General features: G+C 43.8%; 1 protein-coding gene and 1 long non-coding RNA gene across 3 annotated transcripts; both read right to left on the reverse strand.

Moving 5' to 3' along the window:
* Window positions 1–1,926: 1,926 nt before the first annotated feature.
* Window positions 1,927–7,214, reverse strand: LOC141173023 (forkhead box protein I1c-like). Of its 2 annotated transcripts, none has more exons than XM_073657652.1 (2): window positions 4,489–5,011; window positions 1,927–2,425 (listed from the first exon to the last, which is right to left on the reverse strand). In XM_073657652.1, the coding sequence occupies exons 1-2, from the start codon at window positions 5,009–5,011 to the stop codon at window positions 1,944–1,946; spliced, it is 1,005 nt and encodes a 334-aa protein (XP_073513753.1). In that variant the 3' UTR covers window positions 1,927–1,943. The 2 variants fall into 2 exon arrangements, 1 of the variants encoding a protein (XP_073513753.1); XR_012252575.1 differs by lacking the exon at window positions 4,489–5,011 and adding an exon at window positions 6,839–7,214 and having other exon boundaries at window positions 2,306–2,425.
* A 973-nt stretch (window positions 7,215–8,187) lies between these two features.
* On the reverse strand, window positions 8,188–55,946 carry LOC141173032 (uncharacterized). Its single transcript, XR_012252576.1, has 3 exons — window positions 55,833–55,946; window positions 10,028–10,176; window positions 8,188–8,289 (listed from the first exon to the last, which is right to left on the reverse strand). It is a non-coding gene; the product is annotated as an uncharacterized lncRNA (long non-coding RNA).
* Window positions 55,947–72,089: the final 16,143 nt, after the last annotated feature.

The following is a 72,089-nucleotide window of genomic DNA, read 5'->3' on the forward strand; positions in this document are numbered from 1 at the left end:
GTTTTTTTTACCTATAGTAATAAAGTATATGATAAAGTAAAATATATAAATACATATAATATTAGCACTAGTCATACAGGTAGCAGTGACGTAATGATCATGGCAATTTAATGAATATTATAGTTGGAAAACTTATTGGTAGGATTGTAGTGATATTATTTTTCCTCTTCTACTACTACTTTTATTATCACTGTTTTTATTATCAAATTGCTAATAAATTTTATAAATTCTTTTTTCTTCACAAGTGGAAAGGATCTGATTATAATACAGGGCAGCTTCTCCTTCACCTAATCAGAAGACTTGTCCCCCGTGTCTTTGAGAACAAACCCAATTTCATTGTTACTAATGTAGATCTTATGTGTAGAAGATTTTTGTAAAAGGGATGAAACCCTGATGGACCCAATCTCTCGATGGGTCCATAAGATAATATAACCTTTGATTCAATCAGTTTATAATTATCAAAGCATAAAACTGTCCTCACAAACAAAGAAAAGTTCATGGTTATCAGGATCTAAACCACAAGAATCGTATGTTACTCCAAGGTATAATATCTAGTGATAAGCGAGTGTGCCGGGCACTGCTCGGTAATCGATCGAGTATCCCAGGTGCTCAAGTACCCGCACCACATGTTTTGCTGTCTTTCAGCCACTAAACATGCGGGGATTTCATGCCAATTACGGTAATGCCATAGCCATTTTGGCTACTGGCATTACTGTGATTGGCCGGCCTATATAAGACCCGGTGACATGATGATCGCCACACTGTACCCCGGAAACAGAGTTGGGAGAGTTGCTGCAGAAGGGAAAGTTAGCATTACAGGCCTTGCTGCAGAAACCTAAAACCAACAGTCCTTATCAAGGCTACATCTATTCTAGTCAATACCACTGTTAGCAGTACGATTTAGTGTAGGGATAGCTGTTGGGGAAGGGGTAGTAGTGCATTAAGGGCCTTGCTGTAGAAAACAAAAAACAAAACTAGCCACATTCAGCTATGGAAATTTTTGTACTAATTGTACGACTATGGCTTTCTGGTATATCTCCATTTTACTAGCCCTCTACGACTCAAGAAGGAGAGATAAAAAGTTCTCCTTGTAATGTGGGTTGAGAAGGGTGAACAACTAGTAACCATTGTTGGCCAAAATACATATAACGCCAGGGTCACAGGAAAGGCAACGGGATATAGTGTCAGCCGTGGGTGCCAGACTCGCAACAGGAAAGACTTCTATTCCTCGAGAGGTGGAGTTTCTGCTGTTTTTGCATGTCAGGAGCTCTTCCAATGTGACATGGCATCCACAATCTATTTCAGCCAACATTGATCTTCAGAAATTTGAAAACTGACAATTCATAAACTTTTTTTATTCATTTAATTAAATTAAAATAAATTTCAAAAATTATACAAATATGGGAGTCCTTGGTGTAATGTGATATGAAATAGATGGATAGATATGAGATATATAGATATTAAATACATAGATATGTGATAGAATATATAGATATGAAATACGATTGTATGAAACAAATAAATATATTTCCCACTATAGATAGAAATTATATATATATATAAAGAGCGAGAGGTTAGATACATATAATATAGGTTATAGAGAGAGTGGTACATAGCTACAAGATAAATAGATCGCAAAAAATATAAAAATCCCTTCAACTGGAACCCTTTTTCTTATTTTCACTAAACCCCTTTTGTTTTCGATTCTTTTTCAATCGCAATCAGTAAGAAAGTTGAATTCAAAACTAGTTTTTTTTTATATGATTTATTGAAAAACTCATACAGTCTATTGGATAATATATATATATATATATAAAGATATCAAAACTCATAAATAAAAACAGTAAATAAGTTTCCCCTTCTCTCAAATATATACAATGTGTAATGTATCAAACCACTATATACAAGGCAGATAACTCTACACTCTCATTTACGGTTAGTGCTTAAAAAAAAGGTTGGGAGCTGGTGAAAGAATTGTAATACGGGCCTCTGTTAAGGTGAAGTGTGTCCTGTAAATCTGCAGATGGTTCCATCATGGAGCCTGAGGTGGAACTGCTGAATCCAGTGATGTTTCTTTGGGAGAGTTCATTGACCAACCCCAGAGTCATCGGCCTGTTCGATGAGCTGGTGTCCAAGGAGGAGGTCATACTGCTGAAAAAGTTATTCAAACAGGGAGCAGAGGTGGTTCCTGGGGGAGATGCGCTCTTCAGAACTTTTGAGGAGGCTTCCACCACTGGGGATGATGGAGTCATCATAGATGGCGTATCACCACCTTTCCTCCCTCCAGCTGGGCAACCTTCTTCACCCTTAACCGTAACAGAATCAGTGGTGTTGGATTCTGAGCTGCGCTTTTTTGTTTGTCGAAATTTCCCATTGTCAAACATCTTCTTGCAGTTAGGATCCAGAGTCCAGTAATTACCTTTGCCTAAACATTGTAAAAAAATGAATATTATTGTAATATAATGAAATATAAACAACATATACGTTATAATATAGCAAATCTAAAGTACAAATTATTTTTAAAAAAATCTATGAAAATTAAATGATTTTTACTGATACATTTTTGCAATTGTTTTAGTTACTGTATGGGAAAATTCTAGTCATTCAACCAGTCTAAAGTTTTTAAAAACGTTCTTCAGATTTTTTTTTATTAAAATAATTCTTATTTGAGGTTGGATCTAAAAGTCAATACACTTATAAAAAAAAAAAAAAAAAATTCTAACAAAAAAAAAAACTTACAGTAGAATTTTCTGATAACTGTTTATTTTTGTTTGTAAAATGCAAAACCAAGGTCAACTTATTGGAAAATACTAATACTATTGCGACTAAAAATATATAATTAATTAGAATGAATGTACTTAGTTATATGAAAAAGTTTGGGCACCCCTATTAATCTTAAGCTTAATGTTTTATAAAAATTCGTGTTTTTGCAACAGCTATTTCAGTTTGATATATGTAATAACTCTTGGACACAGTAACGTTTCTGCCTTGAAATGAGGTTTATTGTACTAACAGAAAATGTGCAATCTGCATTCAAATAAAATTTGACAGGTGCATAAGTATGGGCACCCTTATCATTTTCTTGTTTTAAATACTCCTACCTACTTTTTACTGACTTACTAAAGCACTTTTTCTGGCTTTGTAACCTCATTGAGCTTTGAACTTCATAGCCAGGTGTATGCAATCATGAGAAAAGCTACTTAAAGTGGCCACTTGCAAGTTGTTCTCTTGTTTGAATTTCCTCTGAAGAGTGGCATCATGGGCTCCTCAAAACAATTGTCAAATGATCTGAAAACAAAGATTATTCAACATAGTTGTTCAGGGGAAGGATACAAAAAGCTTTCTCAGCGATTTAACCTGTCAGTATCCACTGTGAGGAACATAGTAAGGAAATGGAAGAACACAGGGACAGTTCTTGTTAAGGCCAGAAGTGGCAGGCCAAGAAAAACATCAGAAAGGCAGAGAAGAAGAATGGTGAGATCAGTCAAGGACAATCCTCAGACCACCTCCAGAGAGCTGCAGCATCAACTTGTTGCAGATGGTGTCACTGTGCATCGGTCAACTATACAACACACTTTGCACAAGGAAAGAAGCCGTTTCTGCAAGCACGCCACAAACAGAGTCGGCTGAGGTATGCAAAAGCACATTTGGAGAAGCCAATTTCTTTTTGGAAGAAGGTCCTGTGGACTGATGAAACCAAGATTGAGTTGTTTGGTCATACAAAAAGGCGTTATGCATGGCGGCAAAAAAACACAGCATTCCAAGAAAAACACTTGCTACCCACAGTAAAATTTGGTGGCGGTTCCATCATGCTTTGGGGCTGTGTGGCCAATGCCGGCACCGGGAATCTTGTTAAAGTTGAGGGACGCATGGATTCCACTCAGTATCAGCAGAATCTTGACAATAATGTTCAAGAATCAGTGGCAAAGTTGAAGTTACGCAGGGGATGGATCTTTCAGCAAGACAATGATCCAAAACACCGCTCCAAATCTACTCAGGCATTCATGCAGAGGAACAATTACAATGTTCTGGAATGGCCATCCCAGTCCCAAAACCTTAATATCATTGAACATCTGTGGGATCATTTGAAGAGGGCTGTCCATGCTCGGCGACCATCAAACTTAACTGAACTGGAATTGTTTTGTAAAGAGGAATGGTCAAAAATACCTTCATCCAGGATCCAGGAAATCATTAAAAGCTACAGGAAGCCACTAGAGGCTGTTATTTTTGCAAAAGGAGGATCTACTAAATATTAATGTCACTTTTCTGGTGAGGTGCCCATACTTATGCACCTGTCAAATTTAGTTTGAATGCACATTTTCTGTTTGTACAATAAACCTCATTTCAAGGCAGAAACATTATTGTGTCCAACAGTTATTACATATATCAAACTAAAATAGCTGTTGCAAAAACACCAATTTTTATAAAACATTAAGCTTAAGATTAATAGGGGTGCCCAAACTTTTTCATATAACTGTATATAATTACCTGGGTCATTCTCATCTCTTGGCACTTTCTTAAAGCAGTCATTCAAAGACAAGTTGTGTCGAATTGAATTTTGCCATCCTGCTTTGCTCTTCTTATAAAATGTAAAATACTCATCCACATACTGGTATATTTGGCTCAGGGTCAGCTTCTTTCCCGGAGCATTTTGTATGGCCATTGCAATAAGTGCGGAGTAGGAATATTGTGGCCTTACAAGCTTCATAAGTTCCTCCTGAGAAGCTATGGAAAACCAACCATGATCTGCACCACTGAAACCAGACAAATTTGTCAAGAATCCATTAGAAGGCGGCATATGCAAGTTTGGGTTATTTCCATAAGGATATCCAGGCCTATTAAGACCTAAATAAGAGTTGGTCGATGGTGAATTGTCTCCAATTCCATAGTTGGCCACCCTTGGCATTGAATGAAAGTTCTGCTGGGGGTACATGGTGACGTTTTCACCATATACTGCCATCTGATGAAGGTTTGTAGATCTCTGATGAGCTGGAAAATGAAAAGAGTTCATACTCTTATTCGGCAGGTTCACACAAAGTCCTTCTGAGAACAGGTGCTGAACGGATTTGGAGTGCTGTCTTTATACTTCTCTGGAGTAGTGATGCTCCCTGCCCGAGACCAGTGATTGGTTTGTTTTACATATTTGTTTTTTTTTTTTTCAACAACCAGTTAGATGTCTTAGTTGAAAGACAGGGGTGTGTAAAGTGAAGGACTAATCACCAAAGAGGCACCAGAGAGAACAATGTGTCTTTTTTTTCCATTCATTGTTCTATTGATCTTTCTGTACCTGCATTTCAAGACTTTTTTTTTCCTAACTTGAATTAAAACTGTGAACTAAAAGTAGAAAAAAAAATCTTCACATTGAAAAAGTCAAGTTCCTTGAGAATCTCAAATACTTATTACCTTTTACATCTCTTATAAGATGTAGAAAAAGATAACAACAAAACATTGTTCAGTTAAGAAGCTAGACTTGTAGAAATTCCTTAAATAGAATAATCATAGAATCATAGAATGGTAGAGTTGGAAGGAACCTCCTGGGTCATCTGGTCCAACCCCTTGCTCAAAGCAGGATTCACTAGATCATCTCAGACAGATGTCTGTCCAGCCTCTGTTTGAAGACGTCCATTGAAGGGGAACTCACCACCTCTCGTGGCAGCCTGTTCCACTCATTAATCACCCTAACTGTCAAAAAGTTTTTTCTAATATCTAATCTGTGTCTCCTCCCATTTAGTTTCATCCCATTGCTTCTAGTCTTTCCTTGTGCAAATGAGAATAAAGATGATCCTTCTACAATGTGACAGCCCTTGACATATTTGTAGACAGCTATTAAGTCTCCTCTCAGTCTTCTTTTTTGCAAGCTAAACATTCCCAAATCCTGCAACCGTTCCTCATAGGACATGGTTTGCAGACCAGTCACCATTCTGGTCGCTCTTCTCTGAACTTGCTCCAGTTTGTCTATGTCTTTTTTAAAATGTGGTGCCCAAAACTGTACACAGTATTCCAGATGAGGTCTGACCAAAGAGGAGTAAAGACTGATAATGACTTCACGTGATCCAGACTGTATGCTCCTGTTAATACATCCCAGAATTGTATTTGCCTTTTTTGCTGCTGCATCACACTGTTGACTCATGTTCAGTCTATGATCTATTAGTATACCTAAGTCTTTTTCACATGTACTGTTGCTTAGCTCTATTCCTCCCATTCTGTATATGCTTTTTTCATTTTTATTGCCCAGATGTAGTACTTTGCATTTTTCCCTGTTAAAAACCATTCTGTTGGTTGCTGCCCACTGCTCCAGTTTATTTAGGTCTTTTTGAATCCTCTCTCTCTCTTCTCTAGTATTAGATATCCCTCCTAGCTTTGTGTCATCAGCAAATTTAATCAGTTTACCCTCAATTCCTTCATCTAAATCATTGATAAAGATGTTGAACAATACAGGTCCCAGGACGGAGCCCTGTGGTACCCCACTTGAGACATTCATCCAGCTGGATGTGAAGCCATTTACAACCACCCTTTGAGTCCGATCACTAAGCCAGTTATGAATCCACCTAACAGTTGCCTGGTCCATTGCATACTTGGTCATTTTTTCAATAAGGATGGTGTGAGATACTTTGTCAAATGCTTTGCTGAAGTCAAGATATACTATATCTACAGCATTTCCCTGATCCACCCAGTCAGTGATTCTGTCATAGAAGGAAATTAAGTTAGTCTGACATGACTTGTTAGTTACAAACCCATGCTGACTCTGGTTAATCACTTCATTCTTATCCATGTACTTACATACATGTTGTTTAATAATTTGTTCAAAGATCTTTCCTGGTATAGAAGTCAGACTCACCGGCCTATAGTTCCCTGGGTCCACCTTCTTCCCATTTTTGAAGATAGGAACAACATTTGCTCTTCTCCAGTCTTCTGGGACTTCTCCTGTTCTCCAAGAATTTTCAAAGATTATGGAGAGTGGTTCTAAAATTTCTTCTACGATCTCCTTCAGTACTCTGGGGTGTAATTCATCTGGACCTGGAGACTTGAACTCATTTATGTTAGCTAAATATTCCCTCACAATCTTTCTGTTTACAGATAACTTGGATTCCTCTATTCCTTTAAAAGGACAGTGAAGATCAGTTGATGTTACATTTTCTTTCTGAGAGAAAACAGATGCAAAATAGGAATTAAAAAGTTCGGCCTTCTCAACATCCTCTCTTACCATTTCTCCATTTTCATCCTGTAAAAATCCTATAGCATCTTTGACTTTTCTTTTACTTTTGACATACCCCCAAAATCCTTTTCTATTGCTTTTGACATCTCTTGCAAGCCTTAATTCATTGTCAGCTTTAGCTAACCTGATACGTGCCCTACAGGATCTGCAGACTGCATTATAATCTTTTTTAGATATGCCTCCCTCTTTCCATTTAATAAACATTTATAAACATCATTATATTAACTGGCAAGAACAATTAATTAATTTTTTTAAAAGCATAATTTATTCGGAGAAATGATTAAGTAAAATAAATTTATAATAAGAATAGCATTGTATGTATCATTGTGAGTTCATGTATTACCGGTCATCGTTTCAATTCACTTGGAATTAGCTTTTTTTTTCACATTTGGATCTACCATAAAACACTTTAACAGTTTAAACAAAAATATAATAATGCATTTTTTAATAAAAAAATCTAAAGACAAGCCACACAAGATGCAAAATTAATAAATATCTACTCTATGAAATTCACAATCTTACTTTGATCCAATAAGAGCTACTTTATATATGTACAGGCTCGATGGCATCTTTTTCCTATGTTGCGTAATATATTGTAATATAGATTATTTCTTGGATGACTAATCTATTACTAAACAATGTATCATTATTGTACACTATACTATGAGATATTCATCTTTTTTTTTTTTTTTTTTTTTTACATTTTTACACCATTTCTGGACAACTCCGCCAACTTATTGAAAAGTGGGCAAATCTTCCCCGGGAGCACATCCTGAAAATGGATCCTAATTTATGCCATAAAAGAGAATGAATCCAGTGCACTCTTAAAACGAATTTATGCACATCTCTGCTATAGTCATGCAAGCTTCAGGGAATAAAGAATGACCCCAAATATCCACCATGATACTATTGGCACTCTCTGACCACAGCTAATACAAAAGGTATTCAATTCAGTTGTGTTTAACACTTGCCTCAGACAGGTTGTCTGTGATTCTTCCCTTCACTCATATGTAAACTATGACAGGGCGGGGGTCTCCAACCTCTCAGCAAGGAGTCAGGTTCTAGGGCATCCACTGATCAGAGGGGCAGGAAAGATGGTGTGTAAAAAATACATGTAAAAAGTAAATATAAAATAACAAAGATAAATGACTTAAATATATTAGTTTTATGATAATGACCTGTAAAAACATATTTAAAATATACATACACGTAAAAAATACATATATATGAAGTGAAGTAAAATAACAAATATAAAGATAGAATTACATTATTTTATAATAATGACATGTAAAGCCATGTTTAAAATATACATATGAGTAAAAGTATAAAAGAAAAAGCAAAAACCTCTAAATATAAAATGAAATGAAATAAAAGAAAAACACATAAATAAGACTTTTTCTCAATACACTAGGTTTGCAATAATTACATATACCGCAAAGAAATGTTTAAAACATACATAGCTAAAAATATTAAGATACAGAAGAGAAACTACAAATGAAATGAAACAAAATAAAATCTTATAAAGAATTAAATGTAAAGACATAACTAATAACAGCAAGAAAATGAAATTTATTTTTATAATAAAATGTTATATGCATTATAATGTTCTATTGCTTTATAACTTTTAATGTTGCTATTCTTAAAGTTTTATAGTATAGTATTAAAATATATGAAAATATTATATTTATATATTTTACTTTAACACTAGTCATACAAGTAGCAGTGAAGTAATGATCACGGCAATATAATGAATATTATAGTTGGAAAAGTTACTGGTTGGGTTGTTGTGATATTATTTTTCCTCTTCCACTACTACTTTTATTACTACTTTTTTTTTATTAAAATTCCTAATAATTTTATAAATCCTTTTCTAAACCAGTGGAAACATTCTGATTATAAAGCCGGACAGTTTCTCCTTCAGCTCATCGGAAGACTTGCCCCAATGTCTTAGGGTTTGTTCTCAAGACCATTGTTACTATGTTACTAACATAGATCTTATGTACAGAAGATTTCTGTAAAGGGGGTGAAGCAAACCCCAATGGACCCAATCTCTCAAGGGACCCATAGTATAATGTAACCTTTGATTCAGTCAGTTTGTAATTATCAAAGAATAAAACTGTCCTCCGAAACAAAGAAAAGTTCATAGTGATCAGGATCTAAACCACAAGGTTTAGATGATACTCCTACAGTAGGTATAATATCCAATCCAAATGTTCTTATATTCTCTCCTATAGTCACAGTTATGTTACGTCACAGTCTGCTCAGAAGGAAGAAGCCAGGAACTGAAAAGGTCTGTAAACAGTCTAGAGAGATTTACTGTTACTCCTTGACTCACAATTGAGAACATTATTTTTCTCTCCACCTTCCAGACTGGAAACAAAAGCAAAAGTGTCAGGGGGTCTAATAGCAAAACAAATAGTGTAATTGGTGGAGTGTGTAGTGACAGACAGCTGAGCATGCTGAAATCTTTTTTACTTTGCTACAAAATTAATGGAAGGACTCTTTTCACATTGAAAAATAAGTGAACCCTTGATTTCACCGATCCAAGACTTTCAGAAAAGTCAGAGACAAAGGAAAAACTCTGAGCTAGAAGTTTAGGCCCATAAATTTGTAAGTGCATAGATATTATATGAACATTTTAGAGATTCTATTCGATTTGCGAGATTCACCTGGGTTTGGCTGAGAAATACAGTATGCATTAAATTTATATGTCACAAATCCAATTGCTGCTAAAAGCTTTTTATTATGCTCGAAGATTTCCCCACACCACAGAGAAGTATGAACAGAGCTGTCAAAAAATATTATGCTTACCTTCCCTCACTTCCTACTCAGTCCTCCTCCGGTCTGCTTCCTTCTCTTGATCCAGTCTTCTCTTCTGTTTTCAGTTGTACGCCATCTTTGGCTTCAAGGGAACATAGTAGGCCTCACATAACGCAATGATTTTAGTTGAAACCCAAAAACTGGGGACGGAATTAAAGACAGAAGAGATAGGGAGAAATGATTCAGCAGAGTACTGTGCAGGGAGTTGTGGCATTAGTACTGGTGAGGGGTGAGTTGAGAATTTTGTTTTTTTATTTTAACCAACCATTAAAAGAATCAAGAAAAATTTAATCATGCTGCCATTTTGATTAATTTAATTGAGTAGCAAAAAATGTGATCTTGGCGACTTCAAATTTTTGGGCGAAAAATTCAGTTTTTTTGCCTTTTTTTTGTTTCCTTTCTGGCTTGTAACTCCAACATTGTATATAGTTTAAAAGAAAGCCCTTGTAAAATACCCTTTTAAAAAATTCCAAGTTATTAGAGGGGTATGACCGGTTTGGTTATTTATTAGAAGAACATGTCAGGGGAGGAAATGCCATTGATACAAACTGTCCGACTGAACAGGGGCACAAGGAGTAAGGGGTCCCACTTCCATGCGCTTCAGATGAGCACTGAATGATTAGTAATAGATTGTTCTGTGCCCTTAGCCTGCTATTGTCCATGATGATGTGCTGATGAGAATGATGGTCTTTTGAAGAAACCAAAAAAGTCCTGACGATTGAACAACTTTCTTGTTTGTCAGGTGATGGGCAGCCTGTTAAAATTGAATGATTATCTTCAAATAGAGCATTCTTAGGCAAGCTCGTTCACAATAATCGTGCAATGTTCTTTATCCTTTACATGGCAAGCACATTGATTTTAACATTGTGATAAACTTCTGTTTAACCCTCACCAAAACTTAAGGAACCCCAAATATGCTATGGTGTCTGCCTATACTGTCACGTATTAAACATATAAGCAAAGGGGCCCACATGGCCAGAATAATTGCTCAGAAGGAAAATAGTATAAATTGTATATGAAAAAGCCTTCAGCACAAAAAAAGATGAAAAAGTGATTTTTTTTTTTCCAAACTTGTATTTATCAGACCAACCAATGAGAGAATGACAATATACCAATGTTTTTACCTATCTGACTTTTAGTAAGGTTATCTATATAGAGTGTGAAATAGGAGACATTTATCACAATAAAGGAAATAACAAGGTAATGATTATGATGGTCACAGATGGGACCCATGCAGCACGAGACTAGACCCTAAGCCCAGATTACGCCGGTCAAGACCTGGAATTCCAAATATGCCGGTCAAGCCCCAAATCTCAGACCTGTGATGGTCTAGACCCAGAGCCCGCCAGGAGACCAAGCCCAGCCCTCATCCCCTCAGACCTGGGAGATGCCCACCAGTGGTCAAGCACCGAAGATCCGTGAGGAAACTTCAGCTGAGAGATGATGCCTGCAGTAATGGACAGATGATGCTAGTGAGCCGGGCCGTCGTTTCCAGCATTGATGTACGTTACAGGGGTTGGCCAGAGCTAGGACAGCGGACAGGGTGGGGATCAATTGAAGTTACGGAGGCACAGTGTGCTTTAATAGACTTTGTCAGAAGGACTTGGGGCCTAGCATGAAGAACCGGAAACCCCTGCTTGGTCCATTACTGTTGGAGAAGTCAGCACAGTGCCCCTCACGTGAATGGGTGTGTCACTCCTGTTAGAGGGATATAAGTATATTCCATGAGAGACTTCCCTGACACGTAAAGTAAACTCTAAGACTCGTCACACACTCTGTATTGTAGGATTTATTTGTGAATATTATGTTTCATACTGTTTAACTGTTTTCATAACTGAAGTAATTTCCTTCCTTATCGGAGGAAATAAATTGTTTGACTGTTCCTGCCTCATGTCCATCTGCACATTGCTTCTGACCACCTGTATTATACTAGCTCCCTGTTTTCACATGCAGGAGAATGTAGGTCAATCTCTGGACAGAGCAGCAACTATGGCCAGTGACAAAACCGTTTCACAGCTAAATGGGGGAATGTTTTCAATGGCAGCGATGCACCACCAGTATAGCTGGTAAGGCCACTGTGACTGGGAGCTACATATGTTTCCCCGCCAGGTGGTGGTTATCTGCCACTGTCTACACCTCTCCTGGATCCTGCTCAACTGACATTATATCGCACCCAACAAGCACAGAGAACATCATTGATTCTACACAGCATCATCATTCTTTTCGCTCATGCAAGTTTAAGCGTTGCCAAGCAGTTTTACAGCTTCAAATCTCAGGAAAGAAAAGTCACAAGGCAGAAGAGTTGCTACTCTACATTAAGAGGCAACTCGCTCACTGGTGGGCTCCCCATGAACTGCAACTTGGAATTTATAAAATGCAGAAATCCAGCACTTAAAGATTTTTTATAGATTACTTACAATTGGACTCTCTCCGGGTACCACAAGATGGGCAGAGTGCCGTACTTCTTCTACTATATGCAACTTGGAATTGTCGTAAGCGACAAGACCTAGAACATATTATCTGCCTTAAGTCAGACAAAATAACCCTCCATGCATGGCCAGGTACTGAATTTAATAGTGCTAGATTTCTTTTGCAAATAAACACACTTGAGAAACGTGGTGTCTCTGGCCAGAAAACATGTTAGGCCACAGCCCCACTATCACTATTTGGTCAGTATTCGGTCAGTATTTTTTTAAGGAGTTGAAGCCAAAACCAGCAGTGGGTGATAAATGCAGAATTGGTGACTTGTTTCTATTCTACCTTTTCTCTGATTGTTCCTCACCTGATTTTGGCTCCCACTCCTGAGAAAAAATACTGACTGAATACTGATTGTGGGGCCGTGGCCTTAGCCCATTTTCCTAGGTCTTTTATGCAAAAAAAGCACACCCTCCTGGCTTTGAGAGAAAACAGCCTTCCAGAGAATCACCTGGTTTGTGATGTCGCAACCACTGGAATACAATGATGTATATGTTGCAGTGTTTGTATGAAAAGTGTAAAGCAGTGACTGATTACATCATGCAGCAATCAAACTAGATTTTGGGTTACTTTGAGATTTCAAATTGACAGCTAATGAGGGATGTGTGTCTATTGAAGCTTTTTAAGAGGCAACCAAATTTATGAGTATGAGCACATGTGGATTCAGCTATTTAAACTACTGTGGCCTCGGTCATGCTGGCCGGCATTGCGAGCTGTATGCTGCAATTCTTGTAGGATGACAGGCGCATTGTTAACATGAAGCAAAGTGATGATTATTGGATAGCCACACTTTCAGACCTTTGCTACAAAAGTAAAATGGGGGAACATTTTAGAGTTTCCAAATGGGAGTTCAAACCGGCATGCTTACAGGATAAGGTGTTACCTGCTCTGCAATGCCTTTGCTGAGCAAACACTGCCACATGCACAAATGCCCACAAACCCCTCTGCATGCCATGGAGACACAATGATACTGTCTGTGTCAATGTTTAGGGCTACAACAAGTAACCGAGGCAGAAGCAACAACATCTAGAGTATATTTGACATAATGGACCAGATTCTTTTTGTGCCATTGTCACAATTTTTGCGCACTTCAGCAAACACAGACACAATCAACAGCCAGGTTCCATCATGGCATGACTGAGTTCTTTCTCAGGCAGATTCCCTGAGCCCCGATACCATTGATTTCTGGGTCAGCAAAATTGAACCAGTGGGAAGAACTGTCCCAATTTGCTATGAGAATACTGCTGAATCCAACCCCTAGTGTCATGTCAAAGGGGGTATTAAATCAGCCATACCATCTGTCCGCCTGCCTGTTTGTTGACTGTCATTTCCACTGTTCAGCTGTGTGCCCACGATGCGTATTTGGTGCGTTTTTTGGTGCGTATTTGCAGCGCGTAAACGCTCCAGAAACGCATTGCATACCTTATCCCATGACTTCCTATGACATTCTGCAAGTTCTGTGCACATGGTCCGTATTTTTTCTGCGCAGATTTTACTCGCAGAAAAAATACGGACATGACCAATTCTTGTGCGTTTCAGCATGCGTATTTGCCTATACAATGCATTGGAAAAACGCATGGAAAATACGCGTCAAATACGCATGTAAAAACCGCATGAGTTTTTCTGCCAAGGAGATGCAGAAATGCTCACGAAAATTTCTGCTTCATTTCTGCATCGTGGGCACTAAGCCTTCTGCTACCGCCAGTGCCGATGGACTACACACTACTCATTGTCCATCATGTCATCTTTACCGCCGGCCTAATCTGCCAAGCATCTCCTTATCTGGCCCATCTTAATTCTCTATCTTGCTGCTCCAGCCACAGCCACACACCTTCTAACTGCCCACTGTGTTTCATTGTGCTTGGATCTACTATTGATGCTGGGAAACATACATTCTTCTTTTGTTCCCTCAAGAAACCATTCTCAGAAGAATGCAAATTTTTTAAAAGACTTGATGACAAGTCAGAATTTTCTTCATGTTTTGTCTCCAGAAATAAAGGAATACATTTTGTACTGTTTGATAAAAAAAGCCTTTGTAATTGCCTAATTATTTTGTGATTAGCAAGCCAACTGGGGACCACAAAAAAGGATACCTTTTTCACTTCTCCTTGAGAGGCCATTGTTTCTTCACATTCAAAACTGTAAAGTACACCTATTTTGTCTCCCTATTAAAGGGATCATTTTTGGATGGCTTTTCAAAAAAGCTGTCACATCTTATTTGCCAAAATGCAAAGCTCTTTATACTCCCCAAACAGGATTAATAATTGTTGCATCCAAACATGTGAAAATGTCACAGCTTCTTCCGTTTGCACCACCTTTTTATAAACAACAGCAATGCTAAAAAAAGATAATTTTTAGACAGTCTATACAATTTTAGTAACCTAAAAAGTATGATACTGCAGTGTGTTGTGAAATACGCTGTTGCTAACCTCTGTTTTCCCCTAGCCACATAACTGGAAGTCATTTAGACATTAAAAAGGACTGTGTTTGTATTACAGAGCTCAAAACATGTTCAACTGACTCTAAAAGAAATTCAAAGTAGTCCACACATGCAAACTTATTTGTTCAAATCAAATTTTTGTGGGGAAGTCGGCAAAGTCAGTGCATTCAAATTTCAAAAGATCCGCTCATCTCTAGTCATAATACAAAGGCATCAGCTATTTTAAATATAGAAAAGACCCAGGACAAACCCCCCACACTTGATACCAAACACATCCTGTGCAGTGCTTTGATATGGGTACTGACTGCAGGAGCTGCTCTCAGCTACACTGTTGAATGGCTTGGCATCGTTCTCCATCTGCCTCCAACCCCATCTAGGGAGTGCAGCCATGGTGTCACTACAGCAGACCCAGTCAAAGTGTGGTCTGTGGGCCAAATCCAACTTTCTAGTTGTTCTAGTCCTCATGAAACAAGACAGCCAAAGGGCTAAAAACACTGGTCCATGTGTCGGACCATACTGTCCTTGCCCGATGTACCAATATCACCACTCTGCATCCTTCCACAACAGTCAAGGTCTCTCATGTGGCCCCTCGGGCTAATTAATTGCCTACCTCTGCTAGTATAAATCGGTGTTAAGTCCCTATCTATAGGACCACATATATAAATGCCTTAGTGTGTCTTTTGTTCAAGGTATTTCAGTTACAAATATACACAAGACACACTAAGGTCATATAAAATGTACTAGTTTGGGCAAGGATTGGGCAGCATTTAGCAGCTGGCAGGTTCCCTTTAAATAATTTCCCCATTCTTTTATTTCAAATGTCTCCATGCTCAGCTTTTCACATGCATATTCGTGGCTTGCAACTCAATCTGAGATAGTTGAAAGACCGGGGCCGGCTACAGGGAAGCAGTCAGGTGTGGCATGAATTCTAAATTGCATGTATCTTTTTTTCAGTTGTGCTAATGATTTTGCAGTCCTTTAGTTATGTGCCTTGATGCATTTCTGTGGTGTGCTAGTGACTTGTGCCTTTTTTTATTCAGTGGAATTGCATATGTAAAAATAGGGGAAAAATAAAGGCTGGCAATTCAATAAAATCTTGATATTTTGACTTTTTTTTCCAGAGTAATTAGGGGTCTTTGTTATCTTTGTAATGGCATACTCTGGTCAATGAATATCAATATTGTGTATAAACACAGAAGGTCTGCCGCTGGAGACATCCTTTTTCATATGTAATGGAACTCTACATATAAGAACAGTGAATAGCAAAAGAGCCAGATGCATATCCAAGAGAAGGTGAGGCACAACACTAATCAAGCACTAATCAAGCACCTTGGGTCACCAGAAAAGACCAACTCCAACAGCAAGAAATTACACATAGGAGGAAACAAAGTTCAAAATTGGTTAAAAAAAGTACAATATTTATTAGGTATCATTAAAAATGTAGAAATATTTTTGACAACAATAAGACAAAATTTCAGAAGTCCACCATGAGCAAACAACATATATAAAGGTACAATGTATATAGCACATGCCAATGTGGCAGACAACCCCACTACAAAAAACCCTGCAGGGTCAATTGCAGAATGCCCAAAGAGACGAATACTCACAGTGAAGTATGGGGTATAGGGAGAAGGGAGGAGTGTTACGACCGAGAGGTTGAGAATCCAGGTTAACTGTCGAGGGAATGGAAGAAAACCCGATGCCCGTTTAGCGTTATCCAACAACGCTTTCTCAAGGGTCAGGTGTATGTGGTGTCAATTTGGGCTCCTCCTTAAGTGTCCCGGGTGCATGGTCATGTGTCTGACTGTGTGATCGGAAGTCCGTCAGGCGGCCGTTCACATGACCTTTAGGGAGTGTTCCAGTGGCGCCCCCACATCACAGGCACGCTTCCCCACATCACAGGCGAGTGCCCGAGCCGTCAAGCACAGCTGCACATACTATACTATATATACATATTTAATGAAGGATTTATGTACTAAACCAATGGGAAGGAATAGTTTTTTACACTATTCGAGATTTCATCCCAGTCATATTAAAAAAGTGTAACCTAAATCTTAATTTCACAGCATGAATTATATTATTTCAGACGATTCTATCCGGAACAACAGGTTGGAAGAAATCTATAATAAATTTAGGGTTAAGGAATACCTCAGCAAACTGTTGTCTAATAGGGATGAGCGAATGTACTCGGTGATACTCAGATATCACTTGAGAATCTGGATGCTCGGATGTGCTCAGCACTCGACAAGCATTAGCCGGTGGCTGATTTTCAAACTCGAATTCCCGCCACCCATGTTTGGCGCCTGTTACGCAGCCAATAAACATGAAGGGATTGCCTGCGAGTCACTGCAATGCCGTACCCATCTTAGTAGTGGCATAACTGTGATTGGCTGACCGTATGACATCATCAGGGGTTATAAAAGCACAGACGCCATCAGGCTCGGCACATTGACGCCATTGCACGGCTCAGGGACAATTCTTATTGGAGGGAGAGAGTGCTTGTCCAGGCGTGTGTGTGCACAGTTTATTATAATTATTATTATCATGCATTGCTTATATAGCACTATCATGTTCCACAGCACGTAACATGCAATATTATTGCTGACCCCAATGGGGCTTACAATCTACATTCCCTATCAGCATGTATTGGAATGTGGGAGGAAACCGGAGTACTCAGAAGAAACCCACGCAAACATGGTGAGAACATACAAACTCCTTGCAGATGTTGTCCTTTGTCGTATTTGAATCCAGGAGTGGCTGAATACAGTCTCTAGTCAGGGATTAGGACTTTGAAGTCCATTTATAAATATATAGCTGCGGCAGTTGACCACATTTTTCTTTTTGAGGGGGGGGGGAGGGTGAAAAAATTGACTATATTGTCATCCATAGAGTATTACGTGATTTGTGCTACATTTTTGTGGTATATAACACTACGAAAAGAGTTGAAATATGTTTCTGTATTCAATTACTTATCCATAGAGTATTATGTGCTCTGTAGTACATTTTGTTGATATATAACACTCCAAAAAAGCATTAAAAATAGTTTGTGGATTCAATTACTCACCCATAAAGTATTACGCCACTTTTACGGACTCACAATAAAACTTATGAAAACTAAGCCAAAAATTTGGAGGAACTCCAATGTCCCTTGCAAGAGTCATAGACATGTTGATAAGGTACATATGGTGGTGGAGGATGAGAATGCGAAGAAATAGGAGGACACAAGCAAATAGACAAAATCAGGAAGCGTATACCCATGTCTGGGTGTGAAGACAGAGGTGCATGGGAATAGTTAGACCTCCCAAAAAAGACACTGTATTTGAGTTTGTTACGCTGCTATCATTCGGTGGTATTGAGAAGTCTGGTCCAATCCAGCCCTTGTTCATTTTTATAAGAGTCAGCCTGCCAGCATTTTCAGTTGACAGGCAGTTGCGCCTATCGGTTATAATTCCACCAGCGGCACTAAAAACCCACTCTGACAAAACTGAAGCGGCAGCGCAGGGCAGGTCAGGACCTCCAAGGCGTAGAGAGCCATGCCACGTGTCCAGCTTGGATACCCAATAATTATAAGTCACAGAGGAATCACGGAGGACATTGGTACGGTCGGCAAGGTACTCCTTCACCATCTTCCAAAACGTTTCATTCCTTGAGAAAGTACACAGCGTTTGTTTCTATGCCAGTCAGCCAAGGAAATGTTATAAGTGTGGTTGGGTCGGTCATCTGGCAAGTGCCTGCTCCGTGGTGCAGCCTGTGTGATGTGGTCAAGCATGTGAGCGCCACGTACAGAACTTCATGTGTAATTTATTGTATGTGGTCAGATTGGTCACCTCCACCCCCAGGGATTGTCCTGACTCCTGGCACAACATCTGTAGGGACTACCCTGATGAGGATCTCCTGGTGGCGGTAGAGGACCTGGAGGAGAAAGCGCTGCTATCACGGTTGGTATTTACAGGGCTGGACCCCCAGAGCAACATAAGTGATACAGCGCAGGAGCAGCCACAGTCAGGAGTCACCGAGAGGGACATGGAGGTCATAAAGTCGGCACTGCAGCATTCAGACTGGGCTTTTTTGTCCTGCCCCAGTGCCCACCAGTGAGGATTATGGGAGTACACAGAGTAAGAGGAAAAAAAAAGATAAATCCAGCCATAAGTCTGAGGGTGAGGGGTGTCCTGACCAAAAACAAGCCAAAAATAAATCAAATAGGGAATCCTAGTAACAGTCCCAAAAACGAGTCACTGTGCCATGACTATTGCAGAAACTGAGAAGGAGATGGAAGTACCGTATTTTTCGGACTATAAGACGCACCAGACCATAAGACGCACCTAGGTTTTAGAGGAGGAAAATAAAAAAATAAAAGTTTAAGCAAAAAATGTGGTCATGATGCACTTTTAAGGGGAAGGGGGGTCTTCTGCTGACACTGGTATAGGGGTAATGTCCCCCAATTCTGACAATATCCCCCATCCTGGTATATATGCCGCCCCCTTTCCTTTTATACGTGGTCCCCATCCCCATCCTGGTATGCCTGGCATCCCTCCATCCTGGTATGCATGGCACCCCTCATCCTTATCCTGGTATGCATGGCACCCCTCATCCTTATCCTGGTATGCATGGCACCCCTCATCCTTATCCTGGTATGCATGGCACCCCTCATCCTTATCCTGGTATGCATGGCACCCCTCATACCTATCCTGATATGCATGGCACCCCTCAACCCTGTCCTAGTATGCATGGTACCCCTCATCCCTGTCCTAGTATGCATGGTACCCCTCATCCCTGTCCTGGTATGCATGGCACCCATCATCCCTGTCCTGGTATGCATGGCACCCATCATCCCTGTCCTGGTATGCATGGCATCCCTAATCCCTATCCTGGTTTGCATGGCACCCCTAATCCCTTCCCTGGTATGCATGGCACCCCTCATCCCTGTCCTCGTATGTACGGCACCCCTCATCCCTGTCCTGGTATGCATGGCACCCCTCATCCCTGTCCTGGTATGCATGGCACCCCTCATCCCTGTCCTGGTATGCATGGCACCCCTCATCCCTGTCCTGGTATACATAGCACCCATCATCCCTGTCCTAGTATGCATGGCCCCCCTAATCCCCATCAAGCTGCACATAAAAAAAAAATAAACACTCCTACTCACCTCTCTTCTCTCTCCTCCAGCGCTGCGTCACGTCTGCCTGCACTGATCTCTCCATGTGAGCCACGCATGAAGTCACTGCCATGCGCGACTCACAAGGAGAGATCAGCTGCCATAAGTCACTGCTCCACACGCCGGGTCTGTGTGCGCGGGGAGCAGTGACTTCACTCTCCTTCATAGCCGGCACACAGTGGAGCCGCGCTGCGGCTGCTGCTGCTGCCGGCTATCTCCTGTGCCCGCTCATTAAAGGGCATGAATACTCACCCCCTCCCAATGCCCATGGGTGTGGAGAGAGATTGAATATTCATGCCCTTTAACAGCGGGCACAGGACATAGCCGGCAGCAGCAGCCACAGCGCGGCTACACTGTATACCGCTATTAAGGAGCATGAATATTCACTGCTCCCCACGCATCGTGGGCGTGGGGAGCAGTGAATATTCATTTTCTTTAGCAGCGGGGACAGTGTAGGCTGCAGTAGGTCCTGTGCCCCGCTCCTCCACCGATACCGCTCCCCCCACACCACACATAAATATACACACCCCCAACATTCAGACTCTAAGATGCACCCCCCATTTTCCTCCAAAATTTTGGAGGAAAAAAGTGCGTCTTATAGTCCGAAAAATACGGTAGTTACTGGAGATTAGTCGCTAGGCCAGACCAATGCAGAGGTCTAGGAATTGATGGAAAGAGAGTTACAGAAGATAGAGGAGCAATTTAGCTATTATCAGAACAGGAGACCCCCTTTAGTTGAGCAGCCCCTTGAATCTGACATGCAAACAGGCAGTCAGCAATATGGCTCTGATTTAGATCTGTACTGATTGTGAATGTTTCTTTTCCTTGTGTTTTTTCCTTCCCTGGAGACTGAATATAATATCAAGTGATTAAGTCTTTGGTTTCAAACTAGTTTTGGTTTTTGCAATTAATTTTGTTCTTTAATCTTTGAGAATTGCAGGGAGCGGATAGCCAATAAATTGGCAATGAGTCTCATTGACTGCCAAGGTGTATTGCAGGAATCTTGGAAGGGTGTCCTGGGGGTGGTGAGATCTTACTATACTGAGTTGTTTCAGCAGAAAGGTTTGGATAAAGATAAGATAGCTCAATTTTTGCAGGCAATTCCAATGCCTGATACTAATAATCTGGTCTTTTCTCCTTTTTGACACCTGAATTAATGGTGCGGGAAGTTAAGGTGGTCATTGATTAGTTACATCTGAAGAAGTCATCAGGTCCAGATGGTATAACAGCTGAATTCTATAAGAGATTCAGAGACCTCCTGGCTCCAATTCTCGTACATGCATTTAGAAATTGGCTACAAAATCATTTGATGCCTTCATCCATGTGTGTGTGCTGGTTAGTATTGCTGTCCAAATGTAAACAGTCGAGCAACATCAAGTACTTGAGGCCAATTCTCCTATTGAATGTCAAGAAGAAAATTCTGACAAATTCCTATTTTCTATGTTAGTGTGTTTATCCCTGGCATTGTTGGCATGTGTAACATCCCTGGCGGCGTGCTTGCATGGTACACCACCTCCCACTATGCAAGACCGCAATCTTACCTGTCAGTCCAGCCCGCTAATCTTGCTCCAGTTCATGCTGTGTGCATGGCTCTTGACTGACTGCTTAGGGCGGTGGCCCGGTTACTTCCTGATTCCTATAGCTGCTGGGGGCTCACCCCTAATGCGTCTCCAGCCTATTGCTGTGAGTCGCTGGATATTTAAAACCCCTCCACCCAGTAGGAGGTGCCTGAGCAACACCTTCACTCAGTTTGTCTTTGCAACTGTATTGCCAGGTCCTGTCCTGTTATCTCTGACTTCTAGTCTGTTTCCGCCACTCTGGGGGTGGCATTCCCAGACCTGTTATCTGTGACTTCTTGTCCGTCTCTGCCATCTCTGGGGGCTGCATACCCAGACCTGTTATCTGTGACTTCTAGTCTGTTCCGCCTCTCTGGGGGCTGTATTCTCAGGCTCATTCTTGTATCTTATTTCAGTAGCAGTTCCTGTCTGAACTGTATCCTAGCCTGTTACCTGTTTTTCCTCTATGTCCATACCTGTCCTTTTCCTGCAGTATCTGAACCTGCACCTAACTCCGACTCGTTGTCTCAGTACTTCTGTTTGTGAGTTTTGTGTCCACTCGCTACTTCATAGTAAGTACCTTGTGTGTATCTGGTTCTGCTTGTCCCTTTTCCCTTCCTCCTTATCCACCTCCTGTGTTCTAGCCATCTTCCTGCATTTTCCAGTCTGTTCCATGTGAACAGAGCCCTGTCCTCTCTGCCTGCACCTTCAGCCCTGTTCTGCTCTGCCTTGTCCACCGCACCTGCAGTTTTGCTCCGCTCTGTCTTGCCCACCTCTCCGGCGGTTTCTCTCTGCTCTGACTTACCCACCGCTCCGGTGGTTTCACTCTGCTCTGCCTTGTCCACCGCACCTGCGGTTTTGCTCCCCTCTGTCTTGCCCACCGTTCCGGCGGTTGCGCTCTGCTCTGACTTGCCCACCGCTCCGGCGGTTTCTCTCTGCTCTGACTTACCCACCGCTCCAGCGGTTCCGCTCTGCTCTGCCTTGTCCACCGCACCTGCGGTTTCGCTCCGCTCTGTCTTGCCCACCGCTCCAGCGGTTTCTCTCTGCTCTGACTTACCCACTGCTCTGGCGGTTTCTCTCTGCTCTAACTTACCCACCGCTCTGGCAGTTTCATTTTACTCTGCTTGTCTACCACATCTGCGGCTCTGTACCTGTCTCCCAGTCTGTACTGGACCCTATCCAGCCTGCGCTCCAACCTGCTAGTACCTGCCTGTCTGCACTCCAGCCGTGCTTGCCAGAATCTCCCGGTCTGCACTCCAGCCGTGCTTGCCAGTGCCCACCTGTCTGCATACCAGCTGTGCTTGCCAGTGCCCACCTGTCTGCATGCCAGCCATACTTGCCAGTACCCACCTGTCTGCATATCAGCCGTACTTGCCAATACCCACCTGCCTGTATGCCAGTCTACCCTGCCTGTTCCTGCATTCCCCAGTGTGAGTCAACAACTGTGACTGGGGTCTGACCTGGAGTCGCACCTGGTCCCTCTGCTCGGTTCCTCCTTGGTCCATGGAGTCGACTAAGCCACCGTGCGACCGGATCGGGTTGATACTTAGTTACGCCCCTCCAGGCACTCCTCGGTTCATGGTACAGTGGGATCACTAATCACGCTCACGCCAGTCAGTCCGGGCGTGAGCGTAACAGCATGCTCTCAGCTTGGCTCAGTTAAAGGGTAGAAGGTCTCTAGAGCAGTCATCTTGATACAGGAGATGTTTGAGAGATGTAAAGATCTGCGGTGTGGGAGATATGTTGTCAGTCTGGACCAGGCTAAAGTCTTTGACAAAGTGGCCCACAGATAATCAAGATCAACTCTGTCAAAGTATGGTACAATTTGTAGATTGGCTGAAGACTTTGTATAGAGAGGTAATGACCTTTCCTCTGATTAGTGGTGGGCAGGATGACACTTTTGGAGTTGAGGCGGGGGTTAGACAGGGCTGCCCAAAGAGTACACTCCTGTATGTTTTTGCCATAGACCCGTTTCTGAGGTCACTGAAGGAATGCGACTTTGGGAGGGTGCCGGTCCACCATTGAATATTGTTGCCTACGCAGATGTTGGGGATATCTAAATCTTAAGAGGTGCAGATGTTGTCTGCGACCATCAGAAGGTACTCAGAGGCCTCAGAGTCTTTAGTCAACTTAGACAACAATCAAGCGCTGAGGACATTAGAATCTCATCTTGGCTTTGATCTGCTAGTTTGCCAAAGCCTCTACCCATATTAGCATCCTAAAGGTTAAATTCAGAAGAGAGGATAACACCAAGCTAAATTAGGAAGAAAAGTTGGAAACCAGAAATGAAAAGTATCAGCGATGAAAGAACCGGAGGCTAACCCCCACCCCCCAACCTACTGTCTCCTTCCCTGTTCCTGTAGAATGTAACCCCCTAAGGGCAGGGTCCTCTTCCCTCCATACCATTCTATCATTGTTAGTTTGATTACTGTAAGTGATATCTGTATTTGGTATGTAACCCCTTATGTACAGCGCCATGGATTCAATGGCGCTATATAAATTATTAATAAAAATAATAATAATAATCAAGGCTTGTGCGATGGGAGGATCTGAGAAAACAGTCCCAGAACTATGACAGTGTTCTTCTGCTCAATTCTATTTGTGTCTCTCTTGCCTGTACTCCTTGGTTGTCCAATGAACTGTGATCTCTGCCGCCAGGGTTTTCAGATGGGAATTTTTTTAATAATTCCGCAACAAGGGCCTTCTCGTACTGCACCATTTTATTAGGCCATTCCTGCAAGAGAATAAGAGCCAGAAAGTTCTCCTTGTAGCGTGGGTCTAGAAGTGTCACCAATCAATAATGACTGTCACCCAAAATTTGGACAACACGTGGGTCACGGGAAAGGCAGCATAACATAAACTTAGCCATGTGTGCCAGACTGCAAAGAGGCAAGACTAACGTGTCCTCACCAATTGGACGACTGGCCATGCTCTCCTCCTCATCCTCTTCCTCCTCATCCTCTTCCTCCTCATCCTCTTCTTCCTCATCCTCCTCATCCTCCTCATCCTCTTCCTCCTCTTGCTCTTCCTCCTCTTCCTCATCATCCTCTTCCTCTTCTCATCATGCTCCACAATGCATCCTCTTTAATTGTGAGCAGAGACCGTTTCAGAAGACAGAGAATCAGGATGATGACGCTTATTATGACATCATCGCCGCTCACCATCTTGGTGGAGTCCTCAAACTTTTGAAGGATTGTACATTTGTCTGACATCCATGTCCACTCCTGAGGTCTTATGTGTGAAGTCTGACCTGAATACCGATGGCCTTGTTGATGCTGGTAGTCAAAAACTGCCCTCTTCTGCTCACAAGTCCTTCCCAACATCTGCAATGCAGAGTTCCAACGTGTGGGGACATCACAGATCAGTTGGTGAGCTGGAAGCTGCAAACGCTGCTGAAGGGCGGCAGAAGCTGTAGCTGACTTTCTAAAATAGGCACCCAGGCGGCGTATTTTGACAAGCAGATCCAACAGATCTGGGTGGGTTTTGATAAACCGCTGAGCCACGAGGTTAAGCACATAGGCCAGGCATGGTACGTGTGTGAGCTCGCCTCGCCTCAAAGCTGCCACCAGGTTCCAGCCATTGACACACACAACCATGCCTGGCCGTAGAGTCAGCGGTGTCAGCCACAGATCTGCCCGCTGTTTCAGAGCTGTCCACAACTCTTCAGCGTTGTGCGATTTGTCACCTAAGCATATTAGCTTCAGCAAAGCCTGTTGCCATTTGGCCGAGGCAGTGCTGCAGTGCTTCAAGCTTGAGACTGATGTGGTAATTTCGGAGATGGAGGCTGAAGAGGAGTAGGAGGCTGAGGAGGGTGAGGTGCAGGAGCTGTAGACTGTGGGGGCAAGCCTGATTGACCTAGGGCCTGCGATCCTTGGTGTTGGGAGGATGTGTTCCGTCCCAAGGTCCGACTGGGTCCCAGCTTCCATTATGTTAACCCAGTGTGCCGTCAGCGAGATGTACCTTTCCTGCCTACAAGCACTTGTCCACAGGTCCGTGGTTAGGTGGACTTTCCCAGTAACTGCATTGTTGAGGACACATCTAATGTTGTGGGACACGTGCTTGTGTAATGCGGGGACAGCACACCGGGAGAAATAGTGGCGGCTGGGGACAGATTACCGAGGGACAGCCGCCACTATCAGGCTGCAGAAAGCTTCCGTCTCCACGAGCCTAAAAGGCAACATTTTGAGCACAAGCATTCTCGAAATGTGTGAATTTAGTAGTGTGGCCTGTGGGGCACTTGCATTCCAAGTACTGGGGTATGGACAACTGAACGCTGTGCTGGGACAAGGATGTGGATGTGCTTGATGATGGTGGTAGTTGAGAGTGTGCAACGACATGTGCAGGGTCATGGACAGGGGATTGGCATGCACACACAACAGCTGAACAAGCAGTGGTGTCACCCGCAGACACTGTTGCTGGAGCCTGAGGTTCGGCCCACTTAGTCAGGTGCTTTGCTGCCATGTGCCTGATCATGCTGGAGGTGATCAGGATGCTAGTCTTGCTACCCCTGCTGATGCTGGCCTGGCAGGTGGTGCAAATGGCCTTTTTGGGGCTATCTTTAGAGTCTTTAAAAAATAAGCAGGCCTAGGAAGACCTAACAGTTGTTCTGGCAACTTCCGTCGTGTTGGCGTTACGAGGAATGGTTTACTGCCTTGTCTGCGGCCACCACACTGCTTCTTCCTGCCTGTTGTGGTGCTACACCTCCCTCACCCTGTGTGAGGCTGTCCTCGCTCTGTATGTCCCCCTGCCTGGTTGGTTCAGTTACTATATCATCCACCACCTCGTCTTCCACTTCCGCACCCTGATCTTCCTCCTGACTTTCTGGCATTTGTGTCTCATCATCATCATCATCCACCTCTTGCAACAGTAATTGCACTTTACCACTGTCGCCTTCGTGTGACTGTGGCTGCTCCATTATTTGGGCATCACTACACGTGTTCTCCTCTTGACTCGCTTGAAGCTGGCCTGGCAAGAGGCCGGAATTTACAAATGAAAAAGTGAACAGCTCTTCTGAGTGTCCAAGTGTGGGATCAGTTGTCTCCAGGCACTCGGCATGGTGGGAGGAAGGAGGATCAGGGTGAGGAACATGCGGTCCAGACTCACGGCTAATGAGACTTGACCGTGTGGAAGACAGGATGGTGGAGATTGTGGCTAAATGACTGGAAGCATTATCTGCTATCCAACCAATAACCTTTTGACACTGCTCTGTGTTCAATAGTGGTGTTCTGCGATCCCCTAGTAATTGGGACAGGAAGATCGAGGGACAAGATGTGGGTGTTTGTTGTGGCACAATTTCAGCTTGCCCACGGCCACATCCTCGGCCTCTACATGCACCATCACCATCATGTCCGCTTCCCTGTCCCTTGCCACGCACCTTGCCCATTTTTAATGGAGAACAATATTTTCCACATTCACGAGAAATGGCTAATTTTGGAACACAGTTATATGTGATACGTCTGACAGAGAACCACAATTTTAAATAGCAGGCCTGTAATTTGCTGATACTATTTTTCACAGACACCTAGTGTGAATAGCTTCACCAACACACTGCATCGAAATGAAAATGGAAGAAATGTCTGATTTTGGAACACTCTTATAGGTATTATGTCTGACAGAGAACCACGGTTTTAAATAGCAGGCCTGTAATTTGTTAATATTATTCTACACAGAGACCTAGTGTGAATAGCTTCACCGACACACTGCAATGGAATGAAAATGGAAGAAATTTCTGATTTTTGAATAGTCTTATAGGTGATATGTCTGACAGAGAACCATGGTTTTAAATAGTAGGCCTGTAATTTACTAATATTATTCTACACAGAGACCTAGTGTGAATAGCTTCACCAACACACTGCAACAGAATGAAAATGGAAGAAATGTCTGATTTTTGAACAGTCTTATAGGTGATATGTCTGACAGAGAACCATGGCTTTAAATAGCAGGCCTATAATTTACTAATATTATTCTACACAGAGACCTAGTGTGAATAGCTTCACCCACACACTGCAACAAAATGGAAAAAGAGGCCAATATTTCCCACGTTCAGTTCATATTTCTGGATTTTTGGAACAAATCTGGCTTTATTTTGCATTGAGAACAAGCAAATGGAGCAGAAAAATGGTGTACTCTGGATTGCTTTTTAAGAAAATAACCAGGATTAAGAATGAAAAATTTGCCTTTTATGTCTTGAAATATTTGTAATTATTACAGCAGCAGCAGACAGGACGTTCAAAGGACTTTCTTGTGCTGTATCATACACTGCAGTATGCCACATACACTGCCTGCCTAGCACTGATTATATGCAGCTGGATTAGCCCTCAGAAGGACTGTTAGTTCAGATGGATATATATATATATATATGTATATATATTTATATATGTTGTGGAATACCTATATTAACAGGACGTAAAATGGACCATCTTGTGCTGTATCATGCACTGCAGTCTGCCACATACACTGCCTGTCTGCCTCATACACTGCCTGTCTGCCTAATTCCTGCTATCACCACTGAATATATGCAGCTGGATTAGTCCTCAGAAGGACTGTTGGTTCAGATAAATATAAATATATGTTGTGGAATACCTATACTTAATATAAACAAGCAAATCTCTCCCTTACTCAACAGCATCTCTCCCTACTCTGCCTGATTCCGGGGTAGACTTTGACGAGCATGGCGGCACCCGGTCTTATATACACCTGATGATGTTGTGCTGCCAGCCGATCACTGTAATGCCCACAATAAACATTGCTGCAGCATTACAATGCATGGCAGGCAATCCCTGCATGTTCATTGGCTATAAAGAGCGCCAAACATGCAGGGAGGGGACCCGAGTTCCCGTCCGAGCAACCCGGAAATACTCGCTGAGTGCCAAGCTCGTCGAGCACAGTGATGTTCGGCCGAGTACCGAGCAGTGGTGAGCACATTCGCTCATCTCTAATTATGATCTATTTTTTCATTTTTTTATTTTCTTTAAGGTTTAAGACTAAGATTTACAAATATTTTAAAAAAAGTTTCTTGGAATTTTTATAACGTGTAACCTTTATATTAAACTCTGTATAAACTAGTGTTATTCCAGCTTTGTTTCTTTAGCTTTTTTTTGACCAGAACAGCCTCGTATACTACATTAACCTTGTCTTCAAAAATACCAGAACCATGAGAGAATCCAGCCGCCATTATAAGGCAATCATATTCTCTTCTTCGCTAAGGCTGTGTAACCACTATGCATGTTAGGCGTCGGGCATTTGCTGCATTTGAAATTGTTTCACAACCATCAGTGGATTCTGTGGTCTCCCATTCTGATACAGCTGAGGCTGATGCTGCTCAGCATCATCGTCAGTCCCAACACCTAGCTGGTGCACGAGATGTACAAGTTGTCTCTTGGATCTTTGTTCCTAGCAACATGAAGCGTAAGCAGCCTTAGATGGAGGGAGGCAGGTAGCTTCGTCTGACAGTCTGGCTCCGACAAAGGGGTCGCCATACACCCCGAGTAGTCAACAGACACCGTATTACCAGCACTGCCTGTAAGCCACATGGAGAGATACTCCTCAGTCCGGTAGCACGCCGGCTGGGAGCACGTATATGCCGGCGTGTATCACACACGCATCCTAGCACCTGCTGTGTAGTCCCTGTGCTGTAAACAGGGCTACAGATACATTGTTTATCGCACATCCCTCGTGCAGTTAACCGAGAGTGCGAATCCCTATTCCCATTCTGGTGTGCAGTTACACGGAAGGGATTGTTATTTCAGTTGGTTGTTTTAACTTCTTACCCGGAAGGTGTTCGGCCGCAGTCCTCCAGGCTGCATAGCGGACTCCAGGTTCGGTTGCTTTCCATTATTTAATAAAGTTGTTTGCAACCGTCCTCTAACAGTATCAGAGCGCCAAGGTCTTGCCGAACATGGCTGACAACCAGCAACTGCAGCGCTATATACAGCAACTTGAGGCCAGACTTAGGACTCTGGAACAAGCTTCCCCGGTGGCTGATATCACTGCAGTAGCTACCCAGGCAGCTTCTCATGTAGCCAATCTGGTTAACTCAGCAGCTGCGAATGCTGCGGCAGCTGCAATCGCCCCATTACCCCGTTTTGCTCTCCCAGAAAAATTTTCTGGTGACAGCAAATCCTGCAGAGGTTTTATTAATCTGTGCTCCATTCAGTTGGAGATGATGGAGGCATGGTTCCCCTCCGAAAGGGCCAAAGTGGATTTTGTCATCTCGTTACTTTCTCACAGGGCCTTAGAGTGGGCTACACCCCTGTGGGAGTGGAGTGACCCGGTAGTGGCTAATGCAGGTCTCTTTCTTACAGCCTTAAAAAATGTCTTCCTAGGACCTCAGGTCATGCATGATAAGGCTCTTAAGCTTCTTGCGTTGGTCCAGGGTTAGGTCACCGCCAGCCACTATGCCATCCAGTTCAGAACCTTAGCGGCTGAATTGGATTGGTCCGAGGGGTCTTTAATCCTGGTGTTCTGGAAGGGTCTGGCTGGGCATATTAAAAATGCTCTATCTACCAGAGAGATTCAAACCTCCCTGGAGGAGTTAATCTCTCTCGCTAACCGAATAGATTTGGGTCATGCAGAACACAAGTTAGAGCTGTAGGTCCCCAGACCTCAGAGTCAGTTGGCACCTTCATTCTCTAGACCCATTTACAAACCCGCGACTCCCGACCCGGAGCCTGAGGCTATGGATGTATCCCGGATGGAGTCGAGCCCCTCTCGTTCCCGACCTGCACATCTCTTGGAGTACCTCATTAATAAGGATTCCAAGCAGTCGGGAAAATGAGTGTGTCTAACCGCCGCTGGAGGAGGTGTGTTAGATTCCGGGGCTCCTTCCTCCAAATTATTGTATAAGGTGACATTGATCTTCGGAACAACCACGGTTACTGCCAAGGCGTGGGTGGATTCCGGTGCCGATAGCAATTTTTTGTCATCTATGTTTGCCCAGAAGTACACCATTCCTATGGAGTTACTTCCAAGACCAATGAACATTAGGGTAGTCAATGGATCACTACTGGACACACAAATCACCCACCAGTCGATTCCCCTCACCATGTCATTTCCTCAGGGTCACCGGGAGGTTATCTCCTTTCTTATCATTCCCGATGGATTAGATGAGGTGCTATTGGGTCTCCTGTGGTTACGTTGTCACACTCCACACATTGGCTGGAATTCGGGGAGAATTTCTTCCTGGAGTGAGAATTGTGTGTCTCAGTGTATGGTTACAGTCGCTCGGAGGGTAGTCTCTGAGCCTTCTTACGACTTGGCCACTCTCCCTGTGCAAAATCAGACCTTTGCGGATGTCTTTCCCAAAAAGGCTGCAGACACTTTACACTGACCATATGGCTGTCCTATTGATTTGGTCCCCGACACAGATCCTCTGTCTGTCCCCGAGACCCAGGTCTTGTCAGATTATATCAAAAAGAACCCTCGGGTAGACCTTTTGTCCCAGTCCATGGATACGGCTGAGGACGATGACGAGCTCAGGCTCACTCTTCCTTCTGGGAGGACGTTCGTTCCCCCTAATCTACAAAATGAGGTGCTCTCCTGGGCACATGCCCCTATGATCAGAGGTCATTTTGGGGTCAAACGTACCACAAAGTTCCTTCAATGGTCGTATTGGTGGCCCCGGTGGCGCCAGGACGTTAAGGAATATGTTCTATCGTGTGTCTCCTGTGTGAGAGATAAATCATCCTGTCAAAGTCCGACTGGTCTTCTCCACCCATTACCCGTGGCGGATTCCACAGATCTGACTCCGCTTCTTCTGAATAATGGCCAACATCGGCGCATTCCGGTTCCTATGCCAGTTCCCTCTATGGAACCTGGGGTCAGAGATTTGGCTATGGAAGAGTTGGAGGTTTGGGACCATACCCAGGATGCTATATTGGCCTCCAAGAATCGAATGAGAGAGTCGGCTGACACTCTTCGTCGTCCTGCTCCCGTATTCTATCCGGGCGACAGAGTGTGGCTCACGGCTCGCAATATTAAAGTACGCGGGGAATCTCCTAAGTTTGCCCCCCGCTTTATTGGTCCATTCAAAATTTTGGCCCAAGTAAACTCAGTAAGGTACCGCTTACAGTTACCACGACACCTGAGGAGTCACGACAAGTGTTGAGCCACCCCCGTAGTGTTCGAGTTCGGTTCGGTTCGTCGAACACCCGTGTGTTCGCCGAACTGTTCGTCGAACTGTTCGTCGAACACCTTCGAACACCATTAAAACCAATGGCAGGCAAACAAAAACACATAGAAACACATAGAAAACACCTTCAAAGGTGTCCAAAAGCTGACAAACTGCTCAGAAGACACAACTAACACATGGAAAAGTGACAAGTACATATAGTCATGCGAAAAGAAAAGAGGTGGAGGAGTAAAAGGAGAGGGAGACACAGATATAGGCATGTCATGCCCTTCTAAAATCCAAAAAGTGAGAAGCCGACACGGCCAGTCCGTTCCTGCCTGTGCCACCTCTGTGTCGCCGGGTTTGTGCCAGAGCCGCGGTGGACATTGACGGCCAGCCCCCCTATCCCAATACTGGTGCCTGTCCGCCGGTGGGTCGAGGTCCCCCACGGTGGGGGGGGAGTAACATCTGCAGAAGAAAGACCATCTTCCAGCCAAACTAAGATGTCGACTTCTTTTCGTGGACAATGTGATACGATCCCATTCTTACGGACACGCCCATCGCTACAAATTCTAGATGAGGCACAAAAACAGCAGGTGCTTCAACGGATATCAAGTGCTCCTTCAAGTGGGCTCTCCATCACCTCAATTTCAACATCACAAATACTCCAGTCCTCAGAGGTGTCACCCCAATCGCACTTGCTTCCTCACAGCTCCCAAGTCTCCAGCTGCCCGTCTGAGTATGGGGTAACACAGATGGCTGAGTCTGCCCAGCTGTTTACTCATACTATAGCCTGGGAAACGGAGGTCTGCTCCAGAGCTTCTGTTAATCCAGATGAGGAAATGATCTGATCCGATGCCCAGAATCTTTATAAGTTGGATCCAGGACCAGATGAAGAAGGTTCTGAGCATAATGTAGACCCTTGTTCCCAAACTGTAACTCCTGTTGGTGGAGACAATGATGAAGACGATGATGAGACTCAAATACCTGATTGGAGCGACAACTTGACTTTTCGGTCAGGGCAGGAAGAGGTTGGCTCTGAGGGCGACGGGTGTGATAACACACAGGGTGATGATGACGAAGTTGGAGATCCCACTTACTGTCAACCCACAGTCAGACAGTCGATGAGGTCAGCAGAGGAGGTGGAGGAGGATGTGACTAGCTCTGGGGATGGGGATGACTCGGTACCCGGGCATTTGCCTGGCCTTGGGGATGTCGCGGTGGTCGGCTCCCTGGCCCGTACCCTGGGGTCTCTCTTTAAAAGGGTGGATAATTGTTAATTTTATAAGAGTTCATGACGCCACCTGTGGTATCTGGTGACAAGCACCAGCGCTGCAGCAGTCCACTGAGGCCGGTGATAAGGCAGCTCGATGGTATAGCTCCCCACAGGTGGAGCTAGGTCTCAGGGCAGCGTATGCAGGGGGAATGCAGGACAGGCGAGACCCAGCTGGGTCAGAGCAAGAACGGGAACGGACACGGTAGTCACTTCAGTACCTTTTACTGGTGGAAATTCAGGCACATCCCGGAGCACTGTAGGGTGAAGGGTGCATATCAGGATCCTCCCCAATGAGCGGGTGTAGGGCCTCCTGTTTCTTGCCTCTGCGTAGTAAGTTTCTGACCTGCCTGGAGCTAGGCCTAACTTTGTCTCTGTCCTGCGCTGGCTGACCTTGTGGTAGGGCCTTCTCTTGGAGTTCACGCTCCCAGTATGCGGGGCCTAAGCGTCTCCTGGCTCTGTTACATATCAGCACCTTAGCGATCCTGGGACTTGTAGTTCTCCAGGGATTCCGGTTATGCCTTACTGGGTCATAGAGATACCGGTAAGCTCGGATCCTGTGTCCGGTAAATGCTTCAGGGTGAGCTGGTTAAGCTCCTCTGCCCCTTATGTACTAACTCGCCACTCGCCTTCGGCCTACTCGGGCCCTCACTAGGCTATACACAGTAACGGCAGCTTGCCGCGCTTCACTGATCTTACGGCACCGGCACACCTTAAGCTCTATCTGGGCTCCCTGAATCTAGCAAGCAGGAGCCTCGTGCTCCACTGCTGAACTATTAACTGCGTTCTCTAGACTAGACTGAGCTCCACTGCAGACTGACCTCTCTTAGGCTTCTCTACTGCAGGAACTCTTCAGAGGAACTGAACTGCCTAGCTCCACCTTCCCTATTTATATCCCTAACGGGCTCCCTCTGCTGGTCTGAGGTGGAAGGTGGAGATGTGTGAATGTTTATGGGGGCCTCTTGTGGAGGATTCCATCAATGCACTCTTGTAGGATCTGTGATACCAAGCGCAGCGGGGCATCACAGATGCTATTGACGACGAGGTTAGGTTGCGCCTTCCTGAACAGAGACGGAGTACTGGAAGCACGTCAACAACTGCATCCTCAACCACAACTCTGCCTCTGACCACAAGTCGTAGTGGCTCTTCAGGTCACATGGGCTCTAAGCCTTGCATAGCCTGGGCATTTATTCAGATCGATAAGGATGACCCAACTCGTGTTATCTGTAATATTTGTCAGCAAAAGCTAAGTAGAGGCCAAAAAATACATAGTTTGAGTACTTCATGCAAGTACCGTCACATGGATATGAAGCATAAGTTGCAGTGGGAAGCACACTGTGCTACAATGCGGCCTAACCGGCTGGGCCAACCACCGTCTGCCCCATCTTGTGCATCCGCAACCTCTTCATCCTCTGTGACTGGGGGGACAGAAGTCACACATGTTTTTGGACGCAGACCTGCCACCTCTTTACGCGCAACAGCCAGTGTGATTGGCAGGTCGTCAGTTCATTGGGAAGTGGAAACACCTGCTAGTGTTGAGCGCTCTCCGACATCGAGAGCACCACCTTTGGATCAAGGCAACCTAACATGTCCGCCTGCATCTTCCTCACAGACCGGCAGTTGCCGGGGACACCCTACTCAACACCGTCTAAGCACAACAGCCAGCCCTCGGTCCCTCAGATGTGGAAAAGTAAAAGACCATTTCCTCCTAGCCATGAGAAAGCTAAGAGGTTGAATTTCACCATCTGCAAGCTGTTGGCTACAGAAATGCTGCCTTTCCACCTGGAGGACACAGAGGATTTTCAAGACCTTATGTCCGTCACAGTGCCCCAGTACCAGATGCCCAGTCGGCACTACTTCTCAAAGAAAGGTGTGCCTGCGCTCCACCAGCATGTCGCACACAACATCACCGCTTCTTTGAGAAACTCTGTGTCTGACAGGGTGCACTTCACCACAGACACTTGGACGAGAAGGCATGGACAGGGGCGTTACATGTCGCTGACTGGGCACTGGGTAACTATGGTGACAGCAGGACAAGGGGCTGCTGTCCAAGTCTTACCGTCCCCACGAGTTGTGTGTTAATCCTCTTTATCTCGAACTTCCTCCACTGCTTCTGCCTCCTCAACCTCCTCTCGGTCCTCCACCTGCACCCAAAGCCTGTCTGGTAATGCCACCTGCTTTCTAACTGCGCAGAAGGAATCCTGCACACCTCCTTACTATGCTGGCAGCAGGGCTCAACGCATCAGTGTTTACTTTGAAATGTCTGGGAAATGTGAGTCACACAGCTGAGGAGTTTTGGTCAGCTCTGGAGACCCAGTTTCATGAAAGGTTGTCTCCACTGGACCTGCAACCAGGGAAGGCCGTGTGCGACAATGCTGCAAACTGGGGTGCGGCACTTCGCCGGGGCAATGTCACACACGTGCCTTGTATGGCTCACGTGTTGAACCTGGTTGTCCAGCAATTTTTAGCCCACTATCCCAGACTAGATGGCCTTCTGCAGAGTGCACGGTCGCTGTGTGCTCACTTCCGCCGTTCGCATCCCGCAGTTCAACGAATTACATCTCTACAGAATTCGTTGGGCCTGCCAGTTCACTGGCAGAAATGCGATGTGCCGACACGGTGGAATTCAACTCTGCACATGTTGCAGCGACTGTGGCAGCACCGACAAGCCCTGGTTCAATACGTTCTGACGTATAGCCTGGGCCAACGAGATCCAGAGGTGGGGCAAATCACGCTGGAGGAGTGGTCTCAGATCAGGGACCTATGCACCCTTCTGCACAGTCTTGAAATGGCGACGAAGATGTTTAGTGCTGACGATGCCATTATCAGCATGACTATTACGGTGATTTACATGCTGGAGCACATGTTAAACAGAATTCGGAGTCAGGTGGTGGGACAAGAGGAGGTGGAGGAAGTAGAGGAGGAGTCGTATGCGGAAGGGATAACATCTCCAAGGTCCAGACGGTTGGCAGCACCAAGGCGGCAGGCATGGGAGGGTGGGGGAGAGGGATTAACAAGGGCGCATGGTAGCAGCCAAACTGTTGAGGAAAGTGCAGGAGCCGAGGAAGAAGTGGAGGACGAACTGGCAATGGGCATGGAAGACTCATCAGATGAGGAAGACCTAGATCACATTTCTGTTGTGCGAGGTTGGAGGGAGAGGGCAGAGGAAGGAAGCATGATTCTTACCTCACTACCAACACAACAAGGACTTGGTCCTTCTGGATGCGCAAGACACATGAGTGCCTTCTTGCTGCACTACCTGCAACATGACCCCCGGATTTTCAGAATTCGAAGTAATCCCGACTACTGGGTTGCCACACTCTTAGATCCCCGGTACAAAAGTATATTTGCCGAAATAATTCCTGCCTTAAAAAGGTATTGACGAATGCAGGAGTATCTGTTGCAGAATCTTACATGTGCTTTTCCACAAAACACCAGTGGTGCACGTAGTGAATCTCACAGTTCTAACTTGCCAACGGTGGGACTGTCGAGTCTTCATCACTCAAACAGTAACAGTAACACAGTATCTGCTGGTAACAGCAATTTTGTGGAATCGTTTCACCACTTTTTTAGACCATCCTTTGCAAGGCCACAGGAGACAAGAAGTCTGACACATAGTCAACGCCTAGAGAGGATGGTACAGGAGAATCTCCAAGTGAACAGCGAAGCCATGACTGTGTCACTGGACCCTTGCTCATTTTGGTATTCCAATCTTGAAAAATCGCCGGAGCTCGCCACTCACGCCTTGGAGATCTTGTCATGCCATGCAGCCAGCGTTCTCTCTGAACGTGTGTTCAGCGCTGTTGGTGGTGTGCTGACAGATAAGCGCACGCGGCTGTCCACTGAGAATGTAGACAGACTCACGTTCATAAAGATGATCAAATCATGGATTCGCAAGGACATTTCTACCCCTGTGTCATCCTTGGGAGACTAAAAGCTTGGGGATTTGGTAAAATCACCTCACCAACCGTTTTAAGCAACAGTGGGGCAATTGATGCCACTTAACCCTAGAACGCATGACCATAAAAATCTACACTTTCACATACCTGGGGCCCTTTAGGCCCGTGTGCAAATAACATGGAATAACTCAAACTCAAATGACAAACAACTATATACATGAAGAATACCTAGAGTTTCAAAATTCTAACTAAAGCAATCTTGCAGAAAATAGAAAACAATTAACTGGGCGGGCCTGCAAGGCCACAGGTATGCGTTCTAGGGTTAAGTGGTGTCTGTGCCACAATTTTGGGAGTCCCCTTGCTGTGTCTTACGTGACGTTGGCATCGTCAATTCCAGGTGGGTTGGGTCGCACCCCCCCCTTTTAACTGTAAGAAACTACATACACTATGGCTTGGGGTAACACAGATGGTTGAGTCTGAAGAGCTGTTTACTCAGAGATCTGCTCCAAATCTTCAGTGTCTGCTAGTCAGCGTAGAATTTTTAACTGCATCTTGCCTAGGCAATACTTTGGGCGTAGTAGCCCAGCTGCGAAGCAAGCTGCACCGCCTGTGTATCTAATAAGAATTTTTAAATTAATCTAGCCTAGGCAGACTGTGGGGACCCCCAACAAAACCAAGATGCTCAGCCCCCCTACCGCCCCCCTTTCATGGACAACCCAATAATGTAACTCTTACAACTGGATGGGTGAGGATCGGTCACAGCTTTATTAACTCTTTATACTCATTCCATTAGAAAGGCATTTTATTTCTAAAATAATTCAGCTTGTTGCAGCATGCCCTGGGTCCCCACTCCGGCAAGTTGGCCAACAAGTGTAACTCTCCAACCTGTCCTTTCTATTTCCAGGCCACGGAGGATCCAGCGTACTCGTATGCAGGACTCTGACCCCCACCCATCACTCTTAACGCTTGTTCCACTCCGTCCTGGAGTCCTGACAGGAATATGTCCAGTCCAATACCTATTAAGTGAACACCGTCGGGCCGTATGAGGCCTGCTTTATCTCCTTCCAGTTGTCGGTGTCGTATCACTACACCGCCTCTGTCTCTTCTAAATTTTGCCATCTGAATATTTATTACCCGCCTTGTCCATTCGATGGCCGTGATGTCTCGCGCACCTTGCCATACCGCTATCGGCACAATCTCTGACCATACTATAGCTAATTTTGTGAAAAATTCTCTGAAGCGCTCAGTGTCTAGTTTCATTATTGCCATTAGTTATGCGCTCTTGTGATCACCTAGGTTGTTTCCCCCGGCCTGTATAACTAAGATGACCGGACCTCTTGCCTCTCTCCCTACCTTGATTACCTCCATTAGTACCTGTGGCCATAGCAGGCCTCTAATACCTCTCCAGTTGAAATATGTGTTATGAAACTCTAATTTCCTCCAGCCTGGGTGGACTTTCGCCCTTTTTTGTGCCCAATATATATACGTGTGGCCTATCACTCACACTGTTGGCTTAGCGTCATCTGTAAAAGAAACAAACCACGTTAGGATAACAAGTCCAGTCTTATGTATCTCGCCAAACACGTGGATCGCCATCTCCCTATCCTCTGAACTTCCGTTTCTGACAGTCCTGCTCTTGCTGCTTCCGTGGCCGCACCTATGCGGAATGAGTGTGTCCCGTAATCTTTGGGGTGGTTCCCTGCCGATGTTATGCATTTATTAAATATAGCTTGGAACAGGTATCTTGATAATGGCGTTCCATCAATGTGTGATACGAAGAAATTACTTTGCGATCTGATGGTTAGATATGTTTTTAGTATTGTTACCCGACTCAGTGTACCGTTTGTGGGTTGTAGAAGTACCCAAGTACCCCTGCCCGCTGGAACCGTTTTCGATTGGTGTATGCGTACACGTATTGCATCATTGGCTATGACTACTTCCTGGTGTAATAAGCGTCCACTGGTGGTAATTTTGGATTGAGGGACTAATTCGCTTATACATAGCGCCCCGAAGAAGGCGATCACAAATGCAGTAGACAGTGTTGCTTCAAATTGTGAGTGTCATGTTAATGGTGTTAGGGATAAGATGTGAGAAATCAGTTTTAGTGACACGGGACGGGACGTCTACATTCCTGACTTGGCTGACCCCTTTTCCACCCTTTTATGGATTGTCTGATGATGAATCTTTGTCACATCTCCCCAATTCAGTAGTTGGAAGTGAAATGCTACTCCGGTCAGACACCGCTGCGCTGACGCCCCTGATATGCCCCTCATCATTAGCTGGTGGAGAAATTCTATGGTGACTTGTGATCTGGCTTGTTCACATTGGTCAACCCGTCTGCCTGCTACTAGTCGTGTCCACTCTTCCCATGCCTTACCGTATGCTTGCCACGTTGACGGGGCAACTGACGCTCTGATTAATGGCATCAACTATTCGCCACTAGATCCCATAGGGAGGGTGGGCAACTGTTGCCCGATGGGTGGGCGTTGTGGAAGAGCTCTGTGAAAATCTGCCAATTGAATTGTTATAAAGCATTAGCAGCAGCTTTATACCCCTCAGCATAGTGGCTAGCGCGGACCCATACATTGTGTTTTAGGCACAGGAATACTAGCCTGCGTAGTAGGCCTAGCACTGGGAGAGACGATGATGCCATCTTATTAATGCAATGCGCTAGGCTGGTGTTTTGTGTTATGAAGCGTATATTTTTGTTAGCCAGGCGCGCGCCCCATATTTCTATTGCTACCACTATTGGGAAAAATTATTTTCAGGGCTAGATGCAGCTAAAAATTATTATTAATTTGAAAGCTGGTGGAGCTTGGTATAGATGGCCTAATACAATGAGTCCCACACACTGCTAGAAGCCCAAATATTTTTTCAGAGGTAGATGCAGATAAAAATTATTTTTAATTTGCAACCTGATTGAGGTCAGTATAGATGGACTAATAGAGAAAGTCCCACACACTGCTAGAAGGCCAAATATTTTTTCAGAGCTAGATGCAGATAAAAATTATATTCAATTTGCAACCTGATGGAGGTCAGTATAGATGGACTAATAGAACAAGTCCCACACACAGCTAGAAGCCCAAATATTTTTTCAGACTTAGATGCAGATAAAAATTATATTCAATTTGCAACCTGATGGAGGTCAGTATAGATGGACTAATAGAACAAGTCCTACACACAGCTAGAAGCCAAATATTTTTTCAGAGGTAGATGCAGATAAAAATTATTTTTAATTTGCAACCTGATGGAGGTCAGTATAGATGGACTAATAGAGAAAGTCCCACACACTGTTAGAAGGCCAAATATTTTTTCAGAGCTAGATGCAGATAAAAATTATATTCAATTTGCAACCTGATGGAGGTCAGTATAGATGGACTAATAGAACAAGTCCCACACACAGCTAGAAGCCCAAATATTTTTTCAGAGGTAGATGCAGATAAAAATTATTTTTAATTTGCAACCTGATGGAGGTCAGTATAGATGGACTAATAGAGAAAGTCCCACACACTGCTAGAAGGCCAAATATTTTTTCAGAGCTAGATGCAGATAAAAATTATATTCAATTTGCAACCTGATGGAGGTCAGTACAGATGGACTAATAGAACAAGTCCCACACACAGCTAGAAGCCTAAATATTTTTTCAGAGGTAGATGCAGATAAAAATTATTTTTAATTTGCAACCTGATGGAGGTCAGTATAGATGGACTAATAGAGAAAGTCCCACACCCTTCTAGAAGGCCAAATATTTTTTCAGAGCTAGATGCAGATAAAAATTATATTCAATTTGCAACCTGATGGAGGTCAGTATAGATGGACTAATAGAACAAGTCCCACACACAGCTAGAAGCCCAAATATTTTTTCAGAGGTAGATGCAGATAAAAATTATTTTTAATTTGCAACCTGATGGAGGTCAGTATAGATGGACTAATAGAGAAAGTCCCACACACTGCTAGAAGGCCAAATATTTTTTCAGAGCTAGATGCAGATAAAAATTATATTCAATTTGCAACCTAATGGAGGTCAGTATAGATGGACTAATAGAACAAGTCCCACACACAGCTAGAAGCCCAAATATTTTTTCAGAGGTAGATGCAGATAAAAATTATTTTTAATTTGCAACCTGATGGAGGTCAGTATAGATGGACTAATAGGGAAAGTCCCACACACTGCTAGAAGGCCAAATATTTTTTCAGAGCTAGATGCAGATAAAAATTATATTCAATTTGCAACCTGATGGAGGTCAGTATAGATGGACTAATAGAACAAGTCCCACACACAGCTAGAAGCCCAAATATTTTTTCAGAGGTACTGTAGATGCAGGTAAAAAATTATTTTTAATTTGCAACCTGATGGAGGTCAGTATAGATGGACTAATACAACAAGTCCCACACACAGCTAGAAGCCCAATATATTTTCAGAGCTAGATGCAGACAAAAAATTATTTTGAATTTGCAACCTGATGGAGGTCAGTATAGATGGACTAATAGAGAAAGTCCCACACACTGCTAGAAGGCCAAATATTTTTTCAGAGCTAGATGCAGAAAAAAATTATATTCAGTTTGCAACCTGATGGAGGTCAGTATAGATGGATTAATAGAACAAGTCCCACACACAGCTAGAAGCACAATATTTTTTCAGAGGTAGATGCAGAAAAAAATATATTCAGTTTGCAACCTGATGGAGGTCAGTATAGATGGACTAATACAACAAGTCCCACACACAGCTAGAAGCCCATTATTTTTTCAGAGGTAGATGCAGAAAAAAATATATTCAGTTTGCAACCTGATGGAGGTCTGTATAGATGGATTAATAGAACAAGTCCCACACACAGCTAGAAGCCCAAATATTTTTTCAGAGGTAGATGCAGATAAAAATTATTTTTAATTTGCAACCTGATGGAGGTCAGTATAGATGGACTAATAGAGAAAGTCCCACACACTGCTAGAAGGCCAAATATTTTTTCAGAGCTAGATGCAGATAAAAATTATATTCAATTTGCAACCTGATGGAGGTCAGTATAGATGGACTAATAGAACAAGTCCCACACACAGCTGGAAGCCCAAATATTTTTTCAGAGGTACTCTAGATGCAGATAAAAATTATTTTTAATTTGCAACCTGATGGAGGTCAGTATAGATGGACTAATACAACAAGTCCCACACACAGCTAGAAGCCCAATATTTTTTCAGAGGTAGATGCAGAAAAAAATATATTCAGTTTGCAACCTGATGGATGTCTGTATAGATGGATTAATAGAACAAGTCCCACACACAGCTAGAAGCCCAATATTTTTTCAGAGGTAGATGCAGAAAAAAATATATTCAGTTTGCAACCTTATGGAGGTCAGTATAGATGGACTAATAGAACAAGTCCCACACACAGCTAGAAGCCCAATATTTTTTCAGAGCTAGATGCAGAAAAAAATTGTATTCAATTTGCAACCTGATGGAGGTCAGTATAGATGGACTAATAGAATGATGCTATGCCCAAAAGATTTTACTTCACTAGGTGCAGTAAAAAAATTGGTATTCTATACACAGGTGCTATATCTTGCAACACAGATAGGCTACTCCACTGACTAACACACTCTGCAATAGGCCAAAAAGGATTAGCTTTGCTAGATTCAGACAAATGCTGTGAAAAAAACTTGCACAGCACTGGCACAGACCTGCCTGGCAAAAACTGATAGGAACTGATGTAACCTAGTCCTGAAAAGGACTCCAATTACAATTAGTCTTTACTCCCACAACCTATCTATTTAAGAGCACAGACCTGCCTGATAAAAGTCATAGGAAATGCTGTAACCTAGTCCTTAAAAGGACTGCAATCACAACTATTCCCTACTCCCAAGCTATCTGTAGATTTGTGCGAAAATTGGCTTGAAATTAACAAGGTATAGCGCACACAGCAACAGCGGTGCCGTCTAACACGCAGCTGCAGCAGTGAGAAAATGGTGGCGACGGGGAAAATGGCTTGGTCTTATAGGGCAAGGACATGTGACATACACTGCCAATGACACATGCCCTTGCTTGTGTGAAAAAAAGCACTTCGCTCCGTGTGTGCGCTGCTGATAGGCTGACAGATTGCACCTCCCCACTTTAAATGCGGGAAAGAGAAAAAAAAAATGGAGTTGTTCCTGCAGAGATCCATCCCCTGCCCCTCCCCCCACCCCGCTGTACACTCAAACTGCGTATTAACATTAATTTTCATCATCATTACTGAGAAAAAATCCAGTTATGATTTTGGTGCACGAACAGTTATCGAACATAACCTCGAACAGCCGAATTTTTCTCAAATTGTTAGTGTTCGCCGAACGGCTCGAACACCGCCAAAAACAGCTCGAATTTCAGATTGGCGAACAGTTCGAGTAGAACAACGCTCATCTCTAGTCACGACACTTTTCATGTGTCGCTCCTTAAACCCGTTCGCCTGACAAAACTCGCTGAACCCCAACCTGTTACAGACACAAGGGGTGATAATCTCGAGGTGCAGGCTATTATGGGGTCTAAGATGGTTCATGGAAGAAAAGGTTACCCAGTACATTGGAGGGGCCATGGATCTGAGGATCATCCCTGGGAACTGGTGGACCACATTCATGCTCCCCTGCTCATTGAGGAATATGAGCGTCAAGTGGAGGGGGATGTTAGAAGGGGGGATAATGTTAGGCGTCGGGCGTTTGCTGGATTCAAAATGGCTTCAGAACCATCAGTGGATTCTGTGGTCTCCTATTCTGGTCCAGCCAGGGCTGATGCTGCTCAGCATCATCGTCAGTCCCAATGCCTAGCTGGTGCACGAGATGTACAAGTTGTCTCTCGGGTCTTTGTTCCTAGCATCATGAAGCGTAGGTTGTGGAGGGAGACAGGGCTGCTTCAGCCTAAGTCCAGGATTCACTGCACTGAGCATGCCCGTGACATGGCGGACCGTGATTGGTGGTTTGGGAGTCAGCTGATCCAGTGACCTGGCACCGCCTGATTGGTCGTGGGTGACGTCACCAATAGTGTGACGGTGGGCAGGGCTTAATCTTTAAATAGCCCGCCCACAAACATGGCGGCGCGCTCTGATCATTGAGCTGTGATGTTGTTGTTGTGTGGACGCTTGGTCGTTTGGGCTCCACGTGTGCTTTAGCTTCTGTCAGGCAGGTTTAGCGGGGGATAGGCAGCCTTAGATGGAGAGAGGCAGGTAGCTTCGTCTGAGAGTCTGGCTCCGACAAAGGGGTCGCCATAAATCCCCAACAGTCTACAGACGCCGTATTACCGGCACTGCCTGTAAGCCACGTGGAGAGATACTCCTCAGTCTGGTAGCATGCCGGCTGGGAGCACGTATACGCCGGCGTGTATCACACACGCATCCTAGCGCCTGCTATGTAGTCCCTGTGCAGTAAACAGGGCTACAGATACATTATTTATCGCATATCTCTCGTGCAGTTAACGGAGATAGTGCGAATCCATATTCCCGTTCCGGTGTGCAGTAACACGGAAGGGATTGTTATTTCAGCTGGTTGTTTTACCTTCTTACCCGGAAGGTGTTCGACCGCAGTCCTCCAGGCTGCATCGCGGACCCCGGATTCGGTTGCTTTCCATTATTTAATAAAGTTGTTGCAACCGTCCCCTAGCAATGCGTTTTTCAAGCGTTTTTGATGCGCAATTTCCTCAGCATAAATGCTTGAAAAATGCTTGGTAATCTGGGCCCCATGATCCCCAATGAATATCCGCATGTTGTGTGCACATGCTGCGGAATTTTCCGCAACAGATTTTCCTTGCGGAAAAATTAGCAGCATGTCCATTATCTGTGTGTTTCCGCATGTGGATTTGAGGTCACAATGCATTTGAAAAACGCTAGTCAAATCTGCATGTAAAAACTCTTAAAAAAGCGTGTAAAATCCGCAAGCATTTTTACTACCAAAACATGCAGAAATGCTGCGGAAATTTTCTGCTTCAATTCTGCATCATGGGTACATAGCCTAAGAAGAGAAACAACAGTCTAATGCTAACAAAGCCTAAAGGTGGCTATGAAGCGAAGGTCTGAATGATTGGCCCAACTTCATTTTAAACTTGTACGCTCAGCCCTGCGCGTATATTTTTTTCAATGTGGAAAGGGAAATACTCATGTGGTTGGCACCAAAATTGCTCGTCCCCTAATCAGTGCTGATTGGGAGAGAAGACTGGTGGCGGCTGCTCATAGTTGTTATTATAAGGATATTTTCCCATAGAAGCTCTGCCCTGATTCAACTAACAGTTTTTGCCAAATTACTTGAGTAAAACCGATGAACAGGTTGCAAATTTTTAGGTGCTACTTTTTTTCATTTATACACCATTTCTGGACAACTTTTTGAAAAGTGGGGAAATCATTAGTGTTGAGCGAATTTGTTTGGCATTTCAAATTCATGTTCATGTTTGGGATTCCGGTTTGTTCATGCCAAAAAATCATCTCCGGCCACGAACATACCTGATTTGCCACGCTGTCACGCAGATAACATCGAACATGAACCCAAATTTGAAATGCCCGACAAATTCGCTCAATACTACAAATCATCCCCAGTACAGCATCCTGAAAATTGATCTTAATTTAATGCCATAAACGTGAATGAGTCCATTGCACTCTCAAGACAAATTTATGCACAACTCTGCTAAAGTCATGCAAGCTTCAGGCTACTATGTTAGCTGCTACAAATAAAGTTTTGAGAGCTAATGATTATGCAGAAAGCAAAATTCACACCCTTATAGGAATGAAGAATGACCCTAATTATCCACCATTATTATACTTGGCACTCTCTGACTAAATACAAAAGGTATTCAATTCGGTTGTGTTTAACACTTGCATCAGACAGGTTGTCTGCGATTCTTCCCTTCACTCATATGTAAACTATGACAGGGCGGGGGTCTCCAACCACTCTAGTGCATTGTAGTGCGTCCACTGATTAGAGGGGCAGGAAAGATGGTGTTTAAAAAATACCTGTAAAAAGTAAATATAAATGAAATGAAAAAAGGTAATAAATGACTTAAATACTTTCGGTTTACAATAATGATGCTTAAAAGGTATATTTAAAATATACATACATGTAAAAACATTAGCAATAATATAAATGCTATGAAACAAAATAATTATTTATTATTATAGCGCCATTAATTCCATGGCGCTTTACATGTTTAAAAGGGATATAAATAGCAAACAACAAATACAATAATTTGAACAAAAACAAAATAACTATAAAGACAGAAATATATTTAGTTTATAATAATGACATGTAAAGTCATGTTTAAAATATGCATATGAGTAAAAGTATAAAAGAAAAAGCAATAATCTCTAAATATAATATGAAATAACAGGTAATGACATAAATACACTAGGCTTGCAATATTTACAGTACATATACTGGAAAGAATTTTATAAAACATACATAGTTAAAAATATTAAGAAAGAGAAGAAAAACCTCAAATAAAATTAAACAAACAATAAAATCTTATAAAGAATTAAATATATTAGGCTAAGAATAATTAAATGTAAAGACATTACCAATAATCGTCAGAAAATGAAATTTATTTTATAATAAAATATTGTTATATACATTATAATGTTTTATTGCTTATTAACTTTTGATTCTATTATTCATAAAGTTTTGTTTTGTTTAAGTATAGTCATAAAATATATGGAAAAGTAAAATATCTAAGTAAATATAATAAGACTAGTCATACAAGTAGCAGTGACGTAATGATCATGGCAATTAAATGAATAGTATAGGTGGAAAAGTTGTTGGTAGGATTGTTGTAATATTATTTTTCCTCGTCTACTACTACTTTTATTACTGCTACTTTTATTAACGAATTCCTAATTTTATAAATACTTTTCATCACAAGTGGAAACGATCTGATTGTAAAACATCACATGTTCTCCTTCAACTCATCGGAAGACTTAGCTCTATGTCTTTGGGTTTGTTCTCAATACCATTGTTACTAATGTAGATCTTATGTACAGAAGATTTCTGAGAGGGGGATATAGCAAACCCCGATGGACCCAAACTCTCGAGTGGCCCATTAGATAATGTAACCTTTCAATCAGTTTGTAATTATCAAATAATAAATCTCTCCTCACAACCAAGGAAGGTTCATAGTGATCAGAATCTAAACTACAACAATCAGATGATACTCCTAGGTATAATATACTTTCCCAATGTTCTCTTATTCTCTCCTATCGACACAGTTGTTCTACTCTTCAGATGATTTACTCTTGAGGTCCCAAGTTATAGTTGACTGTCGAATTCGTATCAAGACCTCTTGACTGATCCCCAACACATGAAGTCGGAAGGGAATAAGAATCAGGTAGTATGAATTTAAAAACCCAATCTCTTTGTTCTCCATCTTATTCAGTTCTTCTCATATAAAACAAATGCATGCTCAGCAAAGCTGAACATTCATGTGTATGGGAGAGTTGGAAGAAATAGCTGTCTAAAGCCTAGATCTCATTCATGCCTCAGCTGTAAGATGGGCACTTTTATCAGGGGTTCTATTTAAATCTCCCAAAAATGGAATTCATTTGGAACCCCGGGGGAGCCATTGTAACTTTTTATTCGGTATAGCCTCTGTTCCAGCAGTGCTTGTCTTTTTTAGACCGACACAAAAGAAATGTTTGACCATGCTTAAAAAATACACCACCAGAATGGACACCATAGTATAAAAAGACCCTGTTCACCTCATAATACTGAATGGCTCCATCAGGGGTTTCTCCTGAATTTTGTTTTACAGGATTTAGATAAAAACACCTGACACAAATACTCATAGTAGAGCACTATATCAATATGAACCCAGCCTTAGGTGTATGGGAGCCTAAAGAGATCAACAAGATCAATGACATCTAGTGGTGGTATGGCTTTGCAGTTAGTTACCATAGTACAAAAAAGGAGGATTCCCCATATTTGGAGACAATTTTTTCATAACATTCAATCCTAATTAGACAATATCAGCACAAATTACTTTCTTGAGAATAAGGCTTTCCAAAGGCCACCTAACGATAAGACCATTCTCTAGAAATACAGAGCAGATTTTCTGTGCCAGATTCTTAGATCTACCATATATTATCCTGTTTGAGAAGACCACTTTTCAATGCAACTGTAGGGAATCTTCCTAGAGAAGGTTCATTGTATTCTATCTTGCTCGGACATTCCTGGGGCCATGTCAAGTTTTGCAGTTCAGCATCATTGAAATAAATGGTGCAATACAAGATGCTGCCCATAGTAAAGAGTGGCACTATTATAGATAAAAATAAATTGACTATTTCACTGAATTTTCCATGACAATCTTTTGCTCCATCTTGGAAGCCTGTCCATCTAGTATTAAATTCCATTTAGATTTATTGTAGTGTTTTTTTAATTCCCCCTTAGCTGTAATGATTGTATCCCTGCTCAGAAGGAAGAAGCCGGGGACAGGAAAGTTCTGTAAACAAAAAGTTTAATCTCTAAAGAGATTTATTGTTCCGCGTTGACTCACAATTGAGAACATTATTTTTCTCTCCACCTTCCAGACTGGAAAGAAAAGCAAAAGTGTCTGGGGGTCTAATTACAAAACAAACAGTGTAAATGGCGGAGTGTGTAGTGCTAGACTGCTGAGCATGCAGAAATTTCTTTTACTGTACTACAAAATTATTGGAAGGCTACCTTTCACAATGAAAAATAAATGAAACCTTAATTCCACCGATTGAAGACTTCCATCAAAGTCAGAGACAAAGGGAATACTATGAGCTAGACGTTTAGGCCCATAAATTTGTAATTACACAGATATTATATGAAACTTTTAGAGATTCTATTCGATTTGCAAAATTCAAATTTAATTTATTTGTCATAAATCGAATTTTTGAAAGCTGTTAATTATGCTCTGAGGCTTCTCCAAAGTACAGAGCTGTCAAAAAATATGCTTACCTCATCCTTCACTTCCTACCCAGTCCTCCTCTGGTTTGCTTCCCCTTTTGGCTCCATTCTTCTCTTCTATTTTCAGTTGTCTTAAATTTTTGGCATCAACGGAACAGTGTAGGCCTCACATAATGCAATGATTTCAATTGAGGCACAAAAACTGGGGGCGGAAGTAAATACAGAAGAAATAGGGAGCATGCGAGCCAGCAGAGTATCATGCAGAGAGTTGTGGCACCAGTACTGGTGAGGGGCAGGTTGAGAATATTGGGTTTTGTTTTTTGTTTTTTTTTACCTCTTAGCAACTGCTAAAAGAATCAAGAAAAATTAAGTCGAGCTGCCATTTTACTTTATTTGAGTAGCAAAAAATTAAGCTCTTGCAATTAATTTTTTTGTGGGGAAATTCAGTTGTTGCCTTATTTTGTTTCCTTTCTTGCTTGTAACTACAACATTGTATATATTTTACAACAAATCCCTTGTCAAATACCCTCTTAAAAAATCCCAAGTTATTAGGCTGTGTGCACACGATGCGTTTTTCATGCATTTATGCTGTGGAATTTCCGCAGCGGAAACGCATCAAAAACGCATGGTAATCCGCACCCCATGGTCCCCAATGGCATTCAGCAATGTCAATGCTCATGCTGTGGATTTTTCTGCAGCATTTCTGCAGCGCAAATAAATCCGCAGCATGTTCATTAATTTTGCGGAAGCGCAGTGGAGCGCCGCCATTGACTTGCATTGAGACGCATAGAATCCTTGTCTGTACATTTGTACAAGTGGATTATATGCATCTCTATGTGCGGATGGTACCCGGGTGTAGAGGAGTGAAGACTCTCATCCAGACCTGGGTACCATTGTACCTGTAAAAAAAGAATAAAATAATAAATAAAGTTTATATTCACCTGTCCGGCGGCCCCTGCAGCGCTTCTCCTTCCAGGACCTGAGATGACGTCGCAGTCATGTGTCCGCAGGCTGTCTCGCGAGATGCCGGCAACCCGGAAGAAGCCAGGACGAGCACGACAGCACACGCCGGGGCATCGAGGGTGAGAATAGCTTTATTTTTTATTTTTACGGTCACACTATATAAACACATGCCGGTTGCATGGATTTATATAGTGTGACCTAGTTGTCAAGCACTTTCCAAGTGATGCTATCGCTTGGAAAGTGCTTGTCAGTCCGCATGCGGAAACACATGCGTTAACACATGTGGGTACGCATGTGAATCCGCATGTATTCCGCATGTATTCTGCAGGAAAAACGCATGCACAATATGCATGCGTTTTTTCTGCCAGGGAGATGCAGAAATGCTGCAGAAATTTTCTGCTTCATTTCTGCATCGTGGGCACATTGTCACGCTGTCTTTGTATACTGGAGGTAGGGGGCCTAAGCTGACCCTAAGCTGGGGCCCTGACTAATCCCTCAACCTGGAGGTACTGTTAAAGGTACAGAGGTCCAGGCCGCCAGCGTAACCCCTACCTCCTGAAGATCCCTGCACCTCAGTAATCTAGTCCTGAGAAGGACCCCGATCACAACCAAAGGGAACAAGAAATAATATGCCCAAACACAGTATTTAGACGAACGAGACAGTACAAGGGAAAAACCAAAACCACCTTGCATACAAACAACTTCTCAACTACAACAGAGGGAAAACCAACGGGAAAGGAGATAAATGATAAAGCGAGGAAAGGGAAAAAACACTTCCAAATACACTTATCTCAGCAACTCCAAACACCACGATCCGCTCTGTCAGTCTGAATGAAATGCTTTCACCGACACCTCCCAAACAGACCAGCAGGTATATGAAGGAGTCTCACTACAGAAGTATTGATTGCAGCTGGGCGAGGCTGGACCTCATCTAGCCCAGAGAGAGAGAGAGAATTAACTCCCTCACTGCCGAGAAACACAAAGCACCAACAAGTCAGCTGCGAGAAGTCAGGCTGTGTACTCGTGATGATCTTCGTGGCAACACACCCGTGACACACATAGCCTTAGAGGGGTAAGACCGGCTTGGTCAATTATTAGAATGAACAAGTCAGGGATTGTACCATTGGTACAATCTGTGCAGCTGAACAGGGGCACAAGAGTTAAGGAGACCCACTTTCATGCATTTACGATTAGTAATTGATCATTCTATGCTTATAGTCAGCAATTGTCCACATTAATGTGCTGATGAGAATGATGATCTTTTGTAGAAAACAAGAGATCATTTCATCTGATGATCGAACAATTTGCTTGTTTGTCAGGTGATGGGCAGCCTGTTAATATTGAATGATTATGGTTAATCGAGCATTCTTAGGTAAGCTCGATCACAATAATCGTGCAATGTAGCTGAACCTTTATGTGGCAAGCACGTTGATTTTAAAATTGTGATAAACATCTGGTTAACCCTCAGCAAAACTTGAGACAACCTAATTGTGGTTTGGTGTTAGCCTAAACTTTCACACACGCATGCCCTAGAGCTTTGACTATAGGGGGAAGCAGTCAAAGTGAGCGAGAAACCACAAGAAACTATCACCGATATGAAAAGTGATGTCATGATCAGTGATGTCTGTTTCAATGGCTAGGTTGGTCTTTGCTTTCCCTGTTTATGCATTTTCTCATTTTCAATGCTCACTGACAGTGCGCTCTTTTGCCAGCTTGTCACTTCTCATTAGATCTGGCGAGGGAGTGCACTCTCACTACATAGTCAAAGGAAATTAGCACTTGGAACAGGGAGCTCATATTGGTCATACCTCACAATTGACAAGTGACGCACACAAAGTACAGCAGGGACTAGCCCAGACCCTTAAACAGACATCGCTGATGACTCTTCCTTTCAGTTTGGGACAGAGCATGCACTGGGGATTCTCAAACTGAACGTCATCGAATTGAAAGTAAAAAAAAATAGCTAGTGTAGAGAGGGAATGCTAGAGAATTTTTAATTGAAATATATTAGAAAAGTTATTAGATTGTTGAATTAAATAGACATTTAGAATAAAATTGGAGTTTGGTTTCGGTTAAATCCTTGCTAGAAAGTGCAAACAACATGGAAGGGATACCTTTATTCCTGCACTCCATTTTGCCCATTGATACTATTTTCAACAGATATTACAATTAATCCTAGCCAAATGGTGGATCAGCAATTATAATGAGCACCATGCAGTACAGCATGCAGTGGCACTGTCGGGAAATTTAACAGTTATATGCAAGTTTACTAAAAAATAACAGGTGATCATTGCACACTCTAATAAAAAGACCCCTTTATAACACAGGAAGCTTTTTAATTTAAAGGCTTTCTACAAAGGTTTTTTTTTCTTTCAAGTAAAGGTTTTTTTTTCTCAATATCAATTAACTCTTGCAAATGTATTTCAATACTGCCAACTACTGTTTACTGGGCTGTGTTCAAAAACACATTTTGTATGCAAATAAATGTATTCACAACATACATACTGTACATTGCATTGTAGTTAATTTTCACAGCTCTTTATATTTTTTTTTGCGGAGACTTCCTGCACATCAGGGGTTTGTATCTGAATCTTTTTACAAGCTGCCATTGTTTTTATATGTAGAGTTTCATTGCATGTGAAAAAGGATGTCTCCAGCGGCGGACCTTCTGTGTTTATACACAATATTGATATTCATTGACCAGAGAATGCCATCACAAAGATAACAAAGACCCCAAATTACTCTGTAAAAAAAGTCAAAATATCAAGATTTTATTGAATTGCCAGCCTTTATTTTTCCCCTATTTTAACATATGCAATTCCACTGAATAAAAAAAGGCACAAGTTACTAGCACACCACAAAATGCATCAAGGCACATAACTAAAGGACTGCAAAATCATTAGCACAACTGAAAAAAAGATACATGCAATTTAGAATTCATGCCACACCTGACTGCTTCCCTGTAGCCGGCCCTGGTCTTTCAACTATCTCAGATTGGGTTGCAAGCCACGAATATGCATGCCACGAATATGCATGCCACGAATATGCATGTGAAAAGCTGAGCATGGAGACATTTGAGTTAAAAGAATGGGGAAATTAATTAAAAGGAACCTGCCAGCTGAAAAATGCTGCCCAATCCTTGCCCAAACTAGTACATTTTATTTGACCTTAGCATGTCCGTGAATTTGTAACTGAAATACCTTGAACAAAAGACACACTAAGGCATTTATATATGTGGTCCTGAAGAAGGGGACTTGACACCTTTTTATACTAGCAGAGGTAGGCAATTAATTAGCTTGAGGGGCCACATGAGAGATCTTGACTGTTGTGGAAGGATGCAGAGAGTGGTGATATTGGGACACCGGGCAGTGGCAGTATGGTGCGGCCGGTGGCCCAGTGTTTTCAGCCCTTCGGCTGTCTTGGTTCATGAAGCCTAGAACAGTTGGAAGGCAGGATTTGGCCCACAGGCCACACTTTGACCGGGTCTGCTGTAGTGACACCGTGGCCGCACTCATTAGATGGGGTGGAGGCTAAGGGAGAATGATGCCAAGCCATTCAACAGCGTAGCTGAGAGCAGCTCCTGCAACACTTAAAGTCAGTGCCCATCTCAAAGCTTTGCACAGGATGTGTTTGGTACCAAGTGTGTGGGGGGTTTGTCCTGGGTGTTTTCTATATTCCAAATAGCTGATACCTTTGTATTATGACTAGAGATGAGTGGATCTTTTGAAATTGAAATATATCCAGTGTCCCAAAAAAATTTGATTTGAACCAATAAGATTGCATGCGTAGAATACTATGAATTTCCTTTGAAGTCAGTTGAACATGTTTTGAGCTCTGTAATGCAAACAGTCTTTTTAATGTCTAAATGACTTCCAGTTATGTGGCTAGGGGAAACCGGATGGTAACTAGAGGTTAATAACAGCATATTTCTCAACACACTGCAGTATCACACTTTTTAGGTTACTAAAATTGTATAAACAGTCTAAAAAAATATCTTTTTTTTGCAGGAGCAGATGCATGCATTGTTATTGTTTATAGAAAGGTGATGCAAAAGGAAGGAGCCGTGGCATTTTTACATGGTTTGGTGCAGCAATTAATAGCCCTGTTTGGGAGAATAAAGGGCTTTGCGCTTTGCTAAATTAAGAAGTGAATCTGCCAGGCCAGCATCAGCAGGGGAAGCAAAACTACCAGCCTGACTACCACCAGCATGCTCAGGCACATGACAGCAAAGCACCCGACTAGTTGGGCTGAATGCCAATAGACCAGAGAAAAAATAAGACAGACTTGATGCTACTGGAGCTGGAATTACCACTTCACAACTCTCCAGTGCTTTGTTTCCATCCATTTCTGGGGGCTTCTTGAAGTATGTTTGGCGCCATTGTCCTGCTGGAAGACCCATGACCTAGGATGCAAATCCAGCTTTTTGACACTGGGCACTACATTGCCACCCAAATCACTTGGAAATATTCATATTTCATGATGACTTGCACACAGTCAAGGCACCCCGTGCCAGATGCAGCAAAACAACCCCTAAATATCTTTGATCTCCACCATATTTGACTGTATTTACTGTGTTCTTTTATTTGCAGGCCTCATTCCATTTACAGTAAGCATTTGAATGATGTGCTTTACCAAAAAGCTCTATCTTGGTCTCATCTGTCCCCTAGATGCCTGCTGGCTCTCTAAAATAGTGGAGGCTGTCTGCTGGCACTCTATAAATTGTGAGGGCTGCCTTCTGGAACATACAAGTTTCAAAATGTACAGTATTAATACAAAAAAGAAAATTTGCCCACCTAAGATGGATAAATTATATTGCAGTAGCAATATACGGCTATGCATAGCATAGCTGGCTGCTGGCCCACTAACAATAGTGAGGGCCCACTGATGGCTCTCTACAAATAGTGAGGGCAAGCAATGTGAACTGAGGTCTAAGATGGTACACATGCAAGAAATAGGAGCAAATAGTATGGGCCGCCTGATGGCCCTGTGAAAATAGGCTTTGTGACTTTGAGTCCCTCCTTCATATATGAAACAGGATGTGTCTGATCATGTCTCACACACCACATGGCCAGATAAGATAGTATACCAATAAATAGGCCAATTATATAATAACCTCTCCACTTCACCAAGTAAACTGATATAACCAACCAGAGATTTTTAATAACAATTAACAATTCTTTATTCTAAACATGATTAAAAACAATGAACAGTAAAAAAGCATGAGGTATCACAATGATGGGCATCAAGTGGCATGACCAATTAAATGACACTTTATTTTTATTGATTGTATGACAGTTTACATAGCTCAAGTGCTTAGTGCTTAATGCTAAAGACTAGTGTTGAGCGAGTATGTTCTATTAATCCTTTCGCCGATTGTATGCTCGGGCCGAGCTCCGAGTATTTATAGCTGCTCGGTGATAAGGTTAAATCGCTCCCGTGTGCATGATTTGAAGCTGTTTGACAGCTTTATTACATGTGAGGAATGTGTAAGAAATAGACATTCCTCCCATGTAATAAAGCTGTCAAACAGCTTCAAATCATGCACACGGGAGCGATTTAACCTTCTCACCGAGCAGCTATAAATACTCGGAGCTCGGCCCCAGCATACTCTGACAGAACATACTCGCTCAACCCTACTAAAGACACATTATAATGGTGCCACAAAGTGGTGAAAATTTTTGTTTTTACAAGCAAACAACTGTAACTTATTTAAATAACCAACACAGAAAGCAATGTTGTTTTACCACACATTTTATGCACCTTAGTGTAAAAAATATTAATCTTAAAGAGAGCTCGTAGACTGTCCCACAGATGGTGTAACATGGGCATTGAAGTTAGTACATCTAAAAGAGACTTAACTCACTGTGATATCATGATTCATCTATGCCCAGGAGACACCATCAAAACACACAAGTCCACATTAATTGTAATAACATAGTTACCCAAATGGGGAAAGAAGACCGGTCAGCCACCAAGAAATACCCCCCTTACGCGCGTTTGCATTTCGCACAAGCTTCTTCAAGAAGGGGTGATGCTATACAGGGACATAGATCTTATATACCCTACCTCAATTGCGGCATATACTCAGGCGCGGCCCCGCAATGACAAACATCGCAGGCCCGGACCTCGGCGTCTGATGTCAGGCTCCCACAATCCTCCACTTGACGTGTCAGAGCCTGAGGCAGGGAGCTCGACATCACTGAGATGCTTGTGGTTGTCATGGCTGCAGAGCTCGGTTGTAGAAGGACACGCACCATGCTGCCATCTAGAGGTTTTTTAAAAATCATACAAGCATCCATACTAGCCATAGAAAAACAAACAAATGTATGAAAACCACCAGGCATTATGTTCTTTCTATTCCTCCTAAAATTTTAATAATCATTATACTATAATAGATAATTAAATATTATACATACAAAGAAAATAATTAAAAATAAATAACAATAAATTTTACATAAGAGAAATATCATTAATAGCAGCATTCCATTTCATAATTAAAAGAAATTCATCAAAATACATAATTTGTAAAAAAAATATTTTATTGAATGTAAAACATTTATGTGAAAAAATCTGTGATAAAACAAGTGAGATGTGAAAAATACATCAAAATATATAAACAGTGGTGTACGATAAACCTCAAATTGCTGTAAGATATGATAAAAAAGGGGAGGGTAAGATTTTAAATACTTGATCCAGAGACTGGATCAAGAAGATAAAATCACCCATCCAGACGATAAAATGCAAGATAAGACCTTGAAAAAATACAGGGAAAAAATGTGACAGAAAGGAGTGTTAAAAAGAAAGGGACACTGCAATTGGACCAAAATGGTGGACAGAGAGTGCAATCACAACGTCCAGTGGAGTGAAATATGCTGAACAGATGAAAATTAATATTTGATTAAACTTGCTATATATATACACATTACAACCATTACAAACTATGAAATAAATAAAATGAAAAATGATTATTAGCGATGAGCAAGCATGCTCGCTACTGCTCGGTGCTCGCCTGAGCATCTCACTGCTGGAGATGCTCGGCGCTCGCCGAGTATTTCCGGGGTTGATCGGCGGGAGCTTGGGTCCCCTCCCTGCATGCTTGACGCTCTTTACAGAGCCAATGAACATGCAGGGATTGTCTGCCACTCACTGTAATGCCGCAGCCATGTTGGTTGTGGCATTACAGTGATTGGCTGGCCGCACAGCTCGTCACAGTCACTCCGGAATCAGACAGTGTAGGGAGAGCTGCTGCTGAGCTAGGGGGAGCTTTGCTTGTTTATAGTTAGTGTAGGTATACAGACTATATTAGAGACAAATATCCATCTCAACAAACAGTCCATCTGAGGACTAATCCATCTGCAGAAATAACAGCCAGGCAGTGTATATAGGCAGGCAGGCAGTGTATATAGCAGACTGCAGTGCATATAGCACAAGAGGCTTCGAGGGCCAAGAATAATTTTTTTTTGCATTTTAATCCTCATTATTGGCTAAAAACCAATCCAGAGAACACCTTTTTTCTGCACCATTTGCTTGTTGGCACTGCAGAATACAGCCAGGTCCTTTCCATATTACAGCGCTAAAAATCCAGCTATTTAAAACTGTGGTTTATCCGTCACAAGGATCACATATAATTGCGCTGAAAATACTGCCATTTCAGGCCTCCATTAAAAATTTGTTTCAGTGTGTCAGTTAAGCTATTGACACCAGTTTGCTGTTCAGAATAGTTACCTACAGGCCAGGCATTTAAAACTGTGGTTTGTCCGTCACACGGATCACATATAAGTTCGCTCCAAATTCAGTCATTTAAACAAACTGCGGCCTACATAGTAGATGGTGTGGCAAGGGACGGGAAACTGGACCTGATGATGATGGTGCATGCAGAGGCCAAGGCCGTGGGCAAGCTGAAATTGTGGCACACCAAATACCCACATCTTCTCGCTCGACCTTCCTGTCCCAATTAATAGGGGACCTCAGAACACAACTATTGAACACAGAGCAGTGTGAAAAGGTTAATGGTTGGATAGCAGATAATGCTTCCAGCCACTTAGCCACCTCCACCCTGTCTTCCACACGGTCAAGTCTCAGTAGCCGTGAGTCTGGACCGCATATTCCTCACCCTGAAACTCCTTCCTCCCACCATGCTGAGTGCCCAGAGACAACTGATCCCACACTTGGACACTCCGAAGAGCTGTTCACTTTTCCATTTATAGATTCGGGCCTGTTGCCTGGTCCACTTGAAGCGGGGCAAGAAGAGATCGCATGTAGTGATGCCCAAATATTTTAGCAGCCACGGTGACACAAAGGCAATGGTGGGAAAGTGTCAAAAGAGGTGGATGATGATGAGACACAATTGCCAGAAAGTCAGGAGGAGGACCAGAGTGCGGAAGTGGAAGATGAGGTGGTGGATGATATAGTAACTGACCCAACCTGGCAGGAGGACATGCAGAGCGAGGACAGTAGCACACAGGGGGAGGGAGGCAGAGCACCCCATCAGGCAGGAAGAAGCAGTGTGGTGGCCGCAGACAGAAGGCAGGCAACCGTTCCCCGTAACACCAACATGAAGGAAGTTGCCAGTACAACTGTTAGGTCTTCCCGAGACTGGTTGTTTTTTAAAGACTCTGCCTTTAACCCCAAAAAGGCCATTTGCACCATCTGCCAGGCCAGCATCAGCAGGGGTGGCAAAACTACCAACCTGACCACCACCAGCATGATGAGGCACATGGCAACAAAGCACCCGACTAAGTGGGCCGAACCCCAGGGTGCAGGAACAGTGTCTGCGGGTGGCACCACTGTTTTTTCCGCTGTTGTGCATGCAAGCTAATCCCCTGTCCATGGTGCATGCGAAGATGCATCCTGCCCTGCAACTGTCATTGCACACTCTCAAGTAGCAGCATCAGGAAGCACGTCCAGGTCCTTGTCCCAATGCAGCGTTCAGTTGTCCATACTCCAGTCCTTGGAACGCAAGTGCAAATATGCAGCCAACGCCTCACAGGCCACACTACTAAATTCCCACATTTCGCGACTGCTTGCTCTCGAAATGTTGCCTTTCAGGAACATAGAGAGACGGAAGCATTCCACAACCTGATGGCGGCTGTCCCTCGGTACTCGGTCCCCAGCCACCACTATTTCTCCCGTTCCCCGCATTACACAAGCACGTGTCCTAAAACATTAGCCATGCCCTCAGCAACGCAGTTACCGGGAAAGTCCACCTAACCACGGACATGTGGACAAGTACTTGTGGGCAGGGACGCTACATCTCGCTGATGGCAAACTGGGTTAACATAGTGGAAGCCGGGACCCAGTCGGAACACGTCCTCCTGACGCCAAGGATTGCAGGCCCTAGGTCAATCAGGGTTGCCCCCACAGTCTACAGCTCCTGCACATCATCCTCCTCAGCTACCTCCTCCTCTTCAGCCTTCATCTCTGAAATGACCACATAAGTCACAAGCTGGAAGCACTGCAGCACTGCCTCGGCAAAGCATCAACAGGCTGTACTGAAGCTAATATGCTTTGGTGAAAAACTGCACAATGCTGAAGAGTTGTGGACAGCTCTGAAAAAGCAGGCAGATCTGTGGCTCACACCTCTGAACCTACAGCCAGGCATGGTCATGTGTGACAATGGCCGGAACCTGGTGGCAGCTCTGAGGCGAGGTGACTAGTGTTGAGCCACCCCCGTAGTGTTCGAGTTCGGTTCGGTTCGTCGAACACCCGTGTGTTCGCCGAACTGTTCGTCGAACTGTTCGTCGAACACCTTCGAACACCGTTAAAACCAATGGCAGGCAAACAAAAACACATAGAAACACATAGAAAACACCTTCAAAGGTGTCCAAAAGCTGACAAACTGCTCAGAAGACACAACTAACACATGGAAAAGTGACAAGTACATATAGTCATGCGAAAAGAAAAGAGGTGGAGGAGTAAAAGGAGGGGGAGACACAGATATAGGCATGTCATGCCCTTCTAAAATCCAAAAAGTGAGAAGCCGAGACGGCCAGTCCGCTCCTGCCCGTGCCACCTCCGTGTCGCCGGGTTTGTGCCAGAGCCGCGGTGAACCCTGACGGCCAGCCCCCCTCTCCCAATACTGGTGCCTGTCCGCTGGTGGGTCGAGAGAGCCCCCCTGTGGTGGAGGCAGCTCTAAGCTTTTTAATTTAAATTGTCCCTCTAATTTGAATGAATACACTTTAAATCCATTTACAAGGATCTATTGGAGGGCAAGTCTCATGCCAGCAGCCGCGTAATTCCAGCTCCAGTAGCGTCCACTAAAGCTGCTGCAGTTAAAAAGCTTTTATATGGATCGAGCTCGGCTGTCCACCGCAAGGCATCCTAGTGCCAGTCCCAGCCCCTATGCCTTGGGGTGCCTCCTGATGCTCTTCACTAAGTATCCCGTGGTCCCGAAGCATTTCCTTTGAAAAAATTAAGTGTCCAAACTACAGATGGTGTAGCTTGCTTAACAGCCGGGATAATCCGCTGACTAGCAGACACTGCTACTAGGCACAAAGTATTTCCTGGGCTAGATGCAGTTAAAAATTTGTAAGTAGATACTCTCGTTGGATGCTGAGAAAGCATTCCATAGAGTCTCCTGGCACGCCATATATGATTCTCTTAAAAAGCTTGGGGTAGGGGTCTAGGGGACCCTTTTATAGCCAAAATCACGGCCCTGTATCACAATACGTCACCTATGCTGAAGATAAATGGAACTGTAGCACCGAGGGCTCGGTTGCTACAGACGTATTGCACCTCACCCAGAGGTGTGATATCTCACTCTCAGATAAGGATGGAGTGTGGATCAGGACCCGACACCTGCATGCATTACACCACATTGCCGTGGGGCAGGGCGACCAATATGCCCCTGAGATGGGCACGACAGTCCCTGTCCCTGGCTGGAGTGGGGGGAGGGAACACTGAGGAAGGGGAACCCTGCAGTGCAGGAGCAGGGAGGAAGCAGTTCCTGGGTGCATTGAGAAGGGAGTATAAAAGGTGGGCACCATCTTAGTTCAGTGCAGAGAAGTCTGAGCAGAAGTGGCAGGGAGCAGGGGCTCTGCATGAGCTCTGCTCCGGAGGCGGGCCTAGTAACAGAGGCCCAGGCCTGCAAGAGGGAGAAGGAAGGAAGAGGAGCGGAAAAGGCTCCAGGAACGAGGAATGAAGGGATCCCAGGGGTGCGGACGGGCGAGTCGCCACCGCACGCCCGAATCCACCTGCGTGGAGGGGTCAGGCCAAAGGGGGAGACCGGTCCCCGAACTAGTGGAGGCAGGAAACGACCCTCAGCTAGAAACCGGAGGCTCTGACATTTTATGTGGCGCAGCCCCTTGCTCCACCCGCTAGGAAGGCACCACATAGGGTCAGGGAAACTGGCGCCAAGTTTACCAAGAGGAGGCCCGAGGCAGCCGGACAGAAGAGTTGGTAAGAAAGGCCAGACAAAGGACACACAAAGGGGGTCCTGTGAAGCGCTCCAAAGTTATCTGGGAGTTGTCTGAGCCCCTCACCTGGTGAGCACAGTACGACGTGGGCAGCCGTTTCCTGCAGACGTGGTCTGGATAATAAGAACTGTGAGTAAAGGCCCTGAACTGCATCACTGACTCCGTGTCGTTACTGCTGCTGCCCTGCACCATCACCCCCATCCTCCGCATACACTGCCCTGAGGCTATACTCCTCCCGTGGGGAGTTATGCTACGCTCTGCTGCACCCACAACACCAGCCTTAGCTGTCTGCCCTGTAGCGGCGGTTCACTCTGACCGCAATCCACGGGTGGCGTAGTCGGACATTTAAACATCAAAACCACATAAATAGTTCCGCCACTGGTTTGACCGCCCTGAGCCACGGAACCGGATCGCCGCCACGAAGACTACAACCACCAGCATCCACCAAAAAGGGTCCGGCTCCGGGTGTCCCAAGGCCCAGGGGGTGCGTCAGAACATTTTCATCACCTTTCACAATCACCAATGGGACAAGGCAGGGATGTCCTCTGTCCCCTCTCTTATACATCCTAGTGACGGAGCACCTGCTCTCATCAATTCGCCATAACCCCAATATTAGGTGGATTGAGGTGGGAGGCACCGAGTACAAGTGCTCTCTATTTGCTGATGATGTCCTAGTATATATCACTCAATCACATATATCCATCCCTGCTGTTATGGCTGAAATAGATCACTTTGTTACATGGTAAAATTTTAAAATCAATGCAGCGAAGTCTGAGGCCCTCGATGTCTCCCTCCCTAAATCCATATAGGATTCCATCCAGTCCAACTTTCCCTTTGCCTGGCCCTCACAGGGTATCAAATACTTAGGAATTCCTATTCATAGAGACCTCTCCCATCTATGTTATCTTAATTTTGGGCCCTTTATTGAACAATTCCATACAGACCACGGTTGGCAAGTTAGAACTGTAAGATTCACTACGTGAACCACTGGTGTTTTGTGGAAAAGCACATGTACACTGCTTTCCAAATTATTATGCAAAAAGTGTTTAGGAGTGATAAGGGAAGAATTTGTTTGTTTGTCAGTTAAACTCATTGATGGTGATGTGTGTCAGGGCTCTTTATATCACTGTAAGCAATTGCAGACACCTGTGCTAATTAGTTTGGCAGGTGTGTCCAATGAAAGGCAAGACTACTTAAGAAGGCTCTCTCACATTATTAAGCAGCCTACATTTTCTGCCAAAATGGGAAAGAAAAAGGATGTGTCGGCTGCTGAGAAGCAACAAATTGTGGAGTGTTTAGGTCAAGGCATGACTACAATCAACATTGTGCGATGATCAGGATGAAGTGTCTTGGCAATCAAGAAGTATGTAGCTGATACACAGTACACACGTGTGCGTGCTGATAAGGGCAAATTGAGGACTCTTTCCTACAGGCAATTACGTCAGGTTGAAAGAGCAGCGGCAAAAAAGCCTTGTCATAGCAGCAGACAAGTTTTTGAAGCTGCTTGTGCCTCCAACGTCCCCCGAACAACAAGATGCAGGGTCCTTCAGAGGTTTGCAGCTGTGCATACGCCATCCTGTCGACCTCCTCTATCCACTTCACACAAGCAGAAACGGCTCCAGTGGGCCAAACACTACATGAAGACTGATTTCAAAACTGTTTTGTTCACGGATGAGTGCCGTGCAGCGCTCGATGGTCCAGATGAATGGAGTGGAGGATGGCTGGTTGATGGACACCCCACGCAAACATGGCTACAGCGCCAACAAGGAGGAGGTGGAGTAATGTTTTGGGCTGGAATCATGGGGAGAGAGATTGTCGGCCCCTTTAGGATCCCTGAAGGCGCTAAAGATGAACTCCATAATGTATGTGGATTTTCTCAAACAGCACTTCCTGCCATGGTTCAAGAAGAAGAACCGTGTATTTCACAGCAAGATCATTTTTCTGCATGATAATGCACCATCTCATGCTGCACATAAAACATCTGCATCTCTGGCTGATATGGGCATAAAAGGGGACAAACTTATGGTGTGACCCCCATGCTCCCCTGACCTCTACCCCATTCAGAACCTTTGGAGCATCATTAAAAGGAGTGTCTATGATGGCGGGAGGCAGTTCACATCTAAGCAACAGCTCTGGGAGGGTATTCTGTCCTCATGCAAAACAATTGAAGCAGAAACCATCCAAAACCTGACAAATTCAATGGACGAGAGAGTTCAGAAGCTCCTTTCGAACAAGGGGTCCTATGTGAAAATGTAACATCACCTAGAATAAAGTTTTGAGTTGAAAACTGTTTGATTTCAGTTTCTAACAACCTGCTAATGCTTATAATTTCAAAAATGACCATTTTTTTGGTCTTTATTAAAATGAAAAGGTTGATCGAAAAGTTTGGGGGATCTAAGAGTGTGGCAACCCAGTAGTCATGATTACTTCGAATTCTGACAATATGAGGGTCATGCTGCAGGTAGTGCAGCAAGAAGGCACTTATGTGTCTTGCGCATCTCGGAGCCCCAAAATTATTTTCCGGGCTAGATGCAGCTAAAAATTATTTTTAATTTTAAATCTGGTGAAGCTTATTATAGATGGCCTAATAGGATCAGTGCTGCACACTGCTACAAAGCCCAAATTATTTTCCAGTCAAGATACAGATAAACATGATTAGTAATTTGAAAGCTTAAAACGGTTGGTAGGGTGATTTTAACCAATCATCAAGCTTTTACTCTCCCCAGGATGACACAGGGGTAGAAAAGTCGTTTCGGATCCATGATTTGTTCATCTTTATGAACGTGAGTCTGTCTACATTATCAGTGGAGTGCCGCGTTCGCTTATCTGTCAGCACACCACCAGCAGCGCTGAACACAGGTTCAGAATGAACGCTGGCTGCGGGGCATGACAAGATCTCCAAGGCGTAAGTGGCTAGCTCCGGCCATTTATCCAGATTGGAAGCCCAAAAAGAGCAAGGGTCCAGTGACACAGTCGTGGCTTCAATGTTTACTTGGAGATACTCCTGTACCATCGTCTTTAGGCGTTGACTATGTGTCAGACTTTTTGTCTCCTGTGGCCTTGCAAAGGATGGGCTAAAAAAGTGGTGAAATGATTCCGCAAAATTGATGTTACCAGCAGATACTGTGGTTCTGTTACGGTTTGAGTGCTGAACACTTGACGGTCCCACGGTTGGCAAGTTGGAACTGTGAGATTCACTACGTGCACCACTGGTATTTTGTGGAAAAGCACATGTAAGATTCTGCAACAGTCTCTGCTGATACTCCTGCATGCGTGCATCCCTTTCTATGGCAGGAATAATTTCTGCAAATTTACTTTTGTACCGGGGATCTAACAGTGTGGCAACCCAGTAGTCAGGATTATTTCTAATTCTCACAATTCGAGGGTCATGTTGCAGGTAGTGCAGCAAGAAGGCACTCATGTGTGTTGCGCATCCAGGAGCACCAAGTCCCTGTTGTGTTGGTGGCGAGGTAACAATCATGCTTCCTTCCTCTGTCCTCTCCCCCCAACCTCGCACAACAGAAATGTGATCAAGGTCTCCCTCATCTGATGAGTCTTCCATCAGTTCGTCCTCCACTTCTTCCTGGGCTCCTGCACCTTCCTCACTAGTTTGGCTGCTACCATGCGCCCTGCTAAAATCATCTCCCCCACCCTCACATGCCTGCCGCCCTGGTGCTGCCGACCGTCTGGACCTTGCAGATGTTAGCCCTTCCGCATACAACTCCTCCTCCTCTACTTCCTCCACCTCCTCTTGTGCCACCACCTGACTCCGAATTCTGTTTAACATGTGCTCCAGCATGTAAATCACCGGAATAGTCATGCTGATAACGGCATCGTTAGCACTAAACATCTTCGTCGCCATTTCAAAACTGTGCAGAAGGGTGCATAGGTCCCTGATCTGAGACCACTCCTCCCGCGTGATTTGCCCCACCACTGGATCTCGTTGGCCCAGGCTATACGTCAGAACGTATTGCACCAGGGCTTGTCAGTGCTGCCACAGTCGCTGCAACATGTGCAGAGTTGAATTCCACCGGGTAGGCACATCGCATTTTAGCCGGTGAAGTGGCAGGCCCAACGACTTCTGTAGAGATGTAAGTCGCTGAGCTGCGGGATGCGAACGGCGGAAGTGAGCACACAGCGACCGTGCCCTCTGCAGAAGGTCATCTAGTCTGGGATAGTGGGCTAAAAATTGCTGGACAACCAGGTTCAACACGTGAGCCATACAAGGCACGTGTGTGACATTGCCCCGGCGAAGGGCCGCACCCAGGTTTGCAGCATTGTCGCACACGGCCTTCCCTGGTTTCAGGTCCAGTGGAGACAACCATTCATGAAATTGGTTCTCCAGAGCTGACCACAACTCCTCAGCTGTGTGACTCACATTTCCCAGACATTTCAATGTAAAAACCGCCTGATGACGTTGAGCCCTACTGCCAGCATAGTAAGGAGGTGTGCAGGATCCCTTCTGCGCAGTTAGAAAGCTTGTGGCATGACCAGACAGGCTTTGGGTGCAGGTGGAAGACCGAGAGGAGGTTGAGGAGGCAGAAGCAGTGGAGGAAAAATGACATAAAGAGGATTGACGCACAACTCGTGGGGACGGCAAGACTTGGACAGCAGCCCCTTGTCCTGCTGTCACCATAGTTACCCAGTGCCCAGTCAGCGACATGTAACGCCCCTGTCCATGCCTACTCGTCCAAGTGTCTGTGGTGAAATGCACCCTGTCACACACAGAGTTTCTCAAAGAAGCGGTGATGTTGTGTGCGACATGCTGGTGGAGCGCAGGCACACCTTTCTTTGAGAAGTAGTGCCGACTGGGCATCTGGTACTGGGGCACTGCGACGGACATAAGGTCTCGAAAATCCTCTGTGTCCACCAGGCGGAAAGGCAGCATTTCTGTAGCCAAGAGCTTGCAGATGGTGAAATTCAACCTCTTAGCTTTCTCATGGCTAGGAGGAAATGGTCTTTTACTTGTCCACATCTGAGGGACCGAGGGCTGGCTATTGTGCTTAGACGGGGTTGATAAGGGTGTCCCCGGCAAACTGCCGGTCTGTGAGGAAGAAGCAGGCGGACATGTTAGGTTGCCTTGATCCAAAGGTGGTGCTATCGATGTCGGACAGCGCTCAAGACCAGCTGGTGTTACCACCTCCAAAGAAAATGATGACCTGCCAATCACGCTGGCTGTTGCGGGTAAAGAGGTGGCAGGTCTGCGCCCCAAAACAGGTGTGACTGCTGTCCCCCCAGTCACAGAGGATGAAGAGGCCGCGGATGCACAAGATATGGCAGACGGTGGTTGGCCCGGCCGGCTAGACCGCATTGTAGCACACTGAGCTTCCCACTGCAACTTATGCTTCATGTCCATGTGCCGGTTCATGCATGAAGTACTCAAACTATGTATTTTTTGGCCTCTACTTAGCTTTTGCTGACAAATGTTACAGATAACACGAGTTGGGTCATCTTTATCGATCTGAAAAAATGCCCAGGCTATGCAAGGCTTAGCACCCATGCGACCTGAAGAGCCACCACGACTTGTGGTGAGAGGCAGAGTTGTGTTTGAGGATGCAGTTGTTGACGTGCTTCCAGTACTACGTCTCTGTCCAGGAAGGCGCAACCTGACCTCGTCGTCACTAGCATCTTCCTCCACCTCCTCTGCTGACCTCATCTCTTGGCTGACTGTGGGTTGACAGTAAGTGGGATCTCCGACCTCATCATCATCACCCTGTGCGTTATCACACCCGTTGTCCTCAGAGCCAACCTGTTCCTGCCCTGACAAAAAACTAAAGTTGTCGCTCCAATCAGGTATTTGAGTCTTATCATCGTCTTCCTCATTGTCTCCACCAACAGGAGTTACAGTTTGGGAATGAGGGTCTACATTATGGTCAGAACCTTCTGCGTCTGGTCCTGGATCCGACTCATAAAGATTCTGGGCATCAGTGCAGATCATTTCCTCGTCTGGATTCACAGAAGCGCTGGAGTCGACCTCTGATTCCCAGGCTATAGTATGAGTAAACAGCTCTGCAGACTCAACCATCTGTTCTACCTCATACTCAGACGGGCAGCTGGAGATTTGGGAGCTGTGAGGAAGCAAGTGCGATTTGGGTGACACCTTTGAGGACTGGAGTATTTGTGATGTTGAAGTTGATGTGGAGGAGAGCCCACTTAAAGGAGCACTTGATATCCGTTGAAGCACCTGCTGTTTTTGTGCCTCATCTTGAATTTGTAGCGATTGGCGTGGCCGTAAGAAAGGGATCTTATCACATTGTCCGCTAAAAGAAGTAGACATTTTAGTTTGGCTGGAAGATGGTCTTTCTTCTGCACCTACCCCACGGACACAACCTTTTTTCCCCTTCCCAACACGCCTATTCCCCTTTCCACCAGCAGCAGGCCTTTTTCCACTCATTTTGGTGGTTAACTAATTCACAACTCTGGAGTTGTTTGCACAAAAAAACAATGGATGGTAACCGAGCAGAGCTCAGTGGCCAAACTGTGGTATTAGGCCAAAACTATTGGCTGGGTTAGATGCAGAAAAAAATTATTTTTAATTTGCAACCTGATGGAGGTCAGTATAGATGGACTAATAGACCAAGTCCCACACACTGCTAGAAGCCCAAATATTTTTTCAGAGCTAGATGCAGAAAAAAATTATTTTTAATTTGCAACCTGATGGAGGTCAGTATAGATGGACTAATAGACCAAGTCCCACACACCGCTAGAAGCCCAAATATTTTTTCAGAGCTAGATGCAGAAAAAAATGATATTCAATTTGCAACCTGCTGGACGTCAGTATAGAAGGACTAATAGAACAAGTCCCACACACTGCTAGAAGCCCAAATATTTTTTCAGAGCTAAATGAAGAAAAAAATTATTTTTAATTTGCAACCTGATGGAGGTCAGTATAGATGGACTAATAGACCAAGTCCCACACACTGCTAGAAGCCCAAATATTTTTTCAGAGCTAGATGCAGAAAAAATTTATTTTTAATTTGCAACCTGATGGAGGTCAGTATAGATGGACTAATAGACCAAGTCCCACACACCGCTAGAAGCCCAAATATTTTTTCAGAGCTAGATGCAGAAAAAAATTATATTCAATTTGCAACCTGCTGGACGTCAGTATAGAAGGACTAATAGAACAAGTCCCACACACTGCTAGAAGCCCAAATATTTTTTCAGAGCTAAATGAAGAAAAAAATTATTTTTAATTTGCAACCTGATGGAGGTCAGTATAGATGGACTAATAGACCAAGTCCCACACACTGCTAGAAGCCCAAATATTTTTTCAGAGCTAGATGCAGAAAAAAATTATTTTTAATTTGCAACCTGATGGAGGTCAGTATAGATGGACTAATAGACCAAGTCCCACACACCGCTAGAAGCCCAAATATTTTTTCAGAGCTAGATGCAGAAAATTTTTTTATTCAATTTGCAACCTGATGGAGGTCAGTATAGATGGACTAATAGACCAAGTCCCACACACTGCTAGAAGCCCAAATATTTTTTCAGAGCTAGATGCAGAAAAAAAATATTTTTAATTTGCAACCTGATGGAGGTCAGTATAGATGGACTAATAGACCAAGTCCCACACACTGCTAGAAGCCCAAATATTTTTTCAGAGCTAGATGCAGAAAAAAATTATTTTTAATTTGCAACCTGATGGAGGTCAGTATAGATGGACTAATAGAACAAGTCCCACACGCTGCTAGAAGCCCAAATATTTTTTCAGAGATAAATGAAGAAAAAAATTATTTTTAATTTGCAACCTGATGGAGGTCAGTATAGATGGACTAATAGACCAAGTCCCACACACTGCTAGAAGCCCAAATATTTTTTCAGAGCTAGATGCAGAAAAAAATTATTTTTAATTTGCAACCTGATGGAGGTCAGTATAGATGGACTAATAGACCAAGTCCCACACACCGCTAGAAGCCCAAATATTTTTTCAGAGCTAGATGCAGAAAAAAATTATATTCAATTTGCAACCTGCTGGAGGTCAGTATAGAAGGACTAATAGAACAAGTCCCACACACTGCTAGAAGCCCAAATATTTTTTCAGAGCTAAATGAAGAAAAAAATTATTTTTAATTTGCAACCTGATGGAGGTCAGTATAGATGGACTAATAGACCAAGTCCCACACACTGCTAGAAGCCCAAATATTTTTTCAGAGCTAGATGCAGAAAAAAATTATATTCAGTTTGCAACCTGATGGAGGTCAGTATAGATGGACTAATAGAATGATGCTATGCCCAAAAGATTTTACTTCACTAGGTGCAGTAAAAAAATTGGTATTCTATACACAGGTGGTATATCTTGCAACACAGATAGGCTACTCCACTGACTAACACACTCTGCAATAGGCCAAAAAGGATTAGCTTTGCTAGATTCAGCCAAATGCTGTGAAAAAAACTTGCACAGCACTGGCACAGACCTGCCTGGCAAAAACTGATAGGAACTGATGTAACCTAGTCCTGAAAAGGACTCCAATTACAATTAGTCTTTACTCCCACAATCTATCTATTTAAGAGCACAGACCTGCCTGATAAAAGTCGTAGGAAATGCTGTAACCTAGTCCTTAAAAGGACTGCAATCACAACTATTCCCTACTCCCAAGCTATCTGTATATTTGTGCGAAAATTGGCTTGAAATTAACAAGGTATAGCGCACACAGCAACAGCGGTGCCGTCTAACACGCAGCTGCAGCAGTGAGAAAATGGTGGCGACGGGGAAAATGGCTTGGTCTTATAGGGCAAGGACATGTGACATACACTGCCAATCACACATGCCCTTGCTTGTGTGAAAAAAAGCACTTCGCTCCGTGTGTGCGCTGCTGATAGGCTGACAGATTGCACCTCCCCACTGCAAATGCGGGAAAGAGAAAAAAAAATGGAGATCTTCATTGTTCCTGCAGAGATCCATCCCCTGCCCCTCCCCCCGCCCCGCTGTACACTCAAACTGCGTATTAACATTAATTTTCATCATTACTGAGAAAAAATCCAGTTATGATTTTGGTGCACGAACAGTTATCGAACATAACCTCTGACAGCCGAATTTTTCTCAAATTGTTCGTGTTCGCCGACCGGCTCGAACACCGCCCAAAACAGCTCGAATTTGAGATTGGCGAACAGTTCGAGTAGAACAACGCTCATCTCTAGAGGTGACCTCACACACGTACCGTGCCTGGCCCTTGTGGTTCACCGGTTTCTCAAATCCTACCCAGAGCTGCCGGATCTGCTTGTTAAAGTACGCCGCCTGTGTGCCAATTTTAAAAAGTCACCTACAGCTTCCGCCACCCTTGCCGTGTTTCAGCAGCGTTTGCAGCTTCCGGCTTACAGACTGGTGTGTGATGTCCCCATGCATTGGAACAATACACTGCAGATGTTGAGAAGGATTTCTGAGCAGAAGAGGGCAGTTGTTAAGTTCCAGCATCAACAAGGTCATCGGTATTCAGTTCAGACTCCACACATAAGACCTCAGGCGTGGACATGGATGTCAGACATATGTACCATACTCCAAAACTTTGAGGACTCCACCAAGATGGTGAGTGGTGATGACGCCATAATTAGCGTCACCATCCCGCTTCTCTGTAGTGTTGAGCCACCCCCGTAGTGTTCGAGTTCGGTTCGGATCATCGAACACCCGTATGTTCGCCGAACTGTTCGTCGAACACCTTCAAACACCGTTAAAACCAATGGCAGGCAAACAAAAACACAAAGAAACACATAGAAAACACCTTCAAAGGTGTCCAAAAGCTGACAAACTGCTCAGAAGACACAACTACCACATGGAAAAGTGACAAGTACATATAGTCATGCGAAAAGAAAAGAGGTGGAGGAGTAAAAGGAGGGGGAGACACAGGTATAGGCATGTCATGCCCTTCTAAAACCAAAAAAGTGTGAAGCCGACACGGCCAGTACATTCCTGCCCGTGCGACCTCCGTGTTGCCGGCTTTGTGCCAGAGCCGCGGTGGACCCTGACGGCCAGCCCCCCTCTCCCAATACTGGTGCCTGTCCGCTGGTGGGTCGAGCGAGCCCCCCTGCGGTGGAGGCAGGTCTAATCTTTTTAATTTAAATTGTCTCTCTAATTTGAATGAATACACTTTAAATCCTTTTACAAGGATCTATTGGAGGGCAAGTCTCATGCCAGCAGCCGCGTAATTCCAGCTCCAGTAGCGTCCACTAAAGCTGCTGCAGTTAAAAAGCTTTTATAAGGATCGAGCTCGGCGGTGCCTCCCCGATGCTCTTCACTGAGTGTCCCGGGGGACCGAACCATTTCATTTGAAAAAATTAAGTGTCCAAACTACAGGTGGTGTAGCTTGCTTAACAGCTGGGATAATCCGCTGACTAGCAGACACTGCTACTAGGCACAAAGTATTTCCTGGGCTAGATGCAGTTAAAAATTTGTAATTAGATACTCTCGTTGGATGCTGAGAAAGCATTCCATAGAGTCTCCTGGCACGCCATATATTATTCTCTTAAAAAGCTTGGGGTAGGGGTCTAGGGGACCCTTTTATAGGCAAAATCACGGCCCTGCATCGCAATACGTCACCTAGGCTGAAGATAAATGGAACATTTTCATCACCTTTCATAATCACCAATGGGACAAGGCAGGGATATCCTCTGTCCGATCTCTTATACATCCTAGTGATGGAGCACCTGCTCTCATCAATTCGCCATAACCCCAATATTAGGTGGATTGAGGTGGGAGGCACCGAGTACAAGTGCTCTGCATTTGCTGATGATGTCCTAGTATATATCACTCAATCACATATATCCATCCCTGCTGTTATGGCTGAAATAGATCACTTTGTTACATGGTCAAATTTTAAAATCATGCAGCGAAGTCTGAGGCCCTCGATGTCTCCCTCCCCAAATCCATACAGGATTCCATCCAGTCCAACTTTCCCTTTGCCTGGCCCTC

Source organism: Phyllobates terribilis, unplaced genomic scaffold, assembly GCF_046119375.1.
Source record: "Phyllobates terribilis strain yellow unplaced genomic scaffold, ASM4611937v1 Scaffold_1__5_contigs__length_1240528914, whole genome shotgun sequence".
Lineage (NCBI taxonomy): Eukaryota > Metazoa > Chordata > Amphibia > Anura > Dendrobatidae > Phyllobates > Phyllobates terribilis.

Excerpts from the sequence above, each read along its gene's own strand:
- LOC141173023 (XM_073657652.1), bottom strand. The coding sequence starts at position 5,011 with ATGAACTCTTTTCATTTTCCAGCTCATCAGAGATCTACAAACCTTCAT. Across the intron at positions 2,426-4,488 it reads AAGAGATGAGAATGACCCAG|GCAAAGGTAATTACTGGACT; the intron begins GTAATTATATAC and ends TACAATGTTTAG.